This window comes from Mus musculus, chromosome 17 (assembly GCF_000001635.26).
Source record: "Mus musculus strain C57BL/6J chromosome 17, GRCm38.p6 C57BL/6J".
Lineage (NCBI taxonomy): Eukaryota > Metazoa > Chordata > Mammalia > Rodentia > Muridae > Mus > Mus musculus.
Window position 1 is genome coordinate 39040896 of NC_000083.6, and position 72089 is coordinate 39112984.

At 36.9% G+C, this 72089-nt stretch overlaps 1 protein-coding gene across 1 annotated transcript; it reads right to left on the reverse strand.

The window, feature by feature from the left end:
• Positions 1–32795: 32795 nt before the first annotated feature.
• Positions 32796–36142, reverse strand: Esp23 (exocrine gland secreted peptide 23). The gene is made up of 3 exons (NM_001177582.1): positions 35930–36142; positions 34366–34433; positions 32796–33160 (listed from the first exon to the last, which is right to left on the reverse strand). The coding sequence occupies exons 2-3, from the start codon at positions 34411–34413 to the stop codon at positions 32894–32896; spliced, it is 315 nt and encodes a 104-aa protein (NP_001171053.1). The 5' UTR covers positions 34414–34433; positions 35930–36142; the 3' UTR covers positions 32796–32893.
• Between the last annotated feature and the right edge of the window lie 35947 nt (positions 36143–72089).

The window sequence follows — 72089 nt, forward strand, 5'->3', positions numbered from 1 at the left end:
TTTTTTCCACTTTCTCTCTGTATTCTGCACATTGCTCTCTTAGTTTTTTTATGTTCCCTACAGTTTCTAAGTTATTCCATTCTGCACTCTCCTTCTAATTTTGCTCACTCTTTCTGCTCTGATGTCATAATAATGTTCTTATTCTTAATGCCTTTTCTACCAATGCTTTACCTATATTTCTAAGTTCTTCTTGAGTTCAGTTCTGTCTAAATAGTACTCTGTCTAAAAACTCATCGTCAGCTCAGTTCTCTCGACCTTTATCTTTTTCATCCACACTTACATATCTCTTCATAATACATGATCACATGGTAAAATTTTCTTCACAAGTTCTCATAAACATTTAAATTTTAATTGAAATAGAAGTCTACAACAGAGAATGTTTAAATGCATATCAATTAGTAGTGATTATGTGGCTACGCATCCATCACCTTTCACAGCTTCACAGGTACATAGAATAGAAAACTGAAAGACAAACCTAAGTTATTAGTCAAGTTTTGTATAGATAAACTCAGTCAATATTTTATCTTCTGTCTTTCTTCTCACTTTCATTTTTACTTTACCTCAGGATATCACAAGACTATGGTATGTCCCTCAATAGAGGAATGGATACAGAAAATGTGGTTAACTTACACAGTGAAGTACTTCTAAGCTATTAAAAATAATTAATTTATGAAATTCTGAGGCAAATGGAGAGAACTAGAAGGTATCATCCTGAGTGAGGTAAACAAGTCACAAAAGAACACACATGCACACTCATTGATAAGTGGATATTAGCCCAGAAGCTCGGAATACCCAAGATACAATTCACAGACCACATGAAGTTCAATGATAAGGAAGTTTAAAGTGTAGCTATATAGGACCTTTTTAGAAGGGCGAACAAAATACCCCTGGGAGGAGATACAGAGACAAACAGTGGAACACAGAATGAAGGAAAAGCCATCTAGACACTGTACCATGTGTGGATCCATCCCATATACAGTCACCAATCCCAAACCCTATTGTGGATGCCAAGAAGAACTTGCTGACAGGAGCCTGATATAACTGTCTCCTGAGAGTCTCTACCAGTGCCTGACAAATTTTGAGGTGGATACTCTCAGACAACCATTGGACTGAGCACAGGGCCCCCAATGCAGGAGATAGAAAAAGGATCCAAAGAGCTGAAGGTTTTTTGCAGCCCCATAGGAGGATCAGCAATATGAATCAACCAGTATCCCCCGAGCTCCAGGGACTAAACAACCAACCAAAGAGTACACGTGGAGGGAGCTGTTGCTCCATCCACATATGTAGCAGAGGATGGAATTTCAGGTCATCAATGGGAGGAAAGGCTCTAAGTCCTTTGAAGGCTCGATTACCCAGTGTAAGGGAATGTCAGACCAGGAAACAGGAGTAGGTTGGTTGGTGAACGGGGGGAAAGGGAGGGAATAGGGGATTCCGGAGGGGAAACTAGAAATGGGGGTAACTTTTGAAATGTAAATATAATATCTAATATTTTTTTTTAGATAAAATGAAAAGAAAAAAAAAGAAAAGAAAAGAAAAGAAAAGAAAAGAAAAGAAAAGAAAAGAAAAGAAAAGAAAAGTAGAGATAGGACACCCAAATGACTAACACTATTTCTCATCCATTCAAAGACATCCTGATCTTGGAGGAAGTCAATGAGTTCCCTTTTCACTCTGTGTGGCATGTAGAATACATTTTTAAAGTCATCCTTTTTACTGGTCTTGTTCTTATCAGATATTGGAATTCTTTCTGAGTGTTTGTCAGAACCTAAAGTAGAAATGTTTTGTTTGTTTGTTTGTTTGTTTGTTTGTTTTGTTTTGTTTTGTAACCCCAAACATCCATAGCTGGAAACATAAGTTCTATTCACTAGCATTAGTTCAGGTTACAAAGGGGCAATCTGAATTGAATAAATGCTGAATCCTAGACTTTCTATAGATTGTTGTTACAACATAGCAATTTCATTCATAGGGAGACTTTCATGTTTCCAGGCATTCTTCATTCAGAAGTAAATTAAGACTACTTACCACAATATTGACCTACTTCCAGGGTTTTTCAATACAGACATTTTAAGTAGGCAGACTATCATTATCCATTCTTGGCATCTTGGAATTAACTCTTTCTTCATATCTTTACATTTCAAGTGTCCAATAGTTTTTTATCTTTGTTATTTTACATAGCCACCCTTGATAAAACAAAACAAAACAAAACAAAAACAAAACAAAAAACAAAAACAGAAAAAACATATGACTTTAACCATGCTTCTCCAGGACTCTGATGAGTGGACTAAGGCTCGTAGGCTGTTAATTATCAAGCACTCTTGATATAAATGTAGGCTTCCATGTCATAGAGAGATATCTCTGAAGTATTAATCCATTTTAATTTTGCCCAGCATTCAGTAGGAAAAGATTGCATAAAAAGTCTGATCAGAAACACCATCACCAGGAAGAAGCTATGTCTACAAGAAAAAGAAAATAAACAAATGCCTACAGTAAGATCAATAGCTGCTGATACTCACAGGGAGAATAAGGCAGTGATCTCAGTTAGACAAGAGGAGTGGTGACTGACATATCTATTAATAATGCAGCAATAAAAGATGACAATGTTACCACATTGCAGCCCACCTACTTCTCATGTGGTCAATGTATAAACTTAACACTTTGATAAATGCTGTGGTAGCAGATCTCTGTGGACTAGAGAATCACTAGCTTATTACTGCTCAATTCTGTTTAAATGTCTAATAAAATGGACATGGAAAAATAAAACAATCTCTATTTGAGGAGTGAGATTTATTTTCAATGTGTATTTTACAGCAATTCCATAGACAACATTAATTTAAGTGGAGAAAAATTGAAAGGAATTCCATTAAAATCATGAAAAATACAAGGTCATGTACTCTTTATATAGTACAAGAAATATAAACTAGAGCACTAAGACACCTGGAGAAGATCAAAATATGACTACTTGAAAAGAAGTCAAATCCACTTGATCTGTACATGATATGATGCTATATATCAATGACAGTTAAATTTCCAATGTGAAACTCCTCTGTCCAATAAACACTTTCAACAAAAATTTGTATAGAAATTTATCACAAATATCAGTTGTCTTCTAACTACACATGAAAATAAAAATGGGAAAGAAATCAGCAAATGAACATCTTTCACAATGAACTTTAAATATATAAATTATCATGAAGCATCTCTAAACAAGCAACTAGAAAAATTACATAATATAAATGTTAAGATACTGATGAGAGAAAATGGAGAAGAAGAAGAAGAAGAAGAAGAAGAAGAAGAAGAAGAAGAAGAAGAAGAAGAAGAAGAAGAAGAAGAAGAAGAAGAAGTTATAAAAATAGAAAGATCTCATATGCTTATGGGGAAATTGGAATAATATAGTGTAAATTATCATCCTACAAAGGAAATATACATATTAAAGTCAAATAGCATTAAAAACACAACACACTTCACAGATATTAAAAGGAAATGTTTATCAGAGATAAACAATATATATATATATTATACTATTATATATATATTGGTTTGTTGATACAGGGTTTCTCTGTGTAGCCCTGCCTGTCCTGGAACTCACTTTGTAGACCAGGCTGGCCTCAAACTCAGAAATTTGCCTGCATCTGCCTACTGAGTACTGGATTTACTGTCATTTCCATCCTTCAGGAACAATTAGGCTTCATCCCAGGAATGCAGGGATGGTTTAATATATGGAAATCCATCAATGTAATCCACTATATAAACAAACTCAAAAACAAATACCATATGATCATCTTGTTAGATGCTGAGAAAGCATTTGATAAATACAACACCCCTTCATGATAAAATTCTTGGAAAGATCAGGACTTTATGGCCCATACCTAAACATATTAAAAGCAATACACAGCAAACCAATAGACAACCTCAAATTAAATGGAGAGAATGTCAAAGCAAGCCCAGAAAAATCATGTACTAGACAAGGCTGCACATTAATCCCTACCTATTCAATATACTACCTGAAGTTCTAGCCAGAGGAATTAGACAACAAATAGAGATCAAGGGAATACAAATTGGAAAGGATGAAGTCAAAATATCACTATTTGCAGATGATATGACAGTATATATAGGTGATCCTAAAAATTCCACCAGAGAACTCCTAAACCTGATAAAAAAGCTTCAGTGAAGTAGCTGGATATAAAATTAACTCAAACAAATCAATGACCTTTCTCTACACAAAGGATAAACAGGATGAGAAAGACAATAGGGAAACAACACCCTTCACAATAGTCACAAATAATATAAAATACCTTGGTGTGACACAAACTAAGGAAGTGAAAGAACTGTATGATATGAACTTCAAGTCTCTGAGGAAAGAAATTGAAGATCTCAGAAGATGGAAAGATCTCCCATGCTCATGGATTTTCAAGATTAATATAGTAAAAATGGCTTTCCCACTGAAAGAAATCTACAGATTCAATGAAATGCTCATCAAAATTCCAACTCAATTCTTCACTGAGTTAGAAAGGGCAATTTTCAAATTGAAATGGAATAATAAAAAACCTAGGATAGCAAACTATTCTCAACAATAAAAGAACCTCTGGGGGGAATTACCATGTCTGACATTAAGCTGTACTACAGAGCAATTGTGATAAAAAACTACATGGTACTGGTACAGAGACAGACAGGTAGATCAATGGAATAGAGTTGAAGGCCCAGAAATGAATCCACACACCAATGATCACTTGATTTATGACAAGAGTGCTAAAACCATCCAGTGGAAAAAAGACAGCATTTTCCACAAATGGTGCTGGCAAAACTGGCTGTTATCTTGTAGAAGAATGAGAATTGATCCATTCTTATCTCCTTGTAAAAAGCTCAAGTCTAAGTGGATCAAACACCTCCACATAAAACCAGAGACACTGAAATTAATAGAGGAGAAAGTAGGGGAATGTCTCGAATATATGGACACAGGGAAAAAATTAAAAAGAACAGCAATGGCTTGTGCTGTAACATCAAGATTTTACAAATGGGACCTCATAAAATTGCAAAGCTTCTATAAGGCAAAAGGCACTGTCAATAAGACAAAAAGGCAACCAACAGATTGGGAAAGGATTTTTTTTTTTAACCAATCCTAAATCTGATAGGTGACTGATATAAAAAACAAAGAGCTCAAGAAGCTGAACTCCACAAACTCAAATACCCCATTAAAAATGGGCTACAGAGCTATACAAAGAATTCTAAACTGAGGAATACCAAGAGGCTGTGAAGCACCTGAAAAAATATTCAACATCCTTAATCATCAGAGAAATGCAAATCAAAACAACCCTGAGATTCCACCTCACACCAGTCAGAAAGGTTAAGTTCAAAAACTCAGATGACAGCAGATGCTCTCAAGGATGTGGAGAAAGAAGAACATTTCTCCACTGATGGTGGGGTTGTAAGCTGGTACAACCACTCTGGAAATCAGTTTGGTAGTTCCTCAGAAAACTGAACTTAGTACTATCAGAAGATCTAGCAATACCTCTCCTGGGCATTGTTCCAGAAGATGTTTAAACTTGTAATAAGGACACATGCTCCACTATGTTCATAGCAGCCTTGTTTATAATAGCCAAAAGCTGGAAAGAACCCAGATGTCCCTCAACAGAGGAATGGATACAGAAAATGTGGTACATTTACACAATGGTTTACTACTCAGCTATCAAAAACAATGAATTTATGATATTCTTGGGCAAATGGATGTATCTGGAGGATAACATCCTGAGTGAGGTAACCAAATAATAAAAGAAGTCATTAGATATACACTCACTGATAAGTGGATATTAGCCCAGAAACTTAGAATACCCAAGATACAATTTGCAAAACACAAGAAAATCAAGAAGAGTGAAAACCAACATATGGATGTGTCATTCCACCTTAGAATTGGGAACAAAACACCCATGAAAGGAGTTACAGAGGCAAAGTTTGGAGCTAAGATGAAAGGATAGACAATCCAGAGACTACCCCACCCAGGGATCTATCCCATAATCAGCCACCAAACCCAGACACTATTGCATATGCCAGCAAGATTTTGCTGAAGGAACCCTGATATAGCTATCTAGTATGAGGCTATGCTAGTGCCTGGCAAATACAGAAGTGGATGCTCCCAGTCAGCTATTGGATGGATCACAGGGACTCCATTGAAAGAGCTAGAGAAAACACTGGAGGAAGTGAAGGGGTCTGCAACCCCATAGGTACAACAACACTATGAACTAACTAGTATCCCCAGAGCTCGTGTCTCTAGCTGCATATGTAGCAGAAGATGGCCTAGTTGGCCATCATTGGGAAGAGAGGCCCCTTGGTATTGCAAACTTTATATGCCTCAGTACAGGGGAATGCCAGGGCCAAGAAGTGGGAGTGCGGTAGTAGGGGAGCAGGGTGGAGAAAGTATATAGGAAACTTTTGGGATAGCATTTGGAATGTAAATTTTAAAAAAATCTAATAAAATGGAAAAAAGGGTTAAACATTCAATAAACTATGCCTTGTCCCACTGCTGCTATGCATCCCCTGAGATCTGATTGAGGCAAACCTACTCTTGTGACCCCAAAGCACAAGATCTTGTCCCTAGTGCATCAACTACAAATTTAAAAGTCATCACTCTGGAATGTGTAGACACTGAATAGATGAAGATCCATGATATTCAAGAATGTCAGTATGTTGACAATTATTGATTTCTATAAAAGTTTATAAAAGTAAGGGATAAAGACATTGAAGATCTTTGTGGAGATGTTTTTGACTCAAAATTTAATCATTAATTGCAATGGAAAAATAAATAATGATCAGAAAGGAGGAGTGTTTGAAGACAAGAAAAGAGTAAATGCTATAAAGCATAAAAATATACTTGTTCGTGTGCATATAATGCTTTTCTACTGCTATTGTGCCAGTTAAAATTTTGATACAAAAACCTACAGTTAAAAATTTGATACAAAAACCTATTATAAAAAATAATAATTTAGCCGGACTTGGTGGCCTTTAATCCCAGCACTAGGGAGGCAGAGGCAGGGGGATTTCTGAGTACGAGGCCAGCCTGTTTCTGTTGTTGTTGTTCTTTGTTTATTACATTTTAGTTACATTACTTATTTTCAAATAATTACTTATTTCCTGTCTTTTCTATAGTATAGTTAGCCTACTTGGGCTGGACCTTTTCTTCTAGTATTTTTTGATAAGTTCATATTTATTTTATTTTACTCATGTGACAACCTGGGATGATAGCATAGATCTTATTGTAACCTCTGATGTTAGTGTGTAGTTAATACATAATGACTTTGGCTAAACTTGGAAGTTTGAGTGAGGAGTTATTTCACATATATGGGAAGGTTTGACGCACTCTTTCAACATAGTTATTTCATTTCACAGATTGTACAATACCTCAAGATGAAAATTATTCCATGTGGCTTGTTTCAGAGAACAGTGCAGCTGTATAAACAAGGAAGAAGACAATGAGTGTTATTAACACACAGTACCTCAGTTAGGAATTTGAGTTTTCTTTAGCAAGTTTGTAATAAACATAATGCCACCCAACACATTTATTTTAGATTCAGAAAAAATTAAGTAAGTGACTGTATGAAATAATCTTCATAGTGATCTAAAATGTGCCATATTCTGTGAATCTTACATACATTGTAAGATTGAAAGAGTAGGAAGGTGTTTGGATTGAAATTTAATTGGCAGAAAATGAGTAAAGTATACTCTTTCACAATTTGCACTTCAAATTTTTCCGAATTTTAGTTTGTTAAAAATAAAGCACAATATAATCATTTGAGAATCACACTTTTCATGATTTTAATATTTGAAAGACTAAATATTTTTATTCACCATTAATCCATAATCATTTATTCAGCATTATCATGTATTCTCCTTCAATAAAATAATTAATTATATACTACAGTTCTTTGATTATCTTTTAAAATGATTATTACCTTTATTTGAAAGAATGACTCTATGAAGTCACACTCAGAAGATTTGTGGAATTTATGAGATTTTTCTTCCAGAGCATTTGTGAAGAACAAGATCTCATTTTTATGTCTATATTGCACTCGTAGAACAGGTAGATTCTTATTTGACTGTCTATACTATCAGAATTTATTGTTTACTTACAATTCCTGGGCTCAATTTGTTTCATTAACCACAGTCTCAAGCAGGCTCAATTTGAATCACATGTTATATCCAAGATATGGATTTTATTACTAAAATGAAACTCAATCGCAGAAAGGTCATGCAGGATAGGAATTATTTGGCTTACACTGCCATTTACTATACACAATCAAATGATGTCAGGACAGGATTGCAAATAGGGCTGGATTTTGGAGGCAGATACTGATGCAGAACTATGGAAGGATGATGTTTAGTGGTATGTTTCTCCTGGCTTCTACATTCTGGTTTCCTATAGACCCACAACAAACTTTTTGAGACTGAAGAGTCTAGAAATAGACTGGCCCTCTCCTATTAATCACTAATTAACTAAATGTTTTACAGATGGATATTTGGTGGCATTTTCTTAAGTGAGGTTCCTTCATCTCAGAAACACATAGTTTGTGTGTCAAGTTGACTTAAGCTTAATCAGTATGACTTATTTATTGTTAACTTGATATACAAATTAATTGCTATTAAACCACATTGTTCATATCTTATTCATCTCCTGATATCTCATTTGTGTCAGGAGCCAATAAGCTAATAATTACCAGGTGAGCTTCCTATGATGGTTCACTTTGGATAAGAAATCTATGATGGATTTGCTCCAGTAGGTAAGGCTGAGGAGAAATTCAATTTACTAAAGATTTCTGCTATTAATATGTTTTTCATGGCATATTTTTTTTTCCTTTTCATTTTTCAAGACAGGCTTTGTCTGTGTAGTTGTGGCTGTCTTGGAACACACTCTGTAGACCAGGCTGGCCTCAAACTGAGAAATTGGCCTGCCTCTGCTTTCAAGTATTGGGATTAAAGGTGTGCACCACCACCGCCCAGATTGTGGTATAATTAATTGTATATAACAATCACGAGGTCTTAGCCTACCATTTTGAGCAGATCTCAGCAGAACATTTAAGGTGTATTGATGGTGAAAGGGCAAAAGAGTATATTCACTTCAAAAATCAACATAGCAATTTCTCAGAAAATTAGGAGTCGAACTACATCAAGACACACATATACAACTTCTTGACATGTACCCAAAGGATAGTTTTACCATACCACAGGACACTTGCTCATTTATGTTCATAGCAGCTTTATTCATAAAACAGAAACTCAAACCAGATTTATGTCCAATGTCGATTGGATAAAAAAATGTGGTTAATATACCCAATGAGATATTATTACTCAGCTACTAAAAATAATAATAAAATTGGCAAGGAAATATGGAACCAGAAAAGATAATTCTGTGATGTAACCCAACCTAGAAATCAGACATGGTATGTACTCACTTAGCAGTGTATAATATTAGTATATATAGAATGACCATACCCCAATATATAGATTCAAATATTTTAAGGATAGGTAGACACCAAGTAGAAGACATAAATATCTCACCTAGAAGGGGAAACAGAATAGACATCATGGGTAGATGGGAAGAGGGTACTGCAAGAGGTTGGAGAGTGAGAAGAGAAAACAGGATTATTTAGGTGTTGTGGATGATGGAGGGAGAGAGAATTGGGGAAAACACCTGAAATTGCCATTTCCGGGAAGATATAAAAACCTCGGGCAATGGAAACATCCAGAAATCAATGAGGGTGATACTAGCTAATATTATTGGCAATGAAGGATATGGAATTTCAACTGGTCATCTCCTATAACTAACCAGTTAAGACATCAAATACAGAGTTGAAGGTATCATCATAGTCCCAGAACTTCTGACCTACAACTTCTCATGCCAATAAGATATGATCTGTTAAAGATGGCACAGAAATTGTGGAAATGAAAAACTAATGACTGATCACATGTCATGAAACACATCTTGACGTGTTTAATGAAACGCATGCTATGAGGTGGAGCCTACCCTTGACACTGCCCGGGAAACCTACAGACAGAAGTTGGATACACCAGAGACTCAGAATAGAACCAAACATGAATGGCTAAAAAAGAATAGGGAAAAAAGAAATGAATCCTAATTATATTCTGCTGTGCAGTTATATTCTGTTTAGTGTCTAGCCAAATTTTCATGGGACATGTTTAACCCAGAAAATGATGGAAAGATTTTCAAAGACCCTAATCAAATGCAGATTGTTAAATACTAGTCAGAGTTTGGAGAATCTACGAAATACAGGAAGGAGATACTATAAGAGCCAGATAGGTTAAGGCAGCCACAGGAAGAAGCCCATAGACTCTAATATCCTTTGCTGATTAGAACTCAGAAGGATTAAACTGACTATCAGAGAGCATGCATGTGTCTGACCTAGATCCAGTGCAAATATATTATGGTTGTATAGAATGAAGCTGTTGTGTGACTTCTATCAGTGATCAGGAGCTATAGCTGACTCTGTTACATGCCTTTGGGATCTTTTCACATATTTGGTTACCTTTCTAGCCTTAATAGAAGAAGAGGTACCTACTCATACTTCAAGAATATATTCTTTGACTGACTGATACCAACCTACGGTGGTCTACTCTAAAGAGAAAAGTAGGAGCAATAGTGGTAGGAGGGGATATAGAAGAAAAGGAGGGCGGGGAAGCTATGATTTGGTTGCAAAGTAAATACAATAAAAAATACAATCTTTCTTGAAATCAGAAGTGTCTTTTAAAAATTCAGTCTTTTAGCTAAGGGAGAGTCAAAAAGAAAACCAAGAAAAACCATGGTCCATTACTTCAAATAACTAATTGCCCAATTTTCTGAGATAATTATCATGATATTCTGGGCTCCTCCCAGTAGCTTGAATCATTTTTGCAGCTCTGCCATGTTCAACACATTCAGTTTCTCTTCTAGGCTCTGGCTGCCACTATTGCACTGCTGATCCTGTACATGATGGTCATCAGATGATAATATCATCTCCAAAACACAGAGTTTTTTTTTTTTTTTCCTACACCTGGGCTATACTTTAAGAACTATCCCATCATAGTCTGTGTTGAAGATGCTAATCTTCAACACCTTAGCATGACCCCAAAAATCATAGGTTTCAACTGCCCTCGAGGCTAAATCTACAGGAATGTCCTTTCCTGCTTTCACAGTCTCATGCCACTGATCCTTGATATGACATTTTCATGTCTTCAAGAGTAATACTGTCTGGGTGAGTCTTACACTATGACTTTTGGCTGCCAGTTTGAGGTAATAAACCTGGTCATCACGTGAACAAGGCTTCCATGTGCTGCCTCTCAGAAAACCCTTCATAGAAGATTTCACCTCAGTAGTGGTACTCCCCTATTATTCACAGCTAATTGTTCAGCTCCAGCTGACCAGCATTGTTTATTCCCGAAAAGCAAAGATTTTCTTTTAGTACTTCTGGAATCTTCTTAATCAGAGATGCTTCTTCAGCACCAAAGAGTTTAATGACAAAATCTTAAATCTAAGTAACTAATTACCTACAGAGCCTTAAAATTCACGGTGAATCCTTATAGGCCAATCTTTAATACTGTACACTGCTCTTAACATTCTTATCATTCAAACTCCATCAAAATAGCCCATTGATTCATCAATACTCAATTAAACTATGGCCCTAAGTTTCAAAATCCTTTCATAATTCTTCCTAAAGCACAATCTATTCTGTTATAGCAATACACCACAAACTTGATAACAACTTGTTTTAGTTAGGGTTGTCCTTGCTGCAATGAAAAATTATGGAAAAAAAAAAACCTTACATTAAAACAAAAAGTTGTTTTTTGTTTTATTTATTTATTTATTTTTATTCTATATATATGCTCATCATTTGCAGTAAGGGAGGATGGAACCAAAACATGGTAGAAACCTGCAGGCTACAGGCAACAGCTAAAAAAGAAAGCTATAGAGGGGTGCTGCTTACTGGGTTTCACTGACTTGTAAATACGATGTTTTACAGAATGTAAGAAAAGTAGCCCAAGGAGGCAATCACCCACAATAGGCTAAGCATTTTCCTTTAATAATTAAGAGTTTTGTTTCCAGACAAATCACTGGAGACTGCTTTCCTATTTTTCAGATATTTCCTGTGTTTGTGTAAAGTAGCAGAAATGACTGCTTAGCACACATGCTTTGTGTGTGTGTGTGTGTGTGTGTGTGTGTGTGTGTGTGTGTTTACTTACTAACCTAGTTTCCAGAGAAAATATTAAAATATATCACATTTCAATTTTTGTCTTTGCTATATAAATGGATATTGTTTTATGTTGGTTATACAATAGCTACCAAGGTGTTAAGGAAGACAAGAAGCTCGAAGTAACTGATATTCTTGAGTCTGGTATTTGATAAAATGACAAAAAGTATCACTGTAGTATTTAGACTAGGTGTTACTTGATTCAACTCTTCTGCTGAATAGCCAAGTCATAAAGAAAGAGTCTGAATCTGGCCTCAGGATTGCATCAGCTTCAGGAGAAATCAGAGATCCTGGACACCGTAGCAAAGAGATTTGAAAAATATACCTACAGACAAGTGTTTGGGAGAATAGATAGCTATACAATCCACACTTAAGCCCTCTAATGACTGTTAACAAACAGAATGGGAGTCATAGGACAGTTATAGAGATCTGTGCATCTTGGTGTGCCAATGAATATACAAGTATTTAAATGACAGATTTATGGGACCAAAAGTAAATAGTATAAAATATTCTCGTCTTTACGCAAATACTTCTCAACATTCTCAATGCTTCAACACTTTAGTAATAATCATTTATTCTGGTGACCCCTCCCAATTTTTACATCTTTCTGTAGTGAACTTTACCAGTAATTTTCTAAGTTAGGAACTAAAATGTAATTATTTGATATGTGAGGTCTAAATAAAGTAAGAGGCTGAGATATGCTGTTTTGAAGGGTACTGAGTGGTTATTAAACTCTTATTTTTCTTGTTCACCGTGTATGTCACTATATACTCAGGCATAGTTTTACTCCATATCCTCATGTACTCAAATCCTTTCAGTGTACTCTGATATGTTTATTTTATGCTACACTTTCACCTTCAAAAAAACATAGTGCTAACTTGTGTAACAGGCAAAATCATTATCATCTTTTATATAAATTTGAACTCAAGATGATCTCAATTTTCCATAATACATTCAGAAACAAGACAAAGATGTCTACAGTTCTTTGTAGGAATTGAAGCGTAGAATACTTAAGAGAAAATGGAGCAAAACTCATACAAAGGAAACAGAGACTTTAGAGAATGTATATTGCAAGAAAGTGACACTAATGACTATAACAGTATTTTTAAAGCAGATAAATATTACTGTGATCTACCCCACATGCATAAGTGGATTCAGCAGTTAGAAAAGGGAAAACACATAAGTACATAAGTTTGGAAGGGAATGTGATGAGGGAATAAGATAGGGAGGACAGAAGCAGGAATGGAGCTTTGTGGGTTTGAGGCAAACTGCTTTCATATGTGTGTGAAATTGTAAACTCAAAAAAGAGAAAAATTCATCTGACTTCTCCAAAGTTATCATCAGCAATAATCCAAATGTCAGAAAATTCTTTTGTGGATCATAGATATGTCGGAAAGAGAACACTTAAACACTGTGGGTAGAATGCTAAAGTTCAGCCACATTTGAAATCAGTTCTTGTGTTGTCAAAAAAAAAAATATCAAACTAGAAATGCCATGTGCTCCAGTGTAATCACTGTTGCACAAATACACAAAGGATTTTATATTCCTCTGAATCAATATTTTCACATCCATTTTGTTCTCATTTTTGTCCAAAATAATGAGAAAATAGAATAATTCTTGCTTTCCATCACACAAATAGTAAAATATGGCATGTGTACACAACGCGATATTGCTGAAACTTAAAAAGTAACTTACAAAATTTGCAGGCAAGTGGAAGGGACTTGAATCAATTATACTGAATGAAGTTTCTCAGGTATAGAAACATTAATGCAAACTTTTCTCTCTAACGTGTATTCTTAAGTTTATGTATTATTATTATTATTATTATTATTATTATTATTCTATTATATTATTATTATTATTTTAAGACAGGGTTCCTCCTTTTAGCCCTGGCTATCCTGGAAATAACTCTTTAAACCAGGCTGGCCTCGACCTCAGACATATGCCTGCCTCTGCCTCCCAATACTGGTATTAAAGGAATGTGCCACCCTGCCTGGCCAGGATTATGTATTATCTTTGTTTAAATGAGAGTATATGTGGAAGAAGGCAATTTACTATACTTTTAAAATATTTATCTAGATATTTTCTTCATTTACATTTCCAATGCTATCCCGAAAGTCCCCTATAAACTCTCATTGGTCGATTCTTGATCTTACAGCACAAACCGTTGGTGTTTTGTTCACGAATTTTTCTCCTATCCCCATATCTTCAAGGATTCTCCCCCCCCCCTGTAAATTTCACAGTCTCTGGTTTTATGTGGAATTCTTTGATCCACTTAGACTTGAGCTTATTACAAGGAGATAAGAAGGGATCACTTCCCATTCTTCTACATGATAACTGCCTATTGTGCTAGCACCATTTGTGGAAATGCTGTCTTTTTGTCCACTGGTTGATTTTAATTCCTTTAAAAGTGTGGGGTCATTTCTGGACTGTCAGTTCTATTCCACGGATCTACCTGTCCGTTGCTGTACCAGTGTCATGCAGTTTTTAATCACAATTGCTCTGTAGTACAGCTTGAGGTCAGGTATGGGGATTCAACCAGAGGTTCATTTATTGTTGAGAATAGATTTTGTTATCGTAGTTTTTATTTGTTTGTTTGCTTGTTTGTTTTATTCCAGATGAATTTGCAAATTGCCTTTGCTAACTCAGTGAAAAATTGAGTTGGAATTTTGATGGGGATTGCATTGAATCTGTAGATTGCTTTCAGCAGGATAGCCACTTTGACTACATTAATCCTGCCAATCCATGAACATGGGAGATCTTTCCATCTTCTGAGATCTTCTTCAATTTCTTTCTTCAGAGGCTTGAAGTTCTTATTATATAGACCTTTCACTTCTTTAGTTAGAGTCACACCAAGGTATTTTATATTATTTGTGACTATTGTGAAGGGTGTTGTTTCCCTAATTTCTTTCTCATCCTGGTTATTCTTCGTGTAAGGAAAGGACAGTGATTTGTTTGAGTTAATTTTATATCCAGCTACTTCACTGAAGCTTTTTATCAGGTTTAGGAGTTCTCTGGTGGAATTTTTAGGCTCTCCTATATATATTATCATAACATCTGTAAATAGTGATATTTTGACTTCATCCTTTCCAATTTGTATCCCCTTGATCTCTATTTGTTATCGAATTCCTCTGGCTAGTACTTCAGATACTATATTGAATAGGTACGGAGAAGTAGGCAGCCTTGTCTAGTACAAGATTTTTGTGGGATAGCTTAAAATTTCTCTCCATTTAATTTGAGTTTGATTACTGGTTTGCTCTATATTGCTTTTATGATGTTTAGATATGGGCCATTAATTCCTGATCTTTCCAAGATGTTTATTATTAAGGTGTTTTGGATTTTGTCAAATTCCTTTTTCAGTATCTAATGAGAGGATCATGAGGTTTTGTCTTGGAGTTTGTTTATACAATGGATTGCATTGATGGATTTTCATATATTAAACCATCTCTGCATCACTGGGATGAAGCCTACTTGGTCATGATGGATGATCATTTTGATGTTTTCTTGGATTCGGTTTTCAAGGATTTTATTGAGTATTTTGTATAGATATTCTTAAGGGAATTTGGTCTGAAGTTCTCTTTATTTGTTGGATCTTTGTGTGGTTTAGGTCTCAGAGTTATTGTGGCTTCACAATATGAATTGGGTAGAGTACATTCTGTTTCTATTTTGTGGACTATTTTGAGGAGAGTTAGAATTAGGTCATCTTTGAAATTATGATAGAACTCTCAACTAAACCCGTCTTGTACTGGACATATATTGGTTGGGAAACTATTAATGACTGCTTCTATTTCTTTAGGGAAAATGGGACTGTTTAGATCACTAATCTGATCCTGATTTAACTTTGGTACCTGGTATATGTCTAGGAAATTGTCTGTTTCATCCAAGTTTTCCACTTTAGTTAAGTATAGCCTTTTATAGTAGGATTCAATGATATTTTAGATTCCCTCAGTTTCTGCTGTTATGTGTCCTTTTTCATTTCTGATTTTGTTAATTATGATATTGTCTCTGTGCCCTCTAGTTAGTCTGACTAAGGGTTTGTCTATCTTGTTGATTTTCTCAAAGTCCCAGCTCCTAGTTTGGTTGATTCTTTGACTAGTTCCTTTTGTTTCTAATTGGTTGATTTCAGACCTGAGTTTGATTATTTCCTGCCATCTACTTCTCTTGGGTGAATTTGCTTCCTTTCCTTTTAGAGCTTCTAGGTGTGCTGTCAGGCTGCTAGTGTATGCTCTCTCTAGTTTCATTTTGGAGAAATGATATGAGTTTTCCTCTTAGGACTGCTTTCATTGTGTCCCATAATTTTAGGTTTGTTGTGGTTTCATTTTCATTAAAGTCTAAAAAGTCTTTAATTTCTTTCATTGACCAAGGTATCATGGAGTAGAATGTTGTTCAGTTTCCATGTGAATGTTGTATTTCCATTATTTATGTTGTTATTGGAGATCAGCCTTTGTCTGTGGAGATCGGATTGGATGAATGGGAGATTTTCAATATTTTTGTATCTTATGAGGCCTGTTTTGTGATGAATTATATATATAATTTTGTAGGAGGTACCGTGAGGTGCTGAGAAGAAAGTATATCCTTTTGTTTCAGGATAAACTGTTCTGTATATATCTGTTAAATCCATTTGTTTCATAACTTCTGTTAGTTTCCCTATGTCTCTGTTTAGATTTGTTTCCAGGATCTGTCCATTGATGAGAGTTGGGTGTTTAAGTCTCCCACTCTTATTGTGTGAGTTGCAGTGTGTGCTTTGAGCTTTAGTAAAGTTTTTTTTTTTAATGAATGTGGCTGCCTTTGCATATTGAGCATAGATATTCAGAATTGAGAGTTCCTCTTGGAAGATTTTACCTTTGATGAGTATGAAGTGTCCCTCCTTGTCTTTTTCGATGACTTTGGGTTGGAAGTCGATTTTATTCGATATTAGAATGGCTACTCCAGCTTGTTTCTTCAGACCATTTGCTTGTAAAATTGTTTTTTCAGCCTTTCGCTCTGAGGTAGTGTCTGTCTTTTTTCCCTGAGTTGGGTTTCCTGTAAGCAGGAAAATGTTTGGTACTGTTTGTTTAGCCAGTCTGTAAGTCTGTCTTTTTATTGGGGAATTTAGTCCATTGATATTAGGGATATTAAAGAAAAGTAATTGTTGCTTCCTGTTACTTTTGTTGTTAAAGTTGGGATTCTGTTCTTACGGCTGTCTTCTTGTAGGTTTGTTGAAGTATTACGTTCTTGCTTTTTCTACGGTGCAGTTTCTGTCCTTGTGTTGGTGTTTTTCCTTTATTATCCTTTGAATGGCTGGATTTCTGGAAAGATATTATGTGAACTTGGTTTTGTCATGGAAAACTTTGGTTTCTCCATCTATGGTAATTGAAAGTTTTGCTGGGTATAGTAGCCTGGGCTGGCATTTGTTTTCTCTTAAGCTCTTTATATCCTCTGTCCATTATTCTCACTTTCATAGTCTGTGTTGAGAAATCTGGTTTAACTCTAATAGGCCTGAATTTATATATTACTTGACATTTTCCCTTACTGCTTTTAATCTTTTATCTTCACTTAGTGCTTTTGTTGTTCTGAAAGTTATGTGTCTGGAGGAATTTCTTTTCTGGTCCAGTTTATTTAGAGTTGTGTAGGCTTCTTGTATGTTCATGGGCATGTCTTTCTTTAGGTTAGGGATGTTTTCTTCTATAATTTTGTTGAAGATATTTGCTTGACCTTAAAGTTGAAAATCTTCATTCTCATCTGCTCCTGCTATATGTAGGTTTGGTCTTCTCATTTTGTCCTGGATTACCTGGATGATTTGAGTTAGGGTCTTTTTGTATTTTGCATTTTCTTTTATTGTTTTGTCCATGTTCTCCATGGAATTTTCTGCATCTGAGATTTTTCTCTTCCAACTCTTGTATTCTGTTGCTGATGTTCTTATCTATGGTTCCTGATTTCTTTCCTAGGGTTTTTATCTTTAGAGTTTTCTTTCTTTGGGTTTTCTTTATTGTTTCTACTTCCCTTTTTAGATCTTGGTTGGTTTTCTTCAATTCTTTCACCTGCTTGGTTGTGTTTTCCTGTAATTCTTTAAGCGATTTTTGTGTTTCTTCTTTAAGAGCTTCTACTTGTTTAGCAATGTTTTCCTGTAATTCTTTAAGGGATTTTTGTGCTTCCTCTTTAAGGCCTTCTACCTGTTTAGCCGTGTTCTTCTGACGTTCTTTAAATGAGTTATTAATTTCCTTCTTAAAATCCTCTACCAGCATCATGAAATATGATTTTCAACCCAAATCTTGCTTTTTGGGTGTGGTGGGGTATCCAGGACTCGCTGAGGTGGGAGTGCTGGGTTCTGATGATGGGGAGTGGTCTTAGTTTCTCTCAGTAAGATTTTTACATTTGCCTTTTGCCATCTGGTAATCTCTGGTGTTAGTTGTTAGAGCTGTCTTTGGCTGAAGGTTTTTCCTCCTGTGATTCTGTTAGCCTCTGTCAGCACTCTTGGGAGTCCAACTCTCTGCTGAGTCCCAGTGGTTAGAGCCCTCTCTGCACAGCAAGCTCTCCTCTTACAGTGAAGGTATATAGAGGTCTGGAGCTCAGATCTGCTTCCTGGCTGAAGATGAAGGCCCAAAAGTGACCTGTCCCAGAAGCTATCTTGTTTCTGCAGTCCTTGTACTCTCCTGTGAAGAATGGTTTCTGAGGGACCTTGTATACGAGGTGATTCTATCACCTGCTCTGACAGTCAAAGCCCTCCCTGGAGGCCACCTCTCCTCTGGCCCTGTATGATTTTAAACTATGATAGTCATCTCCTTACTTCTGGTATATAAACTAGAAGCTAGACTCAAGGAATCCTTTCAGGTTTGAAAATTATCTCAGTTCTGTGTCCTATGTGTGATGTATATTCAACAATACTATCTCAGATTTAACTCTAGGGGGGTTTTCTGATGCTTTGATCTGGAATCTTCCTCAGAACAATCAAAGTCCTTTTGGTTCTTGATCAATCAATAAAGATGCCAGCATCTAATGACTCAGCAGAAGAGGAGGGATCTCCAGATTACTACAGGAATGATAGAAGATCTATCAGAAGAGGCAAAATGGAATTTACCATTCTTAGGGAAGTTGGAGTTTTTTGAGAGAGTTATCAGCGATTTGAGACTTCAGGTAAAGTGATCATTGCCCACTTCCAGTCAGGAGACCTTAAACACAACTAAGCTGAGGGCAATTTTAGGGTGTTGAGCAAGAAAAAGGTAACTGGGAAACTATGTTGAGGGAATATTTAGAGATTTTGAGCTAGGCCTAAAAGTAAATGTCCAACTAAGCTGAGGTCAGATTTAGAGGTGTTGAGCTAGGACTAAAAGTAACTGAGCAACTAACCTGAGGGCAGATTTAGAAGTATTGATCTGGAAGTGAAGGTAAGGGAACAATAGTCATGAGAGACTTGGAAGTGCCCAACCTTTGAGCTACAATTATATTAAATATACATTAATGTGTGTATGTGTGTCTTTCATCTGAAAATCCAGAAAAAAACAGGCTAGTGGCTAGTTGCCTGGCTTGCCAATATCTTAAAATGTGGTAGTAGAGACAACATGCTACAGAGGGAACTCTATGTGGAAGGGGAGAATCCACTATGAATTTAGGAATTCTTGGATGCTTACACCCACCAAAATGATATAATCTAGGAGGAGAGGAAAATAGGTTTCTCAGCCAGACTAGCCAAATCGCATGGTTCCATCACATAGAAATCAAGAAAAAAACAAAAACAAAACAACACAAACACAAACAAACAAAAAACACAGCAGCTCGCCGAAAGATTTTAAGTCAAGAGGGTGGGAACTCCTGTGTAGACTGGCTGACTGGTTCCCTGAATGCTAGGATGGAGGCAGTGAGAAACAAACAATAAAACTCCCTATTTCCAGTCAGCAAAATATCAAAGGATAGATTCTTAAAATTTGATTTAACTGTTTTTAAGAACTTTGGGGAGTATAGTATGTTTAAATGTTCTTAAATATATAGGTACTATGTTCACAGAAGAAAAAGTTAGGGGAGAGCGATACAAGAAGCTGAAGAGAATTTAATTAAAGAAAAATACAGAAAAATAGAAATACTCAAGCATTTGTTCTTTAAAATTTTGATCCAAGGCAAGGATTAGGAATCCTAGCCTATCTCAGACAGTAGAAATTTAGGATTGAAAATTATATCAAGAGAGGTCTGGAAATAGGATTATACAGTAAGAAGAAGGGAATTTAAGTTTACATTATATTACTAATGTAGCCCTTGATCTCATGAAGATCAGGGCAGGAGGCACAGAAGCAATGTAGCATCAGTTAATATTTGTTGAGATTTCTTTATTTGCTTTGAATTATTTTCATTATCAAAAGGAGCGAGATTTTGAGTTTGGTTGTTATATTAAAATTCATCTGGGAGAGAGGTCAAGATAAACGTGTGTGACCTAGAGTGCACTGTTCATTGGTCACTTTGCCTGGCAAGAAATATAAACACAACTAAGATGAGGACAGATGTAGGATCTTGAGCAAGGAGTCAGGCAACTAAGCTAAGGACATATTTAGAGGTGTTGAGCTGAGAGTGAATGCAAGGGCATGTTAACTGCAGGAGGCCTAGAAATGTTTGGCCATTGAGCTAAAAGTGTATTGAAAATAAGCAAGTGTGTGTGTGTGTGTGTGTGTGTGTGTGTGTGTGTGTGTGTGGAGGGGGGCTGGTAGCATGGTTCACCCTGAATTTAAAACAGAATAGTAAAACATACAGGCTACATATAACTTCAGAGAGAAAATGGGGAGACACACCTATAGCATTTATTTCTTTGGGTGTTTGCTGGTCTAACCTGATAAACTAATTATTCGAAAGGTTTCAAATTCCAGGTAATGGGTTTTTTCCTGCTTTACTGTTCTTTGGGGAATTGTTGTTAGCCCAGTGTGGCATAATTCTATTTAAGACAATCAAACACACACACACACACACACACACACACACACACACACACACTTCTACTAGTGTTTTATGCATACTGATATGTATAAGGATATACAAACACTTCTTATATGAATTTTAAATAATTCTAGTTAAATTAAAATATGATACTCTGATGCTCTATCAATAAACTTTTTTTTTGTAGGAACTGGAATACAGGAGGGGGTAAGGGAATTGGAGTACCAAACTAAGACAGAAAATCAGAGGACTAGCATCAGGTGGAGATCTACTGCATTAATCAGTAGCAAGCATTTTTAAAAAGCCTTTATATCAATGGTAAATCCACATTAGTTCTAGAGTGTCCAATTATTTCATTCTCACTACAGGGAGATGCCAGGATGCCACCACCCATGGGCACTTTTATCAACTATGGGGAAGCAGCCACTGTTCTATGCCTGGCTCTATCTGAGTCTCACTAGTTTTCTAGGATCTTCTATCTTATATCTCAAAGTATCTCATTGGAGCACTCATAATATTAGAGAGATATGGAAGCACTTCTTACCTCTACCAAGATCTAAAACCAGCACTGTGTTTTTCTGTGCCCCCACCCTTCCATAGGGTCCACCTTCCTGTTTTTATTTGACTGTTTGTCCTACCTTATTTTATCTCTTATATTTTACAGTTTCCCTCTAAATCCAATGCCCTTGTTCTGAACTGTTTAATTCCACATGCTTGAAAAAAGGTATGGAAGATATAATTATAAGTCTAAACATGCCATGCATAAATTGTAGGAGTTTTAAACAAAATACAGGTGAGGTATGTGGGCATTGCACAAAATATTGAAACCCAGGCCAACAAAGAAATCTGAGGAATATTTGAATGCAATAATCAATATACATATAATACAAAGAAAAACTGATGATAATATTTTCACTTACAGTTCTATTAATAAAAAGATGGCTAAAACTTTGTCTGCTGGTTCAGCAAAGCCGAGAGTGGCCATACACTTTAGCTGAGAATTGGGCACAACAGGGGAGCCACAGATGGAAAAGCTGCTCTCAAAGAAAGGGAGTCTGCAGCCTTTTAGTTTTGGAGCAAAGAAGGTGAGAGAAGTTTTTGTTTGTTTGGTTGGTTGGTTGTTTTTTTGTTTTTTTTTTTTTGGTTTTTTTCCTGGAGGGTTCTCTGCAATCCTGATTAATGTGTTTGGCAAAGGACAAAGTTCCCTTTTTATCTTATAATTATAGCTAGAATAATTGAAATTCTTTGATTCGTCTAAATTCATAAGACTCGTGTAGCCACTTCATTTGACTTTTTTACTGGTCTTAGAGGTGTAATATGCTCTGTGTGTCTTCATCACAAGAGTATTAGCTAGTAAGTTATTGGGTATGATCAAAAAGGTATAATACTGGTTACTATAAGTTAGCTTTAAATTGGTAACTCAGGTTTGGAGTCTTTCCAACACGTGGCATAAGGCAGGCCAAGAGGCTGGGTCTCTAAGGATGCTTCCAGTTGAGATAATATTTAATGTGATTCTTATCCTAGAAAGTAGAATTAAAGATAAGATTTAAAGCAATGTCTCTTTAATGAAGCATTAAAATTTGCACTGTCGTGCATTCATAGGTATAAATTGGCAGCCAAATTTCATAGGTGATAGTGAGGTCTTAATGTTGATTCTAAGGTGATAATTTGCTTTGAAATTGGATTTTGCTTCCCCAAAGTTGTAGTTATAGTCTAATATTGCAAAAGGAACTTAAAAATTCTAAATTCTGTCCTCACAGCAAGATGATCAAAACTCAGATCAGCCTCTGCTTTGCTTGTGTGACTTTCTTTTGTCTTGCAAATGATGCCTAAGGAAGCTCTTGCAACTTGCCTCTCCCTGCCTTCAGGGAAAATTCCTTTTAGCTAAAAGAGCACTGTTGCAGATCTATCCAGATGTTGTTCTGAATAAAGTTTAAATTCAAAGTTTATAATAGGTCAATCAGGCTGTAGAATTTATCAGGACATTGCACTTTGACTTGCCTACTTCATGTAATGTTATTATAGATTTAAGAGTTTGTTTTTTCCTTTGAATCCGGAAAATTGTAAAGAGTTTGCTTCTAGTAAGCTTGTAATCACTTGAAAATTTTGCTGCTGGGTAAGGCTAATATAGCTTTACCTCATGTGAGAAAAATTCTTAGTGTCTCTGCTTCAATACAAGAACCTAAGTTTGAATCGTTCAGTGTATATTGTTTCCTAAGTGGAAAGTATTTTACTAGCTAATGCCTCTCAAGGGAAGTATCTTTAAATCCTTGGTCTCACACGAGGAGCTTTTAAGTTCTGGGGTTTAGCTGTTGCTCCAGAAAAGATTCAGAGGCAATATCTTTTTAATACTTAGGGTTTTAGTTATACTATAAAATCGTGGTACAGGAAATCTAAGAACAAAAAATTGATTTTCTTCAAAATTTTATTGTCAAAGCTTCCAGGAGATGTAAATTGGCTAAGACCTCACCTTAAACTCACCACAAGAGAACTGAAGCCTTTGTTAGGTGCTATTAAGTGAGACACAAATTAACTGGCAAAGAACAAAAGGTTTTTCAGTAAATAAAGAAAGCTTTTATAATTGTTATCGATTATAATCAATGGTAATTAAATATTAGCTGCCTATTTTATTTATTGATTATTAAATGTGCCAACAGCAATTCTTTGGCAAGAGAAAACATTATTGTAAAGTCATCTTTCTTCTCCCGCCGGACCATTGGCCCATGTGGAGCCGGCCGGCTGCTGGCTGTTGCGGGGAGGGGCCATGGGGTATGGAGCTTTCCCTGAGTGGTAGTGGTGCGGGAGGCTGCCAGAAAGAGGGTGACTTTGTAGCAAACTCAGGGGAGGTCCTGAAGCACCGATGGTGTGCACCATTATCTCCATGAGCATCCACCTGTTCCCACCGGGGATGGCTGTATTTTTCCTGCTAGGACTTGGGGTGCTCTGCTGCCCTTGCTCAGTCTTCCTGCCCTACAACAGATTGGGCTGCTTTAGCCTCTATGGCCTGGGAGGAGGGCTGGAGGCAGGCGAGGCTGAGGTGGTGTTCACCTCAAAGTACATTTTTAACATCCTATTAAGGCTGCTGTGGTGCTAATAAAGAATTGTAAGATATATTCGTATATTGTAGAAATCCTGTAACAAAAAAAAAATGTGTGTTAAGAACCTGGCTAAGTGTCTTTTCCTTTTTCAAAACAACAATTAATTTGGTTATTATAGAATTTGATCTGTTGCATACCATTATTTTAAATAAAATTGACAATCATTATTCCAAAGATAAGTTAAAAATTGTTTTTATGCATGCTTCTGTATCTACTATAAATTCATGCATGCATGCATCCCAGTTACTGTGTTTAAAAACAGCCCTTATATGGGAGAAAAGTATATGTGAATTGGATCATATGCTTATTCTTTTGAGTTTTCCCTGGCTTCAACAGAGATAATTAAATTGTGTGCTGTAGATGGTGTTTTAAAATGTTGAATAATCAAGCTTTAATTTGTATATTTATCAATATATATCTCAGAGCTTACACTTGATTAAAATTTTTCATCCCTCAGATGCTATTATTTTTCAACTTTGCAATTGCTTATGCAACTCATAAGAAAAAAAAAATACTGTTCCTTTAAGACAAAATGCTGTTTTTTGGACAGTTAAGAATTTTTCCTGGGTTGCCTGGAAAAAAAAACCCAGGATTTCCTTTTGTGTTATAGAGATTTATAAAAAGGTTTAGCTGATAAAGCATTACAGATAGCTCCTGAAAAGATACAAACTCAGGATCCTTATAATTATTTGGATTTTAAGCTTACTAATCAAGCTGCTTTTTCCCCAGAAGATAGTTATTTGCAGAGACAATTTAAGGACTTTGAATGATTTTCAAAAATTGTTATGTGACATTAATTGGCTTTGCCCCTATTTAAAGCTTACTACAGGGGAGTTGAAACCTTTATTTGATATTCTTAAAAGGAGTTCTGATCCTACATCCCCTAGGTCTTTAACCTCAGAAGGATTGCTGGCCTTACAACAAGTGGAAAAAACTATTGAAGAACAATTTGTCACTTATATAGATTACTCTTTGCCTTACATCTGTTAATTTTTAATAAGATTCATATGCCTACAGAATTGTTATGGCAAAAGTCTCCTCTAATGTGGATACATTCAAGGATTTCTCCTAAACATAATATCTTGCCATATTATAAAGCAGTAGCTCAGATAATTATCCTTGGAAGGAAGCAGGCATTAACTTGTTTTGGCAAAAAGTCAGATATTATTGTTTAGCCTTACAGTGTATGTCAAGACTCTTAACTGAAGCAACACAGAACAGATTGGTTGCTTGCTCAAATAGTGTTTGAAGGAACTATAGATAGCCACTACCCTCAAGATAGGTTGATAAAATGTTTTAAATGTATATGTGATAATATTTCCTAATATGATCTCTTTACAACCCTTGCACAATGCTGTTCTGGCTTTTACTGATGGCTCCTCTAAAGAGCAATCTGGATATCTTATAAATAATCAACAGGTAATCATAAAGACTGCTGGCCTCTCAGCTCAATTAGCAAAATTAACAGCAGTACTGAATGACTTTCAGTCTGCGAATGATGCTTTTAATATTTTTACTGATAGTTTATATGTTGCACAGTCAGTACCATTATTGGAGACCTGTGGTTCATTTAACTTTAATACACCAGCAGGAACACACATTCTATATTGGCCACAAACGATCTCATTCTGGTCTTCCTGGACCTTTAGCAGCAGGCAATGATTGCATCGACAGAGCTCTAATAGGAGAGACCTTAATTTCAGATCCTGTTGCTTTGCTGAAATGTGATCATGAAAAATTTCATCTCACCTACCCATACCTTAAGGCTCCCACATAAGATCACTAAGGAGCAGGCAAGCATGATTGTAAAACAATGTCCTAAATGTATTACATTATCTCCAGTGCCACATTTAGGAGTTAATCCACGAGGTCTTATGCCTAATCATATTTGGCAAATGGATGTAAGTCATTATGCAGTAGTTGGAAAATTAAAATATATATGTGTTTGTATTGACACTTGTTCAGGATTTCTTTTTGGTTCTCTGCATACTGGAGAGGCCTCTAAAAATGTAATTGTTCATTGCCTATAAGCCTTAAATGCCACGGGATTGCCTAAACTTATTAAGACAGATAACGGGCCATCCTATTGTAGCAAAAATTTTTACTTCATTTTGTAAAGAATTTGGCATCAAACATAAAACTGGAATTCCTTATAACCCCATGGGACAAGGAATAGTTGAACGTGCTTATCACACTTTAAAAAATTGGCTTTTAAAAACAAAACAGGGGCAGTTATATCTCACAAGGTCACCAAAGGCACATCTTACTTTTGTTTTATTTGTTCTAAATTTTTTGCAAACTGATGTTAAAGGTCTGTCTGCAGCGGATCAGATCGCCACTGGCATGGTAAAGTGGCGGGACCCATTAACTAATGAATGGAAGTGTCCAGATCCAGTCCTAATCTGGGGAAGGGACTCAGTCTGCGTTTTTTCACAAAAAGAAGACAGAGCACGGTGGCTGCCTGAAAGATTAGATCGTTAACTGGACACAGATCCTGAATCTTCCAGTAAGTATGACTCTGATTATAGCTAAAAATCCTCTTTAGCTGAAAAGTTAATGGAGCACAGCCTCTTCTCCCAGAAAGTTATAGCTTTTCTGTGATTCTCAAAGTCACCTCCCCCAAACCCACCAGGAGCTCTAATTCTAAGCTTGATTGTTGCTAATTTGCAATTGAATGGAGTACCCAGATTTCCCCAAAGAAGGTTTTGTGCTGTTGCTTTTCACTGTCTCCAATTGTTTTTCAAGCAGGTTAGTCAATGCCCTTCAGCCTTAGTGCAGCAGGTGTGCAATCTCACCTCCAACAGCACAGGTGGCAGTTATTAAACTTCATGAAGAAGCATTCTAAGTACATATTGTGGCTTTGGGCTGAATTGGGATTAAGGTGTGCTATGAGGGCCAGACAGTCAAAGATGGGCACCCAGATCTCAGAACCATACCAATCTAAGACAGAGGTACATACTAAGAGGCCGAGGTATACACCACAGAGCCATGTAAAAAATTGGAGGCAAAGGTTATTGTCTTAGAAGTAGTAGTCTTAACAATAGGGCAGGACATAACATATATTAAGGCTAGAAAGGCAGAAATTTCAGATATTAGCAAAAGTCACTTGGACACTTGGAACATTGATGAATTGGCCAGAGATTTGAAAAATAACCTAAGTGCATTTAATCCCCTGGATTGGGTTCAATATATATTCCTACTTGCTCTTATTATTCGCACTATTTTATTAGTAAACCGTTGTGTTTCCACTCATCTTTAGAGCACTCCTGAGGTCTGTAGCTACGACGTGGCAGGACATACTGGAACTTCGGCAGAAATATAAAAAGAAAGGCAGAGAATGCTATGCACACTCCACTGAAATTTGTTTGGTAGGTCCAGAGGCCTGTGAGCACTCATGAGACAAAGAGTTTCATGGAAACTCACCTCCTGGGACTTTGGCGGTCTCATAATCATACCCTATCCCCGAGTTAGTCTGGTGTATGTATCCACGTGCTCTCTTTTAGTATTATCTTATTGTAAGTGCCTTTTAAGATTGAATTCTGACATAGGTAAGCCTTCACCAGATTTCCATTGTCCTAGAATATACTTGAAGCCAAGGAGCTTGAAAAAGACAATGAAACTAATTAGGCTTTACAAAGAATGAGCTAGAATAGCTCAAGGCTAGTCTGCAGAGTGTTTACTTGGGACAGTAGCCAGTCTTACCCAGACAAGGAAATTCTCACAATGGCCTATTGAATAAGTGGGTTTCCCATGAGAAAAGTTAGGGAATCTCACAGAGACAGGTTTCTTTACTAGGCTCTAAGAAATCAGGCAGAACTATGGAGCATAAATAAATTTTATGCCTTGGTCCAGCTATATTTATTATATAATCGGGGGGAGGATTGTAACCCCCCGCCCAGCCTGAAGCAGGCTGTACCAGACCTTGACTTTGCTGCCACTAAGGAGATTACCTAGGGTGGAGCCTTCCTTCCTAGATCACTCTATTTTTCAGCCACTGCTGCTGTTCTCCTTCAAGACACTGCTACCTGCTAGGAGGCTGCTGAGATATTCCAGAGACCACACCCTATCCTGCACATCATCACCTGCAGCTGGTTCCAGGCTCCAAGAATGGATTAGCAGGGGATGCCCCCCCCCCTTTATAAGCGCATTTGCTATTAAACATTTGAGGTTTGATCAGGAATCTTGACTTAGCTCCATTTTTCTCTCGACTGCCTAGTTCCCCTCTCTTTTCAAATCCAGCTTGCCTCCCATGTGAAACCCAGTCCATGTGAGCCGCTGGAGATATCCAAATGTAGGATTCAGAAACAATACAATATAAAACAAAACAAAACAAAACAAAACAGACTAGGGAGAAGAGGGATGAGAGGAAAATAAAGATGAGAACAAAATTATTATGGAGACTATGTCAACAGTGATGATGATGATGATATGATATGATATGATATTTTTAGTAATAACTTTATTTATTTACATTCCAAATGTTTCCACTCTTTCTGGTTTTCCCTCCAGGAATTCATCACCCCAATCTCCCTCCCCCTTGTTTCTGAGAGGGTACTTAATTGCCCACTCACTGACTCCCTCCTCATACCACTGTCATCCCCTTTCACTGGGGCATTAATCTTATCCAGGATTAAGCATATCCTTTCCCTCTGAGGCCAGACATGGTAGGCCTCTGCTAGCTATGCAGTAGAGGCCATGGATCAGCTCATATAGCCCTTTGGTTGGTGGTTTAAACTTTCTGAGCCCTAAAGGGTCCCTGTAGTTGATACCGTTGTTCATCCTATGGGGTTGCAATATCCTTCAGCTTCTTCAGTCTTTCCCCAGTCTTCCATGGGGATCCCTGACCTCAGACCAAGACTTGGCTGTAAGTATGTGCATCTGTTTCAGTAAGCAGCTGATAGAATCTTGCAGAGGACAGCCATGCAAGACCTGTGTCTGTCAACACAACCTGGCATCAGTAATAATGTTAAGGTTTAGTGCCTGAGCATGATATGGATGACTAGGTGGGGCATACTCTGAATGCCCTTTCCTTTAGTATTTGATCCATGATGGTCCCTTCATTTACTTCGAGAGGAGCAATTCTGGATCAAAAATTTTGAAGATGGTTGAGTGGTCACATGCCTCAAAAGGGATCTGGACTATGTACTGGATGTGTGCTCTTTAGGTTCCATCTCCTCACTATTGGCCATTGTGGCAAAGGACATCCACACTGGGTCAGGAAAGCCTCTCAGATACCTGGTGTCTTGAATGTTCTAGAGGTTCCCCAGCCTCCAAACCCATACTATTGCATATTTCTATTCACTCTTCGAGCTCTCTGAGCTTCTCTCCTGGCTTCCCCCATACCAGATTCTGTCCCTGTTTCTTCCTCCCCTCTCCATTCTCACATCCAAATCCCTTCCTCTGTGCCTCCTGTGATTATTTTTTCCACCATTCTAAATGGTATTTAAGAATCTATACTTGGGTCTTCTGAAAGAAGAGAATCACATGAACATAATACCAAATCTAACAAAAAAAAATCAAAAACCCACAACCATTGGTCTTTAATATCTCACAATATCAATGCACTCATTTCCCCAAAAAATAGTCATAGGCTAAAAGACTGGATCCAAAATAAGACCACAGTTTTTATTTTATATGCAACTTTTATTGAGTTTTTTTATAAGATATTTTCTTTATGTACATTTCAAATGCTATCCCTATACCCTCCCCCCCTGCTCCGATACCGACCTACTCCATGATGTTAATCTGAACCAGGGTGATGCAGCCTGAACTCTGACTTAATTACGCTCTCTTTCTAACTACACAACAGCACTGAGGGGTTGAATGAATTTCTATGAATTAGTAAAAATAACCTTTTGTATGTTGTGCCAAGTAACAAATGGTGAAAAAAACATGAAAGCCAGAAATTGACTTATACTTTGCAAAAAGAATCCTGAGTGATGTAACCCACACAAAAGAACTCACTTGATATGCACTCACTGATAAGTGAATATTAGCCCAGAAACTTAAAATACCCAAGATACAATTTGGAAAACACAAGAAAATCAAGAAAGAAGACTAAAGTGTGGATACTTCATCTCTGCTTAGAATAGGGAACAAAATACCCATGGAAGGAGTTACAGAGACAAAATTTTGAGCTAAGATGAAAGAATGGACCATCCAGAGACTACCCCACCCAGGGATCCATCCCATAATCAGCCACCAAACCCAGACACTATTGCATAGTCCAGCAAGATTTGGCTGAAAGGACCCTGATATAGCTGTCTCGTGTGAGGCTATGCCAGTGCCTGGCAAATACAGAAGTGGATGCTCCCAGCCATCTATTGGATGGACACAGGGCTTCCAATGGAGGGGCTAGAGAAAGTACCCAAGGAGCTAAAGGGGTCTGCAAGCCTATAGGTACAACAAGAATATGAACTAACCAGTACCCCCAGATCTCCTGTCTCTAGCTGCATATGTAGCAGAACATGGCCTAGTCGGCCATCATTGGGAAGAGAGGCCCCTTGGTCTTGCAAACTATATATGCCCCCAGTACAGGGGAATGCCAGGCCCAAGAAATTTGAGTGGGTGGGTAGGGGAGCAGGGCAGTGTGAGGGTATAGGGAACCTTTGGGATAACATTTGAAATGTAAATAAAGAAAATATCTAATAAAAAAAAGAAAGACAAGAATACAAAAATGGTCTCTCTTCTACCTATTTTAATTTTACTCCTATAAAATCTCTTGAGCTAATTCATCAAAATACACATTGCTTTTAGTGCCATGGTCTTCCATACTGATACTAGAATCACCTGTTAAGCCCTTCTTTAAGGATTAATCAGCCTTTGTAATCCAAAGTTGCACGTCCACATTCAACCAATAAAGTAGTCAGGTCTGTGATGGCAATACCCCATTTGCTGATTTATCTGACTTCTGTCTTAATCAGTGTATTTTTCTGTCTTTTTGTGTTAACTTGATACAAACTAGAATCATCAAAGTGGAAAGACCATCAGTTGAGGAAATGCATCATAAGATTCAGCTGTAAGGCATTTTCTCAATTAATCATCAATGAGGGGTGGAGCAATACCAGGGAATGTAATTATAGATTCTCCAAAACAAACAAACAAACTAACTAACTAACTAACTAACTAACTAACTAACAAAAAACTTAGTTAAAACTGTGAAGCAAGCCAGTAAACAGCAAAGCAGCAACCCACCATGGTCTCTACATCAGCTCTGACTGCGAGGATGCTGCCATGTTTCTTTCCTGTTTTGACTTTTTTAGATGGTGACAAGCAATGTGGTATTCTATACCTATTTTGGTTTAAGATTGTGTTGTTTTAGCTATTTGATCAGAAGAAAGAGCTGTTACTAATAAGACACCAGAACTACTAAATGGAATCCTTTACACTTCTTATATACTCAATGTTGCTCAACAGGACCTGACAAATTAGCTGTGAATAGAAGTGAGAATTATCACTGAGACAAAATCTTTGATGGAGTGTTTCTTTAGAGAAAGCACTTCAAAATGTTATTTTAGATTTGTCCAAGAATCTAGTCATCAGTTAACCCCTCCTATAATTTCTCTGTCACTTTCATCCTGGTATATCTTTGGACATGAATAGTTGTAGTTTAGTGGTATAATATAGACAGAGGTATTTTCTTCTAGATAAGGCACAGTCAAATAATTTCTACCTTCTGAGTAATTTTAGTTTTTATTAAAACCAACAAGTAGACTTAGAAAAATCACAACAGCACTCAACTTATCTTCCTTAAAAATACCTAGATATATTCTTTTTACCAATCAGTTAAATTTCAATGATTCTGATATGAATAATAATTCTAATTTTGTGTTTTAGTTAAAATAGATACTAACATTTTAATAAGTAGTAAAAATGAATAAAAACATATAAAGATATATATTGAAGGAGATATTTTATGAATATAATTGAATCAAAATTTATTATATTATATGAAATCATTAAAATCAAATATCAGAAAAAAATATCTGATAGTTATTACTGTATAACCACAAAGGTTCATAGTGTGAATGAAGCATAACTCTTTTTCATTCCAATCTGATGAGACCACACTAAGAAAGAGTGACTGTCCATTGATGATTTTATTGAGAATTTGACAAGTATGACATGTGATTTTAAGGCAGAGATCTTAATCTAGTTTTGGGCAACCCCTTTGGTTGTGGAGTGAACATTTTACAGGGGTCAAATATCAGATACCATAAATATCAGATGTTTACATTGCAATTTATAACATTAACATGTTTACAGTTTTGAAGGCGCAATGAGAACTGTTTTATATTTGGGGATCACTATAACAAGTTTTGACTTGCAGCATTAGGAAATTTGAGAAGCATTAATTTAAGGAAGGACAGGGTAGGATATTCTTTATGAAGTGATGCTAATACTTAGCTTCCTGCTATATCCACAGCTTGTTCGGAAAACAATTTTCTTCTTCAGAATGGAGAGACTAGTGTTCTTAGTTTATTGAAGTTATTTACACTCCCTATTTCTCTTATGTATATTTGGTTACATAAATGAAATATTGAATTCACAAAGAGTATAATAAGACGCACAGTATTTAGCACACCAGAAGGCTCTGTGTTTATTGGTTAAAAACAAACAAACAAGCAAAAAACAAAATAGTCAGTACACATTAATTTAATTTCAAGAACATTTGAATTAGAGTGTAAAAATTTGTTTTTGGTTCCTACATCTAGAACTAGAATTGGCCATGATTTTTAGAAAAGAAAGTTGATTAACTTTTCTAACATTCAGTGGTCGGGAAATCACATTAACACCTAATCTGTCCAAAATCTCACAAAAAGCCTGTTCATTATATTCAAATTGATCGGTTATATATTTGTAGACAATCTTTTCCACGACCCTCTTGACATTTGTGCTGTGATCCACTGATGTGTTGGGTTCTTTCCAAGGATCTGGCAGAACCTGAGGTAGAGATCATTTATTTTCTGTCATGGTTTACAGTAAGAAACACAAAAACTATCAACTTGTATTTTTATAGGATGCAATTAAATAAGAAAGGGCTGTGTGCTCATGACTAATGCTAGACTTTCAAAGGTGCAAACTGTCACCCAAAGATAGAGAGTGGGTTTAACTCAGTACAAGACAAGGATTTTTGTTCAGTATTCTAAGGGGAAGATTTCACAAATTTGGAGAAAACTATCAAAAGTTTCTAAAACCCAACTTTTAGATATTAGCACCAAAAGACTTTTAGTATGCTTGGGAAGAGTAAACTTATAGTTAAGTGATTGTTTCAAATTGTGTTCAAGTTAGTGATAGTTATGCAACTGATAACAAAGTAGCACTGGTTCAAATTTATACATTATCTTGTAGACATATGCATGTGGGGATCGAGTTCAAGGATAGAACAATGCTTGTAAATTGGCATATTTTATCTAAGGTTGACTTTCTACCACAATTTGATGGCCTATGAGTAAGAGAATATTTAACAACCTAAAAAAAATATGGTGGCATTAAATATTTTCTCCAATATTTCAGATTGAGTTATTCAGTTGGCCATGCATTTATTTTGTTGCATTTTTATAGGTCTGTGTTCTTAGATTCCACCATATGTTATGGCAATTGTCTCATATCTGTCTATATTTATTTATTTCCTATTTTATTTTCCATATACAGCAACTATATGTATGCTTCGCCTAATACTCTTACCAATTACATGTAGAAAGAACTGCATGCTAGATATCTGTAATAGTCATTGCAATTAATCAAAACCAATTTGACTGTTCATCCTCAAAAACAGATTTATTTAAAGTGAAATTCTTTGTCCACTGATATACATTTTTGACCCTGTCTCACAATTCACTGTGGAACAATCCAACAGAAGACATGTTTCATATTTCAACTCAAATCTTCTTGTAGCTTGCATGCATATTATTCCCCTTAGAATCTAATTTGAGATCAGGTAAGGACAGTATATTTTAGAGCATTTCCATTTTCCAGTGTCTAGTTGCCAGTTGTAACTGGTGGCTATTACACAATAGCCCTGTTAAGTGCTCCAAGAATCCCTAAGAATATCACCTTTAAGATCCTTTTTACTTTACTACACAAATAGTGTGAAATTTAACAAACTTGGTAAGTAGTTCTGAGATGATTATCCATTTTAAACCTACCCAGCCTTCAGTGAGCACTGACAGTAGCAGCAGACTTCTGACAAACATCACTAGGAAAGAATTCTTCGCTGAAATGAATTAAAGAAGATATCTTAGTTGAAGCAAGCAATGCATGGTACACAAAGGTTACACAAAATATTAATTAAGTTTGGTCTACACAAGAAATAATATGTGACAAAAAATGTAAAAGGAAAACGATGGAAGTGTTACCATGTAGTGCCACTGTAGTTTCATTTTGCCAACTTTGCCTCTGATAAAGATGATATATAAGCTATGGGACTTTACTGAACTATCAGTTGTGTACAAGAAATGAGAGAATTCCTAATTTATTTCTGCACATGTCTGTTTGTCTTCAACAGGGAAATTTGCAACGGAAGAAAATTACAAATATTTCATCATGGCTTTTCACAGTATTATACCATTATTTGTTTTGCTATTCTTTGCTTATATCTTTCATTGATATTGGACATGAATCAGGGTACTATGATTGCAAGAGTTTTTTTACATACATAGATACAAACACCTCAGAAAGCATTTGGTGAAGGACAATTATAAATTATGACAAATTTTTCTAATGCTTAAATCAAATTTTACTTTGTTATTCAAGAAATAATATAAGCACAATTCAAAATATGTATATATAATTTAAGCTCACTCAATCCGTGCAATAGAAGATAGGTGATTTCATATGCTTCTTAAGATTTAAACACTCACTTCACATTGAACATATTGTCCACTTTCAGGAAGTGCCAACCCTACATTTTTTTAGATGCCCCTAAAGGCTAATTCATTTAGATGATTTAGTCTTCCTGCTGGAACTAATAGAAACAGCTTTCCTTGTAAAGTAAATGAAGGATACCTTTTTTTGTATACTGTGTGTAAATTCTGCAAAATTAAGTTTGTTTTTTAAAAATATAATTTGCCTCATTTTTTTTTTTTAAATCTGGCTCAAACACAATGCAGTAATTACCAGGGAACATCTACCAGATCTTACATTTATTATATAATTTATTCTTTCCTCACTTCAAACCCTCCCATATACACAATAATGCTCTTTAAAAAAAAACTGTCTGTTATTTCATTGACCTTTTTGAATAAAATTTAAGTTAAAACCTGTCATCGATATCAGTAATATGGTTTTCTTTCTGTTACTTCATGGGCACAAATGACAACAAATGATCTATAAACCATTCTGGGATACACTGGATTATAATGTGCTATACTCATTTTACTTACAGAGTAATCAAACTTATTATTCGACATGGTAGATAAGCAAATAGTGAATTGTTAGTAAGTCAAGTATTTTCTATGATACTTTATGACAAATGTGGCCTTACTATCTCTAAGGGGCAAATGATGTAATGAAATGAAATTGATTTTTCTAACCATCAGTATAATGTGATAATTTATATTGCTTTCCCCTTGACCAGATTTATTTTTTGAAGATTACTGGGCAGTCTCATAACTTCCTTTATATTTTAAAGACAGAGACTTTAATGTATTACTGGAATTGTACTCTTAGCGTTGTTAACTACTGCCATCTTACCTTCCAAACAATACTCACATTCCAAAGTTTTAGCATGAATTGCTTGTTTTACAAGATTTCAGCTCAGATCAGCTCCTGTTGCAGGCTCCCGTGTTTCTAAGATACTCTGGGTCTCTTTTTTTCATTGGGTAGAGGCAGGTCTTTAGTGTATTTAGTGTCCTGAAGCCAGACATGGTTGTGCTTCATTGGTTGCTTTTCTCAGCAACGTTGTTTGATTGAAAAGTTTCTCCTGAGTTCTGCTTCTTCACCATCAGAATATTTAAGATAGTGACATTGGATAGAAACCCAGTGTAATTTACCCACACATGTTTGTTGGGTCAACAGTCTACTATTTGGTAACAATCTCCTATTTCCTTCAGCTCCTTTCTCAGGCAAGAGAAATGGCTAAAAGACATGTGTCCATTTTGTCTCTTTTTGTCTATCAATCTGGTTTATGTTTTTTTCTGCCTATTATAAATATATTTCTAAATAACTGAAATTAATGCAGTATCTCATAATTACTACAATGATTTCATGCCCTTTTGTTGCTCTCACATTTTGATGACAGGGAAAGCTATATACACATGGGTTTATATAATCAGTTTCAGGTTTGTAGACATTTAACAGACTGTAGCTTGCCTCTATTAGTTATTATGCAAATAAATATTTCTTAAAAGAGTTATTAATCCTTGACATAATTAAAGAGTCTTGCATTTATGTCTTACAATTAACTGTTTACTGTCATAATTTAAATGTTTGTGTGAAATATAACAGATAAAACAGTAGTACAATGGAGTACTTGAGGCATATAGGAAAAATTCTGATAGAGATCTTCAAAATATTTCATAGATAAAACAGGAAAAAATTCCTAGGTTTGGTTTAATTCAAATATCATCTTCAGGCTTGAGTATCCTTTGTTTACAGGCAATTTGTACAAATCAAATTCACAATTATGTCTCTTTTATTTCTAGCTTGTTTTATTATATTATTTCATTTAAGCTTAAAATGTGTATTAAAAATAAGAATCCAAGCTAGTCAGTGGTGGTACATGACTTCAAATCCAATACGTGGCAGGTGGATTCCTGTGAGTTTGAGGCTCTCCTAGTCTACAGAGTAAGTTCTAGAACATCTATGGCCACATAGAGAAACCCTGTCTTAAAAACCCAAACCACAAGCCAGAAAAAAAATCACCAAAGAAATAAAACCTTTGGTAATTCCCTACTGTTAGCAACAAACATCTATAGGCAGAGAGGCCTTCAGTTCTGTCATCAGAGTAATTTAAAGTCAAGATAGGTATATATTATTATACAAATGAACCATGATCTCTCACAAGATGCCCCTGCCTATTCATCTTCCCTTCTGCTACTTTAAAGAGAAAACCAGAACATGTGAACTAGCCCCCAGCAGTTGTTCACTGTGGATAATTTTTAAGAAACTTAGCAGTATGAATGAGGATTAATATTCCAATAAGAAAAGTTTTTCAACTCTCTTAAGATATGGTTAATTCTGATCATTGTTGGATCTTTCCTTTAGAAAAAATATTATTCTAGTTGAGTACTTAAAATGAACAGTGCAGCTATATAAACAGGGCAGACAATGATGACAGCTCTGAACACACTGTTCCCTCGTTATGGTTTTGATCACTTTCTGCATGGTTGAAAGCACAAAAATGTCACCCAACACCATTATTTTTTATTGGCCAACTACTCCAGAGAATCGGGTTTGCCTTGGGCTATGCTTGGGATGGTCAGTCTTTCCCTTATAAAACGAAAACAATAACAAAACAAATCAAAACAAACAAACGAAACACAACAAAACAACAACCAAAAAAAAAAAAAAACCCTATCTTGGACACTAATATCCAATATATATATAAAGAACTCAAGAAATTAGATTCCAGAAAACCAAGTAACCCTTTAAAAAATGGAGTACAGAGTAAAAAAAAAAAAAAAAAAAAAAAAAAAAAAGAATTCTCAATTGAGGAATACCAAATGGCCGAGAAGCACCTGAAAAAATGTTCAACATCCTTAATTATTAGAGAAATGCAAATCAAAACAACACTGAGATTCCACATCACACCAGTCAGAAAGGTTAAGATAAAAAACTCAGATGACAGCAGTTGCTCTCAAGGATGTGGAGAAAGAGGAATATTTCTCCATTGATGGTGGGGTTGTAAGCTGATACAACCACTCTGGAAATCAGTTTGGCAGTTCCTCAGAAAATTGAACATAGTACTACCAGAAGATCTAGCAATACCACTCCTGGGCATTGTTCCAGAAGATATTCAAACTTGTAATAAGGACACATGCTCCACTATGTTCATAGCAGCCTTGTTTATAATACTCAAAATCTAGAAAGAACAGAGATGTCCCTCAACAGAGGAATGGATACAGAAAATATGGTACATTTACACAATGTACTACTCAGCTATTAAAAACAATGCATTTATGAAATACTTGGGCAAATGGATGTATCTGGAGGATATCATTCTGAATGAGGTAACCCAATCACATGAGAAAACATATGATATGCACTCACTGATAAGTGGATATTAGTCCAGAAACGTAGATTACCCAAGATACAATTTGCAAAACGCATGAAACTCAAGAAGAAGGAACACCAAACTGTGAATACTTCATTCCTTCTTAGAAAAGGGAATGAAACACTCATGGAAGGAGTTACAGAGACAAAGTTTGGAGCAGAGACTGAAGGAATGACCATCCAGAGACTGCCCCACTTGGGTATTCATCCCATACACAACCAACAAACCCAGACAATATAGCATATGACAACAAGGTTTTGCTCACAAGATCATGATATACCTGCCTCTCATGAGTCTATGCCAGTGCCTGGCGATTACAGAAGTGGATGCTCACCATCATCTATTGGATGCAACCCAGGGCCCCAATGAAGGAGTTAGAGAAAGTACCCAAGGAGCTGAAGGGGTCTGCAGTCCTATACCAGAAACTACAATGTGAACTAACCAATATCCCCAGAGCTCGTGTCTCTAGATGCATATGTAGCAGAGGATATCCTATTTGGCCATCAGTGGGAGGAGAGGCCCTTGACCTTGCAAAGATTATAGGGCCCAATATAGGGGAATTCCAAGGCCAGGAATTGGGAGTGGGTGAGTTGGGGATTAGGGGAGAGGGAAGGGCACAGGTGATTTTTGAGAGGAAACTAGGAAAGGATGTAACATTTGAAATGGAAATGAAGAAAATATCTAATAAAAAAGGATTTCACTTTGAAAATAAAAGCATATTCACTTATCAAATACCTAATGAATACCTTCTATATAAGTGTGAAAACTCATATTACTGTAGTAGTGAAGCTGTTGTATCCTTTAGTCCCTTCTGAACTGTAAAGTCGAGCATGGAACACTCAATGTACATGTAACAAAATACCACAGGATGCTTCCTAAAAGAGCAAAAACATAAGGTCACAAAAATTCATAAACCGGTGTTATTTAATGATATAGCTAAATACCATCACAAGATGGACAAAGAGAAGAATAGGAAAGGAAGACTTCTGTAACTCCATGGGATCTGTGGCAAAAGACAAAAATACTTAACTGTGTAGAGAGAATATCTTGTATATTGTATGGATCATACAAAAACACCTATAAATTCATACAAATATACCTGTCAATATGAGTCAAATATACCTGTCAATTAAAAAGCCTATGGCCTATGGCTTAGGCAGGAAATGTGAGGTAGGTCATCTGGGAAGCCGAAAGAATTCTGGGAGAGACACAAGCAGAAGATTTCTGAGCAAGTTGTGGGGCAATGGACATATGGTATCTGAGCACAGCCATGTTGCAGAATGTAGGGTTATTTTAATTATGATCTATTCAGAATAGAGCCTAGCTATATGGTTATCTATAACTATAGTTTGCTGAGTGTTGGGAGCAACCCTGTTAGAATGTTAACTGCCTTGTCAGCCATAAGCCTTATTTACAAGGTTTTGGCTTTAGTGGAAAAATACTAGCTTAGTTGATATTTCTGTGGAAAAATGTTAAGGCCTCTGCAGGAAAGAACTACCTCCCAGTTAAGAAAAAATAGCTATAGATCTTGTGGACAGGTACCTAGCAACCCATTCTGTTCTGTTTCTCCTGCTGAACTACTTACCTAGCCAATATTCTGCTTTTGGGACAGGTGTGTGCCCCCAGAAACAAAGCGATTCTGTGTCACTGCCCTTCCCCCAAATCATACTTCTGTAGGCATAAAACCTGCCTGGGAAAAATAAAACTTGACAGCTTAATCAATCAGACTTGCTTTCTGTCCTTTGTATTTATCACCCCCCATTCTCTCCAAAGGGGATTCCTCAGACCCTCTTCTATTGTCCCACAGGCTGGGACAAAATGGCACCTCAACATGGACCCCAGGGGATCGCAGAGAGGAGAACCCTGCTCATCATTGGAGGGTAGGCCTACCCGCTCATCTTGAGAAGCGCCAGAGAGTGACTTCGGTTTGACAAGACACCATGGATTAACCCACTGTGAGACAGTGCTGGAGGAAAAGATTAAATCAAGCAGTGCAGATCTTAGAAGAAATATGGCAAGACATGGGGCAAGCATGTTCAAAGCAGTCACCTTTCATGATAGAAGTCAAAGAGTCACTCAAAACATGAGGAACTAGCTTTAAGAAAAAGGATTTAATACTTTTTTAGATTTTTTAAGAGACAATTTTCCATGCTTCCTCCAAGAGGGGACAATTGATGTGAAACACAGGCATAAAGTTGGTGATTGTTTTAGAGATTATTATGAAGCATTATGAAGGTGCCTGTTACTACCTTTAGCTACTGGTCCCTCATTAATGATCTTCTTAGAACCACGCCTGAATAGACAGATGTCAAGCATTTAATGTCTGTAGGAGAGCAATTTCTTAGGGAATCGTCCTCTCTCCCTCCACCAACACCATCATAGCTGGAAGAGCAGCTTCTTAAAATACCCATCCCCTGTCCTCCTTCTGCTAATCTGGTGACTCATATACCTCCTTTGTCCCCTTTAAGAGAAGGATCCTTGCCTGCTTCAACCTCTGTGGCTGATGTTATGGACCTTTCTTTGCCCCCACCTAGGGAAGAAATTAGGATGACTGATCTTTATCCTTCCCTCATTAATTTTGATAATGAGCTGCTATCTGCTGAGGAGGTGGCTCTCACAGGCGAGACATCTCCACCCAAATTGGTTACAGTCTCCCTGGTCTTGGCTCCTCTGCTGAGAAATGTTGCTATACTCCTATCTTTCTTTCTGCCACTACCCTATGGGATTTTAGATGGAGCATTTCCCACCTTACTTAATTCCATAGATTGGCTAAATGGGCTCATGCGTTGCATCATTTAAATGCTTCTACCTTGTCCCAAACGTTCAAGATTTCTGGAGATCAAGCAAGAGAAATTGTTAAGTTCTGTAGTGGATGTGCCATTCTACTGCTGGTTCCTCATTTGGGAGTTAACCCTAGAGGACTCATTCCTAATGAATAATGGCAGATGGAGGTTACCCATTTTCCCTCCTTTGGAAGGTTAAAATATATGCTTGTTACAGGTGATACCTATAGTGGATTTATACATGCATCTCTCCTTTCTGGAAAGGCATCACATGACATAATAACACATACTTTACAGTGCATGGCTGCCATGGGAAAACCACAGATTATTAAAACTGACAATGGCCCTGGTTATATAGGAACCAATTTCCAACAGTTTTGTTCCCAGTTTGATATTAAACATGTCACTGGTATTCCCTATAATCTTCCGGGCCAGAACATCATAAAATGAGCCCATAAGACGTTAAAAAATATGCTTCAGTGGTTGACTGAAGTTACAAATGGTTATTTCCCACTTGATGCCCTAGAATAGGCTTTGTGGGAAGCGGGTGTGGCCGCAGGCCCTGTGAAACACACTTGTTTACTGCCTTGCCCATGCCAGGCTCGACTGTTCCTTGTGATTAGGACCTGTCAGCCTATCTGTGAATGATCTGAGCTTGGGCCTGGAGTGTGTGTGAATTCTGATTGGATGAGGTAGGCTGGAGCTAGAAGGAGGTGAGTCTGGGCGAATATAGTTTAGTCCTTGCCGTGAGTAGAAGTAGTAGTAAGAGAAGCTGTAATAATAGAGTAGTTTAACCCTTGCCATGAGTAGAAGTAGTAATAAGAGATGCTGTTGTAATAGAGTTGTTTACCCCTTGCCAAGTGTAGAAGCTAGTGGTAGTAAGAGAAACTGTTATAGGAAAAACTGCAAGAAGGACATAGGTAGTAGAAGAAGCTGCTGAGGAAGAGAGCTGTAAAGGAAAAAGTCACAAGTAACGAAGCCTTTGCGTGAGCCCAACTTGGTGTCTCTGTCAATTGTGTCTCCACCGTTTCGAAGGACCTGTAGCAAGGCTTAATCATGTTCTCTTTGTTCTTAACTTCTTGTCCCTAATAATGAATCTAGGTCAGCAGCTGACCACCTGTGTCATCCTAAGTCAAAAGATTCTCACAAATTGATGCAATGGAGAGATCTCCTCACTGGAAAATGGAAAGGACCAGATCCTATCCTTATATGAGAATGAAAGTCTCCTTGCATGTATAACAAAGAAAATGCTGGCCCAAGATGGTTACCAGAGAGGATAGTAAACACTATTAACCCACCTGTGTCCAGAATGGAGCAATGGTCTCTTCCTGAGGAAAATCTCATTTCCTTTCCAGATACTGCTCCAAACAAGAATACTACTGATCCTACTTTTGATCTTGTGGCTGATCAGAATAACCACCAATCTTTAATTGCCTCCAACCAGATCATCTAATCATAGACACCACCCTTGGAATTACACTTGGGTGGTCCTCTCAGAGAGAAATGATGTTTTTTGGACCACTTCTAAGACCTCTACCAATTTGATTTATTCTTTTTACAGCTGGGAGAATTGTGTGCAACTCTTAGGGAAGATAATTGCTTTTATGCAAACAAGACAGGGATGTTTAAAGAATCATGAAAAAGGTAAGAGAAGGCCTAGAAATGAGAGAGAGAGAGAAAGAGAGAGAGAGAGAGAGAGGGAGAGGGAGAGGGAGAGGGAGAGAGGGAGAGGGAGAGGGAAAGAGAGAGAGAGAGAGAGAGAGAGAGAGAGAGAGAGAGAGAGAGAGAGAGAGAGAGAGAGAAGAGAACTAGTATAAAAATTAATTTTCAACCTCTCCGTGTTTGTGTACCCTATATCCTTCTATTTGGGACTGTTAGCTGGATTGTTTTTGCTTATTTATTTTGGTCTCTGGGCCCTTAATAGACTTACCAATTTCATGAAACATTAGAGAGATGATTTGGCAGCAAACCTATCCAGGTGCATTATAATAAACTATATAAGTGATATATATATATGTGTGTGTGTGTTTGTGTGTGTGTGTGTGATATAGCTATTATATTATTGTCATAGCTATGGGGGGTTAAGAGGTTTGAGACAAGTTTGTTATTCCCTTCAGGGTGTTCCCAAAGGTCGTCTTCACCCAAAATAAGAAAGGGGACTCCCGCCCCAGGACCAAGTGGAGAGGGGCCACCCAGAATCCCCTCTGACAGGTGATCTATGTTCTTCCTTGTGCTACAAGGCAAAGCAATACAAGGGAATATAAATCAAAAAACTGAAAACAACTTTCTGGGTTCCCTGTGAGACAAGCCTCATTGAAAATGGGTTGATGTCCAAAAACTATCCTCTCTCCAGAAAAAAGGCATCAGGATGCTTTATTGCCCCCATGCCTCACTGGACAACACCAGGAGAACCTGCACCATTACAAAGTCCACTTTAGTCACTGGAAGTCAGGACTCTATCCCCGTCTTACAAAGAATAAAATACCCATGATGCTTCTATACTAAAAGGAAGGGGGAGATGCTGGGAGCGAACCTGTTTGAACATTAACTGCCTTGTCAGCCATAATTGCTTACTTACAGTGTTTTGACCTTAGTGGAAAAGTACTAGCTTAGTTGATATTTCTGTGGGAAAAAGTTGAGGCCACTGTAGGAAAGTACCAAACCCAGTTAAGAACAAATAGCTATAGATCTTATGGACATGTACCTAGCAACCCATTCTGTTCTGTTTCTCCTGCTGAACCTTTTACCTAGCCAATATCCTGCTTTTTGTAACAGGTGTATTCCCTCAGAAACAAAGCAATTCTGCATCATCTCCCTCCCCATATCCTGCTTTGGTGGGCATAAAACCTGCCTGGGAAAAATAAAATTTGACAACTTGATCAATCAGACTTGATGCTGTCCTTTGTGTTTCTTGCCCCCCCCTCATTTCAGGACAGCTGAGAGCATGGGAGTTGGAGGTAGAACTGAATAACTTCAACATAACTATAGTAGATTTTGAGAAATAGGAAGAATGGGAAAGGTCCCATAAACGCCAGTCTCTTCTAGCAAAATTTAGACCTCTGAAGGAGTTGTGTTAGAAACCACCGATCAACTTTCCTTTTCTTTTAATCTTATTAAATTTTTATTCATAGTTAATTTGTACATTTTCATAAATTTCTATACACATAAACACTTGTATGTTTATCCCAAAGCATTAAACATTTCCATTTGTTTGCAAAGAGCTCCAAATTGTTAATGTTCATAATTTTATGGGTGTTTTGTTTTGTTAAAGAATATTTCACATAAGGCCTAGTCTCTTAATTTATTTTAAGGTTCATAAATACTGTGCATTATGTATGTAATATTGTATATTATGTATGGCCATAAATATATAAGCCCTGAAAATATAACCTTTGAAAAAAATTTTTATAGTGTTCTGCACAATAAAATATTGTTTTGACAAAAAAAATAAACAAACAAACAAAAAGCACTATCTTCACTCCTTGCAATTAGTTTTTCCCCCCTAAGGGTTTGCCTTTGTGCCTACTTTCCATCTTTCTTGATAGAATTTTTTATGGATTATGTTCAGACCAAATGCATATTGTCACAATCTTTGTGTTTGCATATATGTTTTGATTCATCTGGAAATTATTGGTCCCCTTAGGGGCTTAAATTCTTCTTTCTATTCTTTCATAAGAGTCCTAAAGCTCTATCCATGGTTAGGCTGTAGAATCTATCTGTGTGAGATGCAGCATGGTGCCTCGCAGATGAGAACATGCTCTTGCCTGGAAGCATAACAAAGTATCATTAACAGTTTCAGGGGCTAGTTTACCCATGGGATGGGTCTCAAGTTAGGCCTGTTATTGGTTTTCTATTCCTCAAGATCTGCCATATCCACAATCCCTTAATCTCTTGTAGACAGGATAAGTTTTGAACTGCAGGATTTTTGATGGGTTGGTCTCCGTATGCTTCCCTTGAGGTTCCTGCCAGGGTACAGGAGGCAGCTTCCCTAGGCTGCATATCCCCAATGCTTTGATTTACAGTGAAGGAAACCTCATTTGTTTCTTGAGGACCTCCCCTATAACATGTCTCTTACTTTCTGGAGATTCCCTCTACCCATGTCCATAAGGTGCAGATTACTATTCATTCTCTTGGCCATCTGGGTTGGGGACTTGGCTCTTATGGGGATATGAACTCCACAACAAGATGAACAGAATCAACTAACCTGGACCCTTGGGGTTATCAGAGACCAAACCATCAAACAAGTAACATATACACACCTGACCTAGACCTCCCTACAATATGTAGCAGTTCTATACCTTAGTCTTCACATGTGTCCCAAACACCTGGAGCTAGAGTCTAAACCAAAAGTTGTTGACTATATGTGGGATATAGTCTTTTAACTAGGGTACCAATGGGATAGGAAGTGCATAGACTCACAGAGACTTGAAGTGCTCAGGTGAAAGGAAATTTAGGGTACTCCCCAACTTATCAGAGGACAACTGTGTGGGGGTATAGGAGAAGTATTTTGGGAAGGGATGATGGGAGAATGGTTATGGATGGAAAGTAAAGTCAATAAGAAAAAAATAAAAGAGTTAAAATAAAATATTGATCCTCAAAATCATCTCCCTCCTCTGGTCCTTATTATCACTTTGTTAGCTCTTTTTCTTTAATCCCAGAATCTTGAATTTCAAATTATTCTATTCACTGCACATTGTTTAGATGTATGTCTCTGGTGTATAAGCATCTTCTGAAAAAAAATATATGGGTATAAATAGTGATCTGTCATTAGCACTATTCCTTCTAATGCCTCTGTAGATTTGGATTTGTTGCTAGATATTACTTAAATTTTATCATGGGGTTTCTTTTTTTCTCCATCTATATTAATTGAAAGTTTTACTGAGTATAGTAGTCTGGGCTGGCATATGAGTTCTCTTAAGAGTATGTAGCATATCTCTCCAGGTCATTCTGGCTTTTAGAGTCTCCACTAAGAAGCCAAGTGTAATGCTGATACGTATGTCTTTATATGCTACTTGAACTTTTTCTCTCACAGCTTTCAATAGACTTTCATTGTTCTTTATTGTTACTGTTTTGATTATAATGTTCCACCGAAACTTTCTGTTCTGTTCCAATTTATTTGTTGTTCTCTATGATTTTGGACCAGTATAGGCATCTTTTTCCTTATATTAAATAAACCATCTTCTATGATTAGTAGAAAATATTTAATGTGCAATTGACCTGGTTGTCTTCTCTTCTTCTTCTTCCATTCCTATTCTTTTTGTATTTTGTCTGTTCAAAATATCTTCTATTTTCTGGAGATTTTATGGAATGAGATATTTAGATTTGCATTCCCTTTGACTGATATATCTATTTCTTTTAATATTTTTAACTTTCTGAGGTTTTACCTTACATCTTTGGCAGCCTCCTAGGATATCCTGTTCTGAAGAACAGGTAGGCTCAGTGTACACATTCAAATATTCCATTCTTCTATGTCCAATTAACAACTCTCACTCCCACTTCTATATTAGACACTGTATTGTTTCTATCCATTATTCTTTAAACCATTTTATATGAATGAACTGAGGAAATCCTAGTAGAACACCATACTTTAATACTTCCTATGAATTACCCCCAATCTCTCCAGATCATCCCTATGCCTAACAGTCAGTTCACAGTATCAAGACACACATCTTAATTAGAAATCCTTTGACCACAATTAACAAGACTCCAGAAGAATTTCCTAAAAGGTGAAATCTAGCCAATTGTGTAAGGGGAAAAAGAAGGTTAGAATCAGGTATGGGAGGAGATGAAAGAGATGTACAGATGGTCTGGAAATTGCACAGAGTTGTCTACCAATCAAGAATGGGGAACTTGGAGTAGCAACCAGAAAGCCCCTGATGCCAGGAAAGCAAGAGCCTCCCACTACCCCATGGGAATGACATTAAATGAAATACCCCACAAAGGGGAGGGAGAACCTGTTGAGAACATATACAAAGGTAAGTCATGTCACCCAATTGAGGGATGGGGCCTCCAACCATCTCTAAAACTTTAACAGAGAATTGCTACTATCTAAAAAAATACAGGGACAAAGAATGGAGAGGAGACTGAAGGAAAAGCTATCAATAGACTATCCCACCTGGGGATTGATCCTACATGTAGACACCAAACCTAGACAATATGGAGGATGCCAAGAAGAGACTGCTTATAAGAGCCTGATACAGCTTTCTTCTGAGAAGCTCTGCCAGATCCTGACTAATACAGATGTGGGTATATTTTCACTCTTCCTTTTTTATATGTGTTTACTAGTTTTGTCTCATTCTGTCTAGTTTTGTTTACTAATTTATTTTACTTTATAATATTTGTTTCCTTTTATTTTTAGATTCCCATTTATTTTTAAATGATCTTGATCACAAATGAGTGTAGATTTGAGTGATGTGTTTTGGAAAGGATCCAGAAAGAGTTTTTGGTGAAATAGTAATCAGGATACAGTCTAAGAAAACTGCCTTTTCTATGTTAAAATATTAGTTTAAAAGTTATATGTTTATTTAAAGTCAAACTTCTATGTTCTCATATGCTTACTTGTGAATCCTTAGTTTGCTTACCTCTACCCCTACTACAACTTTCCTCCCTCTTCCTGCATCAAAACAAACTTCAATTATTTGTTCATATCAAAATTCCACTTCTTTCATTCCCATATGGGTTTTAAATCTATTTATTGGTAATTTCTAGTATTTTCAAGCTGTTAGGGTGTAATATCATTTTCACCCACCCTGAACTGTAATTGCTCCTTTTCCTTCTGCTTCCTATTTTTTCCTTTTTTCTTAATTGAAGAAATGTTATTATTATAGTAAAAATATTAATAATCGGGAAATCTGCTCTGATAAGGAACTGAAATATAGTAATGATTATATATTGTCTATCTCCAGTAATCCATAAATTATGAGTCACAAAATTAAAAAAAAAAAAAGACCATACATTCCAGCCTTTCCAGTACTAGGCATTATTGAAAGGACAAGAAATCAACATGTACTTCTTCCCATACATAGGTGAAGAAATATTTACAATATAATATAGAATGAACATATAAATATCTGCCTCTGGCTCTTTCAGCTGCATGTTGGGCCTTTTGGAGGTCAGTCATGATAGGTCCCTGTTCTTAAGCACACAATAACATCAGTTATACTGTCAGTCCTTGGGGTCTCATCTTGAGTTGGATGCCAACTTGGGTCTGGAACTGGACTTTCTTTTTCTCAAGGTCTTCTCCATATTTGTTCCTGCAGTTCTTTCAGACAGGAACAGTTCTGAGTCAGATTTCCTTATTATGGGATGGGAACCTCATCCATCTGCTTGATGCCCCACTTTTCTACTGGAAGTGGAGTCTACAAGTCCCTTCTCCCCACTGTTGGGCATTTAATCTAAGATCCCTCACTTTGAGTTATGAGAGTCTCTCACCTCCCAGGTCTCTAGTACATTTTAAAGGCTCTAACCACCTCCCATGTTTGCCTGTTGTAAATCTTTCTGCTGTCCTTCATTGCTTCAGTTCTGTTTTTCCCAACCAATACTTGTTCATGTTACTCTCTTCATGTTACTGTCCTCTTTACCATCCAGATCTCTCTGTTCTCCCCCCTGCCCCCGATTGCTTACTTCTCCCTCCCAAGTGGGATTGAGTCATACTTATTTTGGCCCTTCTGCTTGTTAACCTTATTGAGTTCTATGGATAGCATCCTGGGTAGTATGGATATTTTTTTTTTGGATAATATCCACTTATTATTGAGTATATAGCATACATGTATTTTTGGGTCTAAGTTTCCTTACTCAGGAATATTTTCTAGTTTGATATGTTTACTGGTAAATCTCAAGCATATTGTATATTTATAGGTATCAATTTCTTTAGGTTGCAAACATTTTATTCTATGATTTTGTTGAAAATATTTCTTGAGTCAAGGCAAAGGGACTCCAGGATTAACATTTTATTTGGATGATGCAATATTTTGTTTTGTTTTGTTTTGTTTTTGTTTTATTGGGACTGGATTTCTCTGTATAGCCCTGGTTGTCGTGGAACTCACTTTGTAAACCAGGCTAGCTTTGAACTCAGAAATGCACCTGCCTCTGCCTCCCAAGTGCAGGGATTAAAGGTGTGTGCCACCACACCCAGCTAACATTTTTTTTCTATTTTATTTTTTACACCTCAATTTCCCTTACACATTTTCAATGTTCTATTGGTGATTCTTTTTGTTTGTTTGTTTGTTTTGTTTGTTGTTGTTGTTGTTGTTGTTCGAGACAGGGTTTCTCAAGTACCACCAGCATAAAGCAAGTGTATTTTACACTATAATGGCCTTGGCCTTCCACTCAATCATCTAAATACCTAGCACACCAAGAGGCAAAGAACCCCAAATACTCTACGCCTTCCACTCAATATACTGAAACTACTTTTCTTAATGCTTATTATATTCCCAAATATTCAATATTCTTCAAAGCCTTGTGTATATTCATGCTTTCAGCACCCCCTTACTGTGGCTGCAAGGTTATGTGCCTTCCTCTGAAGCTGATGCAATCCTGAGGAGAAATGTAGATTTTATCCTTGTGACTTGGCTCTTCACTGGATCATTTAGATCAAATAACTTATCTAAATATTAAAGTGACATATTTCCTCATCTTATCAATCATCAGATTCAAGAACATCAGCTTCTTTGAGCTTCCTAAGCACCTTAACCCATTTGAAGTCATAGTAGAACATACCTATGTAGAATGCATTCACATAGAAAAGGAAAATATATATATATTCGTATTTTGCAATGTCTTATCTGAAAGCTAGGTTAGTAAATAACTTGAAAAATAGCAAAAAAAAAAAAAAAAACCCAAAAACTTGTTTTAATTACTGTCTTGACTTCCTACAATGGCAACTAGTAATATGAAATTGTAAAAAGCATAAAGCTGATTCTTCTGATATTTCCTTTATGCTCAATTTATCAAGGCTTAAACAAACCAAACAAACAGAAGGAAAAAGTCCCAAAGGCCTCTATCAGAGTCTGAGATTGCCTCTTCTCCATATTAGAAGTCCAACAGGGACATTAAGCTATACCACCTTAACATATATCCCATGAATCTAGCTCAGACCCATGCATACTCACTGATTATTGTGATTTAACCCTTTGAAGTTCACTGAGCATAGGTATTAGAGTTTGTAGGCTGTTTACTTGTGGTCTCCTTGACCATTCTGGAAGTTACAATGGTTTCTTTATGTTTTTGCATATTCTACAATTTCCATATTATATTTAGCCTGTCTGCATCAGTTTAGCATCTCTTCATCTTTATAAAGCTTCTGTAATGAAAATTAAGATAGGCACCAATTTTCGGTGAGTATAGTAGAATATCATTGGTAATAATTATTTTCATTTTTGTTTATTCATGGTAGTTTATGTAGTATGTCTTAGGTATATCCACCCTTGGATTTCTAGCTCAATAGCAATATCAATGATAAGTTCCCTGTTGTGGCTCAGATTGCATGATGGACCAGTCATTGCTTAGTGACTCCCAGGATGTCTCTGCCACATTTATTCTAGTGCATGTTATAGGCAGGACAAATTATTCATCTGTAAAGTATTTTCAAAATTACTGATTAATAGGAGAGGGCCTAATCCTTTGTGTTTTATTCTATCCCTAGGAAGTTTGTTATGGTTTACATGAAATCAGACTGCTCAAACAAAGGGAATGCATACCACTTAACATCATATCTTTGCATTCTGCAATAGCCCCTCCCACCATAATCTAGTCCTATCTGAAATCTGTTCTGTTTTTCATAGATGATATAAAGTGAAGGAAAAATCTAAGGCAACTAATGAACTCTTTCTTGCCAAATTTGTTTTTGGGGTTTATGGAGTCTCTTAGGAGGAATAGAATCCCTAGAAGAAGGTACAAATATGGTTCAAATTGTTCTTGCTTGGCCTTGGGTATGTGAAACCTTTTTGCCTTGGAAATTTTATTGTAAATAATAAATTATGATTTGTTAGCTGACAAAGGTGGGTCTTCTTGTTCTGTCAGTTCAGTATACACTTATTATTTTCCTCCTTACTTTTCCTCAAGAAGCAAATTTTTCCTAAGAAATCCAAAATCCAAATTAGACACACACAGAAGTGTGCTTAACAAATTTCCTAGAAGTGTCTTAATTAGGTCATTCTTCTCCCTATAAGTATTTATTACATTAAATAATTTTAATCAAATATCCCTAAGGTTTACTTAATGACTTGAAGGAAGTGACAAAAATGAAAATAAATACTAATGTTGAATCAAAAGATTATGGAGTAATGGTGAATGAAAATAATTTTTTCAAACAGTTTAAAATCAGGAGAGATAATGACTATTTTGTGCTTTCAATGAAAACAAACAAAAATCAGTAAGTATAAATTGAGAAGATTGTATTTGACGCGTTATATAAAAATTAAATTTTAATCAAAATGTCTTGCTTTGCTACCACTTTTTAGATACACAGAAAATGGCATACTGTAGATTCCTATATGAATGCATTTCATTTATTCCATTACATTAATCTTTCTGATTCAAAATAATCATGTTACATGATATTACGGTGTTTCTAGACAAACAAAAGAAATTCAAATTCATAACTAAGGAACTATGTGTTAATAGTGGTCATCATATTTTTCCTTGTTTACATAGCTGCACTGTTCTTTATAACACATAACAAGCAAAAGAAATAATTTTTGTTGTGAAGGATAGAATAACTTTTGAATGGAATTAACTGTGTCCCAAAAGGAATTCAAACTTTTCCTGTTTTCTGAATTAACTCTTCAGTTAAACTTCTATATTCTTCAAAGTCCATTGTGTATAAACTATACAGTAACATCAGAGGTTGCAGTATGATATATGCTGTTATTCCAGGTTGTAACAGAAATGAATCATAAAAATAAATAAATACACAGCCCTTGTGTGTGGGGTATTCAACAGTACTATTTTGTATTTAACCTAAGAAAGATAAACTAGTGATACATACATAGTCTATACTTTCTGAGAAGTTCACCTCTACTCCATAAAGCATTCATTTAAAGATTTCATTTTTGACAATAAACAGTTATATAGGAATAATAAACACCAAGACTTTTTAATATAAAAAATAAGTGAGATTTTTTTTCAGCAGGTACTTAGGATAAAAAAGAGTGGAGGCAAGTCACACTCTATTCAATTCTCACAAACCAGAAACTGATCATATAAACTTATGTTTATATGTTGTCAATTGTCATGAAATCTTTGAGAACATCAGAAAGGCAAGGGAACACTACAGTAAATATAAAAACCTGGACAAAATTCAGCTGCATTTAGTAACACACTTATAATGGGCACAAAAATTGTGAACTAAAATACTAGACACAGAAATTTAAAATAGGAATGAATCCAATATCCCATCTCTTGCTTGACAAAAGTAAGAAAGTAAAATCTTGACGAGCAAATAAAAGTAGTAGATTGTTGACACAAAAATCATACATGATTAAATGATTCAAGGTTGCTATCCAATGTTAATATCTTAAATATTCTGGTGCTCAAGAAGCATAACCAAAGAGAAATGTTTCAATCAAAACACTTCGCTGGGAAAAGCAGCCAATGAACATCAACCACATCTGCTTTGAAAACACTAAAGTCCCAACTCACACTAATGAAAGATAGAGACCTGGAGAACTTCAGAAGCACAGGATCCTGCAACAGGAGCTGAATGGAGTGAAAGACTAGGAAACAAACAGTTGAAGCTAACACTGTGGAGCATGAAAGTAAGTTCCCACATAAGAGGACCATGGTAACGAAGTTAAGATGCCATAGGACACAGACATATCAGAGCCTCAGTCTTTAAAATATACAGGAATGTTATGAAATGGCCCAGCAATCTTTACAAATAAACTGGTCAGGCAGGAAGCAATATAAATCTATAAAACATTCTGATAGCTAAATAACTCAATTTCAATGCATTTCCTCAACTGCCCGTAATAGGAAAAAAAAAACAAAAACAAAAACATTTGCTTAAATTGTGATAAGAAAGAAAGGCCTGTTACACAATTACTTATTGACAGATCCACCAAGTAGAAACACAAATGTCATTGCTCTGAAGTTACAGGCAATGAGTGTATCAGGATTATTTTTAGGTCATATGTTGTTATTTGTGTATTTTGAGTAAGAGCAAGGAAAAGACATTATAGTTATCAATGGAGAGGTTATAAATTAAGTTTTAGCCATGGATGGTAGTGAAAAGACAGGCAGTTATTAGAAAGAAAACATCATTGTGTATAGGGAAAGATTAGAAGAAAGAAAAGGGGTAAATGGTGTAACAAATATAAAATATACTAGATGTTTGCTAGTAATGACAGCATTGTCTCTGAGCGAGATAACAATCTGAAACAAATTACAAGCTTAAAAATTAAACAAGCCAATATACACACAGTATAAAGAGGAAGGTACAAGGTAAGCAATTTCTATGAATTTCAGAAGGAACACTAATGCATCCAAACTACAAGTCTTCTAGTAACATCTAAAGATTTTGTATTTGTAAGTGCTTGAAAGTAGACATTGTGTACAATGAGCAGAGTTTGTTTAAATATTTAATTGAATATGAATATATCCATCTCTCAAAACATGTACTGAGTGAACTTAAATTCAATTGATTACTTTTGTTTATACATTTTATTGAAGGACTAGATTGAAATTTGATTCAAATATTCAAAAAGATGACATAATTACACTTGCTCTTCTGAAATATTTTCTGAGGTTTTTGAATGTTCCTGTCTATATAATCACATTCCTGGTATGATGCTTCATGTGGAATACAGAAAAGCAAATAATAGAGAGTAGCAAATACATAATAGTACCCTTTGAAAACAAGTGTCAAATATTTGCAATTTATTTCTTTGCATATTTATATTTTGAACACATTGTAACAAACATGTGCAGGAAGAAACAAGGATTTGATCTGTCTTTGCAAATACCACTAAGAGTTCAGGAAAGTCCTTTATATAACACCTTATATAAAGGTTATGTTACCTTATATAACACCTCAATTGGAGACAAATTTTGCGCAATCATACTACTGTGGCAATACATGGCATCTCTTCACTTATAAGACTGTGAAAGTACTTGCTACACTTACTTGTGTTGGAGGGCATAAGTTCAAATAGTATTTTGGTTACTCTTTGTGTCCCATGCACTGTTTGCTTCAACTAAGACATCTTCTTTGATTACTTTCAGACATGAATTCTGTCCCAGTCATGTTGTTTTCCATAAGTATTCTGCTAGCAGCAATGCTCACTGAAGGAAGGGTAAGTTAAAATGGATAATGATCTTAGATCTTCCTATCAACTTTGTGAAATTCCACACTACTTGAGAGTAGTAAAATCCAAATGCTCAAGGTGACAACATTATTCGGGAGTCTTGGAGCACTTAAGGAGGCTATAGTTATAAGTGTGTAAGTTTACACTCTTCAAACTGGCTTGTTACTTCCTACCATTGACAAGTGGCAAATGGACTCTTAAAAATGGAGATGTGCTACAAATATATTGCACATACCAGTAATCAAAGAATATATTAATGGTAGTGAAGTAACTATCACTTCAAAAGCATGAAGATTTAAGTTCAGATATGAAAGATGTCTTCTGTCGGAATGTTCCCAATATGGAATGTGATATACAATGACAGAAAATTCCTTCTGTGTACATTAATGTTATTTTAAATAAAGCTGATTGTGAGGACCAATAGAAAAATTTTATCATATAAAGTCTATTCAATCTCAAGAGATAAATATACCCTTCCATGCACTGTTGCCTACAGATGATTTTGTTAATTTAATTGCTAAATAAATGTTCATACAATATGAACTTTGTTGATGGTATGTTTTGTATTTTATTTTTAGTAATACAATATTTCCTGATAATAAAGATTACATTGACATTCTTCAAAAATAATTAATTTTTTAATTAAATTATTTATTAATTTGAATTCCAAATGTTTTCCCCACTCCTGATTCTTCTTCCCCAAATTCTTCACACCATCCCCCTCTTATTTTACTTTGAGAGAGAGTTCTTACCCCCACAACCAGCTTACCCTGCAAGGATCCCTCTTCCTTGGGACATCAAGGCTCTATAGGATTAAGCACAACTATCCCATTGAGGTCAGAAAAGGCAGTGCTCTGATACATATGTACAAGGGAATACGTATCAGTCCATATATGCTCTTTCCTGCCTGCTTAGTCTCTGGCAGCTCTGAGGAGTCTGGGTTAACTATTATGGTTATCCTTTCTATGGGACTGCAATAATCCCTTTTCAGCTACTTCACTCCTAACTCTTCCATAAGGGTCCTGTCCTCAGTCTAATGGTTGCCTGTAAGTATTTGCATCAATCTCAGTCAATTATTAGAAGAAACTCTCAGAGGAAAGTCATGCTAGGATCCTGTCTGTAAGCACAGCATGGGATCAATAATAGTATCAGGGATTGGTACCTGTCCAAAGAAACTAAAATACTTTTTTTTTCTGTTGAAATATTTGAAATTTGTGTGTTGAGAAGCATTGGAAATTTTGCTCCAAAGTTGTAATAGTCCTTTTAGAATAATGGGTAAAAATCTTAATCCTGGACTCAGTTTAAACCTCTCTTAATTTGGATGATAGGAGGTCAGTTCCACTTTATAAATCTAGAATAAATCATGAGATCACAAATATTTCTCATCTTATTGTATCTCAATCAAAACTTATTAGTTAGGTTTTGGGTTTTCTATTGTAAATCCTGTTATAAAAATTATATCTATTCCAGGGTCTCACACAAACTCAGAAGGAATCCATCTTTTCTGCTGAACACAAGTCAGATCTCAAGAGTTACTTGGAAATGTTAGTTTGTCGACGTTTAAGAGATGTCCCGGAATCTGTTATCCATATCTCTAAAGTCTCCAAAGAAATACTACCTGATGACTTGCTCAGTACTTATCTTTTAGAACTTTTGGTTTGCTTTGATAAAGATAAACTTGTCCAATCCAAGGGAATAGTGTTTAACACCATAAAACGCCTTTTGACAAATACTTGAAATTAATGAGCAGTGATGTGTTTTTCCAATAAACTAGAAACATACTAGTATACTAACAACTGACCCTTCATTATTCTCTATACTATTTACTTAAAAACAGAACCATGAAGAATGGAGACTGTAATATATTCAATAAACAAAGGATTAGTCTTTCCACTTAGGGCAGAAAAAAAAGTGTTCTGAGAAAGCTGTGGATGTGCCGTGAGGTTTCATCATCAGTTCAATATTAATATTCTAATACTCCATTCCTTCTAATATCATTGTGTGTCCATGTTCCTAATGTGGCAAATATTTACTATAACTGTTCATTTTGTGCTGACCCCCTAAATATGAAGCTATTCTCATTGCGACTCCATGTGTATACATTTCTAAATGTTTTAAATTATAATATAAACATCTGATATTCATGATATATGATACTCAACCCCTGTAGAGTGGAAATTAGACCCCAAAACGTGTTGCTACCAACAGGGCAACAAACTCTGCCATAAATTAACATGTCATTTCTTGGCAGGATTTCCAGTAAACTCATCATGGACCACCCCCCCACACACACACTTCCTTATGATATGCTGAACATATTAAAATAATGATGTGCTATACTTCAGACTATTACACCTGTGGTCATATAATAGTAAACACTAATTATGGGTTTTATTTTTCTTTTATGTTACTGTTGGATAATTTTATCTAACTATAGGATACATTTTGACCATATGCATATTTCAGAATCTTGCATTTCTTTATGTGCTCCTTTTATTCGGCTGTTATTTGTGACAGGTTGTGTTTAACCTAGCCATGTTTATTATCGGATCCATGGAACAAATGCAAATCACCAGTGGCTAGGCCCCTGAAGATAATGATTCCCCATGTTATAAAAGATGGGTAACGCCAGTGCTTTCCTAGACAACAGCCACTTCCCATGAGACCCTTCTCTGTCTGTGCCTGAATGTTGAGAAGCCTAGTCTTCTTTAGGTCCCTTTTCTAGGAAATACATGTCTATGTCTCCATGTAAAAAACAATAGTAAGTTTGGAGCGTGTGTTCATATTCATTCAAGCCAGTTATTTTAAAAATTCAATATGAGGTTGGTAATTTACTGTCCTTACATAACATTTCAAAATGGTTAGAAACCCCTCTCCCCAAGTACTAGAGGGATGACATGGATGTTTTCTACTACACATACCGTGTGTAAACATCATGGAGCATTTGAGAGAAGCATTGAAAGTATTAAACTTTTTCCGACAGAATTGATCACCTTGATACTCAGATCACAGTAATTTGTCAAAGCAGATGTAAGATTTTCAGTCTGTTTGATTCCCATGGAGCTTGCGTTGGTGTTCATTGCTGTCTGGATGAATTACTGTCTATATCTTCTACCTAATTCTCAGATAGTGATTTGCAATGATGTAATGATTTTTTTAATTGGCTTCAGTTTGTTCATCTTGTCATGGCAGTGTATCATCCAGTAAACATCTGATACAGAAAAAAAGTTAGTGAAATCTCCTTTTTACTTTTGTATTTTTTTTTCTCAGAGGAAAGCATTTATTTCACTTACATTAATGGCTACTTCATCATTGAAAGCAATTAGGGTAGGAACCATGGAGCCAGAAAATGATGTAAAGACTTTGGAGGAAGACTTATGATTTCTTCCTCATGGCTTACTCAGCATGATTTGAATGTGTGCACGTGTGTGTGTGTGTGTGTGTGTGTGTGTGTATGTGTGTGTGTGTGTGTGTGTGTGTGTGTGTGTGGTGTTCATGTGTGTTTCTGCTTATTATTTTATTTATTCACTTACATTATGTACCCTGACCTCTTCTTTATGACCTTTTCCCACAATCTTTAGCTCCTCTTCATTCCCTTCTCCTCTGAGTGTGTGAGCACTCCATTGGGGATCACCTCACTCTGGCACACCAAATATCTGTGAAACTAAGTGCATTGTTTTCTCACTGAGGCTAGACAATGCAGTTCAACTAGAAGAACATATCCCATATAGAGACAACACGTTGTGGTATAGCCTCCATTCCAGTTGTCTGGTACCCAAATGAAGACCAAGCTGTATATCTGCTAAATATGTGTGACACAGCATAGGTCTAACATGGGTATTGTCATTCAGTATCTGAAAACACCAACTGTCCAGGTTAGTTGCAGCAGTTGTTCTTCCTGTGTTGTTCCTAACCCCCTAAAGTCATGATCCTTCTTCCTCTTCTTCCATAAGTTTACCCGAGAACCATCTACAGTTTGGCTATGTGTGTCAGTATCTGTCTGAGTTAAATACTGGGAGGAGCCTCACATTGGAAAGCCACGCTAGACTCCTGTCTGCAAGTGTAATGGAGTATCATCAATAGTGTCAGGGATTGGTGCTTGCCCATTAGATGGGTTGAAAATTGGGCTGACTATTTAATGTTTAATTCCCTTAAACTGAGATCCATCCAGTGTCCTGAATTTCTTGTAGAAAGCATTAATTTTGTGTTGAAAGTTTTGTGGGTTAGTTGGTGTCCCATCACTCAATTGTGACTCATGCTTGATTATATGAGGTGGTCTCTTCAGGTTCCATATCCCCAATTCTGTGACTCACAATTAAAGACACACACACATTGATTCTTAGTTGCTTCTCTTATCCCAGGTCCCTGACTCTTTCTGTAGATGTCCCTTACTCCCCTCCGACCCCAATCCTGTCATTTTCAGAGTCCCATTCATTCTCAAGCCCATGTGACTATTTCTCTTGTCCCTCCCCACACCTGATCCTGAACTCCACCATTCCGCTCTCCATTCTCTGTTCCACTCATTCCCATCCTTCATCTGGATCTTATGACTATTTTATTCCCCTCCTAAGTATCATTCAATCATCTTTACTTGGGCCTTCCTTTTAATTTAGATTCCTTGGAGTTGTCAAGTCAAGTATAGCACAGATATTTTCTACTTTAAAGGTAATTTCTACTTATGAGTGAGAATATATCATGCATGTTTTTTGGGACTTGGATACTTCCCTCAGAATGATATTTTCAAGTTCCATCCATTTACCTGCAAAATTCATAGTGTCTTAGGTTTTCATAGCTGAGTTTTATTTCATTGTGTATATGTATAATATTTTCTTTATATATTCTTCAGTGGAGGGGCAAAAAGGATGTTTCCAGTTCTTGGCTATTAGAAATCAAGTTACTATGAACATAGTTGAGTGAATGTCTTTATAGAACTATAGAGAATTTGTTGGGTATATGCCATAAGAGTATCATAGCTGTGTTTTGTGATAGATCTATTATCAGTTCTTTTCTGAAAAATGGCCAAATTGATTTTCAAAGTTGTACAAGTTTGCACTCCCACAAGCAATAAACGAGTGTTCTCTCTACTCCAGGTGTGCTATCAATTGAGTTGTTGATATTAGCCATCCTGACTAGTTGAAGATCTGATCTCAGAGTTGTTCTTATTTCATTTTATATTTATTTTATTTTATTTTATTTTATTTTATTTTATTTTATTTTATTCTATCTATCTATTTATCTATCTATCTATCTATCTATTTATTTATTAGGGTGCCTCCAGAAAATCTAGTAAACAGGGTGATAAAACTTTCATTAAAGTGACTTTAAGTATATTCAACAATTGTATGTATTCTTGTGTGTTTCTGTGTTTATCAACATGCATAGCTGTTTGTTGATATATAGAGGTCAATACTTGAAATCACCTGTATTCCACTATTAGAGTCCATCTTGTTTATTTACATAGGGACACACATTAAAACTAGAACTTACTGATTCCCATACTAGGTGGCACAAAAGTTACTGAATTAACCTTGTTCAAACTCTGAGTGGTGAGACAGTAAACATGGCAATATGCCTGCCTTTTCACATAGGTCCTAGTTATCCAAACGTTAAGTCGATTCTTGCCTGACAGATATCTTACTCATGGACCATCTTCAAAACTCCAATGTTTTTATTTTTCTTATTAACCTTTCAGTATTTTTTAAATAAGTGTAGTATCTGCTTTATTTGACTCACCTTCATATATTCATTTATACTAGTCATTAAAATTCTATTAACCAAGTAAACAAAAATATGCAAACATTTACTTGTGCCAGCCTTGACTCTGATAAAAATGATATGTAAGCTATAGGACTTTACTGACCTGTCAGTTGTGTGTGAGAAATTGAGAAATGGGAACAGAATTCCTAGTTTTTTTCTACACATGTCTAGTACTTTCCTTCAAAAGGAAATTTGTGAAGGAAAAGATTACAAATGTTTGACCATAGCTTTTCACTCAAACATATATTAAAAAGCTGTCATCTGAGAGGCTCTACCAGCATCTGACTATTACAGATGCAATTACTCACAGCCAAATTTTGGACTGAGTCTCCCCAGACTCAGTGAGATAGTTAGGGGAATAACTGAAAAAGATGAAGAGCATTGCAACCCCATAGAAAGAACAACAATATCGACAAATCAGACATCCCAGAGCTTCCAAGGACTAAACCACCAAACAAAGAGTATACATGTATGGGTCCATGACTTCAGCTGCATACATAGCAGAGGATTACATTATCTGGCATCAATGGGAGAAGAGACCTTTGGCCCTGTGGAGGCATTATGCCCCAGCATAGGACAATGTTAGAGGAGTGAGGTGGGAGTGGGTGTGTGGAATGAAAGGAGCACCTCTTATAGGCAAAAGGATGAGGGAATGTAATGGGGGTTTTACAGAAGGGAGACTGGGAATGGGGTCAACATTTGAAATGTAAGTAAAAAAAAAAAACAATAAAATTTAATAAAATAATTTAAAAATACAATTAACAAAGTACATTTTAAATAATAACTAAGAGATATCAAATCTCTCTTCTTTTTTTAAGAACATTTAATTCATTTCAAAGTCCTTTTATGTTCTTTCTTTCTTTCTTTCTTTCTTTCTTTCTTTCCTTTTTTAATGGCTAGATCTGTAGGACTGTATGATATCTCCACAATAAGCTTCATGGTCTTAAAATTGGTGTATTTTAATGGGCATATATGTCAATACATCATGAGTTTTATGCTATATAGGCACTTCCAAAAGTGACATCATCTCTAATAAAGATTGAATTTCAGATTTATCCCCCTCAAAACTGAAGGCAAATGCCCATTGGAATTCTGAACATTTATAAATTTTATGATATATCAGTGTGTATGCATATTTCAACTCTTCAAAATGTAAAAAATGAAGCAGAAGATCCATTGTGTAGGATAATTTTAAATTAGCATCAATGAGCAAAATCTGGGATCTTAGGTCAACATATGGTATTTTTATAGTTGCCATTATAATTTCTCAAACTTCTGTGGAAGCTTCTTATATGGAATTATTATTTTTTTATCTTATAATAAGTTCCAGATTGGAGTCCTTTGAGCGTTTTCTGGTTTTCATTCAAAGATATTTTCAACCTCTGTTTATGGTCTCTAAGTATCTAATTGTTCAGTCTCTTCTTCCTCCAAGTCATTGATATTCTGATTTCTTTCCAAAGATGACATACAAAAGTGTAATCACAGCAAAAGTACATATATTTATTCTGATAAGCAAAGCAAGATATATAGAATCCAAATGTAGTGTGTTATTGTCCATTCAAAATATAGAAAATATTTTTTTTATAAATTTAAAACTTCTTGCAAAGGACTTTATTTTCTTATATTTATATTAAATATATCTTACTATAACATGTATGCTTATCTTTCTTTCTCTTATATTGTTCTTTGAACTTAATACCTTATCAGTTTAGACTCTTGGAATGTCTGGGTTTGTACTTTTTGCTGCATTAGGCCCTCCCCAGCTATTCACATACCTTAGGGCATCAAGCTTGTCATTTTGTCAGAGCTGACCATGTTTCTCTAAATTGATATGCTTCTAGTGGTCTTTAGAACTTCACCTTAGTGAGTGGCTGAGTGGATTTGTGGGTGAGCATCCTCACAGAAGCAGTGGGAGTGTGATTGGATAAGAGGTTAACAGGGGGCGGGAGGAATTGGGAAAGGGTTAGGGTAAATAAAGAAAACATCCAATAAAAAATGATAAAATCATACAGAGAAAAAAAAGTGTTCTTATTCTTAGTCATCATGGAAATGACAATCAGCATGACACAGAGATTTTATTCCTGTGAAGATGGCTAAGATCTATAAAACCAATGAAAGCAAATGCTGTGGAGAATGTGAGGTAAGGGGAACTTTCATCAATTGAATGTGGAAAGGCAAGCTTTAACAGTCTCTATGGAAATCATCGTGGCAGTTTCTCAGTAAACAGGGAATAGTTCTACTTGAAGATCTAGTGATTATACTTTTTTTTTCTTCATTTGGTAAGATTTTTATTTATTTATTTATTTTATTGGGTATTTTCCTCATTTACATTTCCAATGCTATCCCAAAAGTCCCCCGTACCCTCCCCTCAACTCCCCTACCCACCCACTCCCACTTCTTGGACCTGGCATTCCTCTGTACTGAGGCATATAAAGTTTGCAAGTCCAATTGGCCTCTATTTCTACTGATGGCCGGCTAGGCCATCTTCTGATACATATGCAGGCAGAGACACGTGGAGATAAATCTTAGACATAGAGGATGAGGATCCTTAAAAAAAGAAGTATTTGCTCAATTACATCCATTGCTTCTCTATCCATAAAATTGAAAATTTTGAAACAGCCTGGATGTCCAAAATGGAGTAATCGATAAAGGGAAGGTAAAACACTTACATAATTCAATATTACTCAGTTGTCAATAAATTAACTCAGGAAATAAACTGGTAAATGAATGGAGCTTACAACATTTCCCTGGATAAAATAAATCTGATCCAACTGAAAGAAACACTTGGTATTTACTTGCTTATATGTTTATGGTAGATATTAAATATTTAATAATATACACTTTTTATTATCAGTAAGGTTAGGTATAGAGTAAGTGAATATGGGTGAGGGAGGAAAGAATCACCCTCAGCAGGTGATTTAGAATATACAAATATCGATAAACAAAGATCTGTTGCACGGTGGAGGAGAATGTTTAAGGAGGATCACAGTGAAGGTATAAGAAATAGGGTGGTAATGGAAAAAATATGAAGAGACATAAAACTAAGCACTATTTGAAGGATCACATGGGGACCTACTATAGTTAGAGCTTCTTAAAATGTATATAAATATGAAAAAATCAAAATAGAAATTTTATAAGAGGAAAAAAATCACAACTAAACATTTCTCAGTATCAAATTAGGCAGTCAGCATCAAACATGAGTTATGTATAATTAAGTAATTGTAAAAAGGGTATCATAGAAACTCTCAGAAGTCAAGAATATTATTAAAGCAATTGAATTCACTCCAAAAATGAAGGCAGGTCTAACTAATCCAACTCAGTCAGTCAAAAGGAGCACAAGGGCAGGAGTGAGGATTGATAAGAAAAATACAATTAGACAAGCATAACATGACTCCAGCCAGTGCTGAGGCTGAAGTGGCTTTCTTTTTTCCCAGTCTGCTTTTGAATAAATCTATGTACATTCAAAGAATACAGTCAGTTCTCAGATCAAACACAAAGTGATCAAACAAGGCAAAGAACAAAGAGATCATACCAGGCAGTAATCAAACACAGCAATAAACAAAGTCCCCCAGTCACTGGGTATGGGGGCTTCTCAGGATTACCAAGGAAAAAGTCACACATTCCTTGGCTGTGTTTACCTTGATCTTTGCATCAGTCCAATTGTGAATGCTATTATCTTAGCTTGCTTCTTTGAGCCCAGTGACAAGTACTTGCCCAATTTCTATAAGGAGTACCAGAAATTCTCCACATAGGGCCCTAAACCTGAGGCCAAAACCTACATATTCTCTAAAATTTGAGAACATTCAAGTTTGTGACTAACTAAAGCCTGCCTTCAACACCAGTGACTAATGTTCACAGGAATAGATTATATTCCACAATCTAACATGAGGAAATGTAAATACCAAGCCAGCTACAAATCATTTGATCTACAATGTTGACCTGACTGCAAGATTCTCTGTTTCATTAGCAGAAAAATCATTGTAGAAATATCCAACAACAACCAGATTCCTAGAGAACACCAACAACTTTGGACCATATAAGAAAATTACTTGTTACCTACTGATATAAGAAATAAACATAAGAAAAAAAAAGAATATTAAAAGCTAAAATGAAAAAGGCCAAGAAACTTAAAAGATAAACCTATTAGAATTATACCTAGACTCTCAACAGAGACAGACAATGTCAGAAGGGCCTGGGCAAAGGTGTTGAGACTATAAAGGAACACATATGTATGAAAAAAATTTACCCAGCAAAAAAGTTATAACACCATGGATGGAGAGAATAAGATATTCAATGACAAAGCCAAATGTAATCAATATCCATTCACAAATCCAATACTACAGTAGATACTAGTAGGAAAACAATAACCAAGGAATTTAAGTACATCATTAATATACAGAAAATAAAGAATTCCATACCAGCAAATACAAATGAAAGAAGCACACACAGAGAGAGAGAGAGAGAGAGAGAGAGAGAGAGAGAGAGAGAGAGAGAGAGGAAGAGAGAAAGAGAGAGAGAGAGTAAAAGAGAAAGAGACACGCAGACACACAGGCACAGTACCACTAACACCTTCAAAATATAAGAATTCCAGCTCAATTTTTCATACATAAAGATAGAAAGAGCAGTTTACAAATTCATCAGGAATAAAATGAAAAAAAAAAAAAACTAGGATAGAGAAAACTATTCTCAGCAAAAAAAGAATTTCTGTAGGAATCACCATTCCCAATCACAAGCTGTACAACAGAGCAATTATGATATAAACTGCATGGTATTGGTACAGTGACAAGAAGGTACATCAATGAAATAGAACTGAAGACCAGAAATGAACGCACACACATGCGGTCACTTGATCATTGACAAATGAGCTAATATCATCCAGTGGAAAAAGACCACACTTTCAACAAATGATACTGGCTCAACTGTTGTTTAGCATATAGAAGAATGCAAATTAATCGATTTTTATTTCCCTGTGTAAATCTCAAGTCCAAGTGAATCAAGGACCTCCACATAAAACAAGATACACTTAAACTAAAAGAAGAGAAAGTGGAAAAGAGCCTTGAGCACATGGGCATAGGGAAAAATTTCCTGACACAGAACACCAATAGCTAATGCTATAAGATGAAGAACAGACAAATGGGACCTCATAAAAGTGTAAAGTTATAAAAGGGAAAGGACACTGTCAATAAGACATAACAGCAAGCAAGAAACTTGGCAAAGAACTTTACCATCCCTACATCTGATAAAGGGCTAATATTTCAATATATACAAAGAACTAAAGATGTTAGAATCCTGAAAACAGAATAGCCCTATTCAAAAATGGGGCACAAGCTAAACAAAAAATTCTCAACTGAGGAATACCAAATGGCTGAGAAGCACCTGAACATAGGTTCAATATCTTTAGTCCTCAGGGAAATGCAAATCAAAACAACACTGAGATTGTACCTCATACCAGTCAGAATGACTAAGATCAAAAACACAGGTGACAGCACATGCTGGAGAGGGTGTGCACAAAGAGGATCACCCCTCTATTGTTGGTGGGATTTCAAGCTATTAAAACCACTCTGGAAATCAGTTTGTGTGAGGAGCTGCCCTCACATTCGCTGTTACAAGATGGCCCTGACATCCGTTGCTCATAGTAAAATGTGTGCAGGCATCAGGGTATCTTTCCATTACCTGAGCCCTGCCTCTCTCGTGGACTTAACTGACTGATAGTGGGTAGCCAATCCCCGTGGTGCACGTCTCCAACCGTACTTCTAACCGTTTTTCGCAGCCTATAAAAGGGAAGGGTTTTCTGCTCTCTGGATCTCCTCTTCTGAAGCTGATTATCGATCTCTCGAGATGTATAAAGCTGTACTGCAGTAGGATCAGAGTGGCCTGCGTGTGTTTTGCTGGCGAGATGGTAGCGTGGGTCATCTGGTGCCGGAAACCGGGGAATTAACATCTCAGGCATTGAGGAGAACCCCGGAGACAGGGCGGATTCAGAAATGCAGGGAAAAGGTAAGTTTGGAGAGATATATCTGATCGTGAACCTCTTATCCCTTTTGATTTCGGTCTTAATCTAGATGCACCCTAAGAAGGGGTGGTAGAAGCTCTAGTCTTGGTTGCTGTCCATAGAGGCTGGTGCTGAAATTTGCTATATATCGAGTCTGGTGCTGAAATTTGCTATCCATCGATGCTGGTGCTAAAATTTTCTGTCCATCGAGGCTGGTGTTAAAATTTTCTGTCCATTGTCGCTGGTGCTGAAATTTTTTTCTGTCCATCTAGGCTGGTGCTGCTGTCCATCGAGGCTGGTGCTGAAATTCTTATTTTGTCCATCGAGGCTGGTGTTGAAATTTGAGGTGTGGTCAGTCCGACGTAGATAAGCGGCAGCACTGAGGTATCTTGTAAGCCTTCCGTAGGTAAGGGAGCGGAGCGCCGTGTTTACTTTCGGCTTTGCTTAAGGAGTACCATAAGTTGGGCTTAGATCAGCCGCAGGCACTCACTCTATCATGGGCTCTTCACAGTCAGTGATCACCGTGTTACAGGCAGTGCTAAAGCAACGTGATCTGCAGGTTGCCTCCTGTACGCTGCAGAATTTTGTTAAGTAGGTGTATCGCGTTGCTCCCTGGTATGCCTGTTCGGGGTCTCTAACTGTAGCCTCATGGAATAAGCTAGGAAGGGACCTTGACCGTAAGCATGAAGAGTGAGATTTACGCCTAGGCACCAAGGCAATTTGGAAGCTGATAAAAAAACTGTCTAAAGGATGAAACCTTCCGACCCGCCATTGTGGGGAACAATAGAAGAGGTTCAGGACAGTATGTCAGAAACCTAATGGAGCGAGAGAATAAGAGCTTGAAAAATGAAAGACATGTCTAAGAAAAAAGGGCCTCCCTGGGATTCAGAAGAAGGGCAGAGAGAAAGAAGGGCAGTGAAACTAAGCCCTCTACTAAGAAAAAGCCTTATACTAATTTTTATCCTATCCATGACTTGGAGGCCTTAGATATTGATAGTTCAGGGTCCGAAGATCTAGACCCCTGTGAGGAGGCTGAATTAGAGGAGGAGGCAGCAAAATATAAAGAAAGATATAACCCTGACTGATGGTCGCAATCAGGAAGTAATAAAAAGGGTAGCATATCAGCTACTGTGTCCACAGCGCCACCGCTTTATGAATTGCGGTATAGTGCTCACTCTTTTTTTCCTCAGGAAGAGTTAAAAAAAGATACAGATGGCATTTCCAGTCTTTGATACTGGGGAGGCAGGGCATATGCATGCCCCAGTGGACTATAAACAACTTAAAGAACTTGCCGAATTTGTCCATAATTATGGGGTCAGTGCCAATTTTACTCTGGTTGAGGTCGAGAGATTCGCCAATATGGCCATGACCCCATCAGATTGGCAAATGATAGCAAAGGCTACACTCCCTAATATGGGACAATATATGGAATGGAAAGCTCTATGGTATGATGCGGCCCAAAATCAGGCCAGGGTCAATACCATAGCAGTTGATGACAACCAGAGACAATGGACCTTTGAATTGTTGACCGGCCAAGGGCAGTATGCCACCAATCAAATTAACTATCCTTGGGGGGCATACGCCCAGATAGGGGCAGCTGCGGTCAAGGCTTGGAAGGCACTTACAAGAAAAGGGAGGCTGGGGGTCATCTTACAAAGATTGTTCAGGGCCCCCAGGAACCATTCTCTGATTTTGTGGCAAGAATGACTGAGGCTGCAGCCCGGGTCTTTGGCGACCCCGAGCAAGCCATGCCTCTAATTGAACAGCTCATTTATGAGCAAGCCACCCAAGAGTGCAGGGCGGCCATCACACCAAGAAAAAACAAAGGGTTACAAGACTGGCTTAAGATATGTAGGGAGCTAGGAGGCCCTCTAACCAACGCGGGACTAGCCGCGGCTATATTGCAATCTCAGAGGCTCCCTAATTTCAACAAACAAAAGGCGTGTTTCAATTTTGGGAAAGCTGGGCATTTGAAGAGAGATTGCCCTGTACTTGAACGTGCAAGAGGAGCTATTCTCTGCTCCCGCTGCAGAAAGGGCTATCACAAGGCTAGTGAATGCCGTTCTGTCAGAGATGTAAAAAGAAGACTCCTGCCCCCGATTGGTGAAGTTAATCCCTCACAGTCAAAAAACGAGGTGCTGGGCTCCCGATCCCAGGGCCCTCACAAATATGGGAGCCGCTTTGTCAGAAGCCAGAGCAGGACAGAGGAGATAACACCCGATAAGTTACAGGAGTGGACTTGCGCTCCACCTCCAGTTTCTTACTCATGCCCCAAATGAATGTGCAACCAATCCTCGTTAAGTCTCCTGGACCCTTACCCCCTCGGACTATGGGTCTCATTATTGGGCGAGGATCTCTCACTTTACAAGGCCTTGTGGTTCATCCTGGGGTAGTGGACCACCAACACCTGCAAGACATTCAAGTCCTTTGCTCCTGCCCCCAAGGTATTTTTTCCATTAGCCCAGGAGATAGAATTGCACAATTAATATTATTGCCCAGTCCTGATAAGGATGAAGATAACACAAAAGAATTGAGAGGTATGGGTTCTTCTGGCCCCGATTCAGCCTATCTAGTTATGCCTTTGAGTGCCAGGCCTACTCTACATCTTTTTATTAATGACAAAGATTTTGAGGGGATTATGGACACCGGGGCAGATAAGAGTATCATTTCATCTTACTGGTGGCCCAAGAGCTGGCCTGTTACAAAATCTTCTCATTCTTAACAAGGCCTGGGTTATCAATTTTGCCCAGCGATTAGTTCATCCACCCTGACATGGCAAACCTCAGAAGGACAGAGGGGCAGGTTTACTCCATATGTGCTCCCGCTGCCGATAAACCTATGGGGCACAGATGTGCTTTCTGATATGGGAATCACTTTAACCAATGAATACTCAGTTCAGACCACTAATATTATGAAGAAGATGGGGTACACAAAAGGAAAGGGATTGGGAAGCAAAGAACAAGGTAGACTTGAGCCTGTCTCCCACAATGGTAACCCAGGTAGACGGGGCTTGGGTTTTTCCTAGGGGCCGTTGGGGTTACAAGATCCACCCCCTGGGTAACAGAGGAACCCGTGATGGGTCTCCCAATGGCCGCTATCCTCTGAAAAATTGGAGGCAGTCAACAAGCTAGTTACAGAACAGGTGCAGCTCGGACATTTGGAACCTTCCACATCCCCGTGGAATACTCCAATTTTTGCCATAAAAAAGAAATCAGGCAAATGGAGGTTACTTCATGACCTTCGAGCAATTAATGCACAAATGAACCTTTTCGGTTCAATCCAGTGGTGTTTACCTCTGGTATCTGCCCCCCCCCCCCCGAGCAATGGAAAATTGTCATTTTAGACATTAAAGACTGTTTCTTTTCCATCCCTTTGTGTCACCAAGATCGAGCAAGATTTGCTTTTACAATTCCAGCCCTTAATCATATGGAGCCTGATAAGAGGTTCCAGTGGAAATTCCTCCCTCAGGGCATGGCAAATAGCCCCACTATGTGCCAGCTTTTTGTACAGGCAGCATTAGAACCTGTGAGACAATATTTTCCCTCCTTACTGTTATTACATTATATGGATGATATTCTTTTGTGCCATAAAGATATGATGCTTTTACAAAAATCCTATTCATTTTTGATAAAAATGTTAAACCAATGGGGACTGCAGATAGCTGCAGTAAAGTTAGATTTCAGAAGTGGGTTCCTTTCTGGGAACCATTACTTTCCCAGATAAGATACTTCCTCAAAAATTGGAAATTTGCAGAAATCATTTACATACTCTTAATGATTTTCAAAAGTTATTGGGGAGTATAAATTGCCTTAAGCCTTTTTGAAAGATTTCCTCTGCCGAGCTTAAACCTGCACTTGATATTTTAAAGGGGGATTCACATATCTCCTCCCCCAGAGCCCTTACTCCTGCGGCTAATAAAACATTGCAAGTAGTAGAGAATGCCTTACAAAATGCCCAGTTACAGCGTATTAAGGAATCACAACCTTTCGACTTGTGTGTCTTTAAGACAGCTCAGTTACCAACTGCTGTTTTGTGGCAAGATGGACCATTATTATGGATCCATCCCAATGCTTCTCCGGCAAGAGTAATCGATTGGTATCCTAACACCGTTGCGCAACTTGCGCTTCATGGCTTAAAAGCAGCAGTCACTCATTTTGGACGAGATCCTAAATTGCTAATTGTTCCCTATACTGCCACACAAGTTCAGGTCCTTGCGGCTACATCTGATGACTGGGCAGTATTAGTCACCTCCTTTTCAGGACAAATTGACAATCATTATCCTAGACATCGAATTTTACAATTTGCCCTGAATCAGACCATAATGTTTCCACAGGTGACAACAAAAAACCCGCTTCCAGAAGGAATCATAGTGTATACAGATGGGTCAAAAACTGGTGTAGGCGCTTATTTGACCAATAACAAAATAGTGTCTAAACAATATAATGAAACTTCATCTCAGATTGTGGAATGTTTGGTGGTTTTGGAGGTCCTTAAGGCCTTCCCGGGACAGCTTAACATTGTGTCAGATTCCTCCTATGTGGTCAATGCAGTTAACCTTCCAGAGGCTGCCGGGGTAATAAAATCATCCAGTAAAGTCGCTGATATTTTTCAAAAAATACAGGCTGCTTTATTACATAGGAGATTTCCTGTTTATATCACCCATGTCAGAGCACATTCGGGTCTCCCTGGGCCCATATCCAGAGGCAATGATCTCACAGACTGAGCCACCAGGGTTGTGGCTGCTGCCCTTTCATCCCAAGTGGATGCTGCAAGAAATTTTCACAAACAATTCCATGTGACAGCTGAAACCTTGCACCATCACTTTGCATTGACCAGAAAGGAGGCTAGGAAAATAGTTACTCAGTGTCAAAACTGTTGCCAGTTCTTGCCAGTGCCACATGTGGGGTTAACCCATGGGGAATTCACCCACTACAAGTCTGGCAGATGGATGTAACACACATTTCCTCCTTTAGGAGGCTTCAATACCTGCATGTTTCTGTGGATACTTGTTCTGGTATCATTTTTGCCTCGCCTCTTACGGGGGAAAAGGCCTCACATGTAATTCAACATTGCCTTGAAGCCTGGAGTACTTGGGGACAACCCAAAATTCTTAAAACAGATAATGGACCAGCCTACACCTCTCAAAAATTTGGCAGTTCTGTCGCCAAATGAATGTAACTCATTTAACTGGTTTGCCATACAACCCTCAGAGACAAGGAATTGTGGAACGTGCCCACCACACTCTTAAATCTTACTTAATCATACAGAAAGGGGGAGTCGACGAGGCTCTGCCCTTAACACCGAGAGTGGCAATCTCTATGGCACTCTTTACTCTTAATTTTTTGAATCTTGATGAACAAGGCCGCACTGTGGCTGATCGTCACTGTTCAGAACCAAACAGACCTAGAGAAATGATCAAATGGAAAGATGTCTTAACCGGAAAATGGACACTTCTACTGGAGATCCTGGTTCCTAGTATATCGGGGGAATTGTGTTGGGGTATTATGTCCACATTTCCCCTGCCCATGCATGTCATGCACAGTGCACAAGTGTTTCCACATTTCTTTTCTACTGATAAGGAGCTGGGACTTGACTTTTTACCATTAGATGCACAATTTCAGGCTCTGATGGAAAATAGAACTTTTCCCTCAAAGGAAGCCTGTGCTTTGTAAGTTCTGTGGGTAGCACTTCTGGAGTTAATTTTGGGTGACTTCTTGCTTGTGATTAATCATGAATGAGTCTGCTGATATCTATCTTTGTTATTAATTAAGACATGTATTACATCATGCTAAGTTCTTCTGCTTATACATGCATCCTTAAG

Bases quoted from the DNA above. Each gene is read 5' to 3' on its own strand.
- Esp23 (NM_001177582.1), bottom strand. From the start codon at position 34,413: ATGTTTGTCAGAAGTCTGCTGCTACTGTCAGTGCTCACTGAAGGCTGG. The intron at 33,161-34,365 runs GTAGGTTTAAAA...TCTCTACCTCAG, and splicing joins CAGTGCTCACTGAAGGCTGG to GTTCTGCCAGATCCTTGGAA.